This window comes from Malania oleifera, chromosome 2 (genome assembly GCF_029873635.1).
Source record: "Malania oleifera isolate guangnan ecotype guangnan chromosome 2, ASM2987363v1, whole genome shotgun sequence".
NCBI classification, from domain to species: Eukaryota; Viridiplantae; Streptophyta; class Magnoliopsida; order Santalales; family Ximeniaceae; genus Malania; species Malania oleifera.
Window position 1 is genome coordinate 56,369,885 of NC_080418.1, and position 72,089 is coordinate 56,441,973.

Here is a 72,089-nt window from a genome sequence, read left to right on the forward strand (position 1 = left end):
TCCATGCCTTTCAAGTATATATTTCTCAAACAGTAAGGTGGTAGTCATATGTCATCAGGGTGGCAATCGTCTGTGACTGAACAACCGCGTTTTTAATAACATACAAAATAGTGGAAATCGGCTGGCAAAACCTATGCAGTCCTCTCATTTGTCACTGACAGTCATCTGTCACGTACTTGACAGTCATCTGTTATGTTTCTGCCTACTTGTTTAAGTTCCTTTAATATGTCAGCTATCTTTCCATAGACAGACAGTCGTCTGCCAAGTTGTTGTTTCTCATTTTAAGACATTTTTTATTTCTCTCTCCTTTCTTTATTTTGACTTAGAATCTTAATTTGGTTTTCCTTGAAAAATAAGTTCCAAGTCTTAAAACTAAGGTCTCTTAGTCTCTTTGCCTAATGATCTTCAAAATGAAAAATCAAATTTGAACCATTCTTGAAGTACTTACAAAGACTTGTTCTAAGAACTGAGGTGACTCCTCTTTGCTTTGAGTTCTCTTAATCTTATTTTATTGAGCTTCAATGATCCTAAATTTGATGTGAGCTTTCAATTCTTTATCTCTCTTTATCTTTCATCACTAATTCATACTTTGAGCTTTCCATTATGATCACTTGAGCTTTTATTCTTGAAGCTATTTCTTTAATATCAATGCTTTCATGATCTTCAAGTTCCAATCCATGCCTTAAGCTTGATATAATCATCCTTATTTGCACTCATCATTGAATCCTGAATATACATCAATAAACAAAGCATGTTCAGATCTACTTGTTTGTTAGCATCAAAATAATATGTTAAGCCTTGTAAGGGTAACACAAACATATATATATATATATATATATATATTTCAAATGCAAGAAAAGAACCTTCATGGAATACATCTTGTTTCTTGCTTGTGTGTTTTTAATGCCTTCATGACTTATACTTTCTATGTATTATAATCTTATGTCATGAAATCTTTTGAGGGTGTTGTATAACTAGTTCATGGATCATATATAAAGTGCATATGAACTAGTTAGACCGCTTTTATGCTCAAACCTACATTTGGGTCATGTGTTCTCGTTGATGAATCCCCTGTTCGTCGACGAGACCCTGTTTACTTTTCTTTTCTCCTTCTGTTATTAAATTACGATAATTATTTGGGTCTCTACATTCTCCCCACCTTATAAAATTTCGTCCTCAAAATTTACTATTCATATGATTCATCATCCCTTTAAAAATAAACGGTCTACTTATTTTATTATTTACCCTCACTTTTGGTGGAGGAATATCGTGGTTACATTTCAAGTTCTAGGAGATTACATTTATAAAATAAAATTCTCCCAAAACAAAAATATTACTTACTAATTAAATTACTACAAATACCTACAAAAAAAATACTATATAATTACTTACACTTCTCTAGTTATGAGTGAACTTCTTGGAACAATTGTGGGTATTTCTATCTGATCTATTCCTCGATCTCCCAAGAAGTCTCTTCTATAGCATGATTTCTCCATAGAACCTTTACCAAAGGAATCTTTTTATTACAAAATTCTTGTTCCCTTCTATCCAGAATCTGTACTGATACCTCCTCATAAACTAGTGAATCAATGAACTCTAATTCACCATAACTGATTACATGAGAAGGGTCTGGGACATATTTCCTCAACATGGAAACGTGAAATATGTCGTGTATCCTGGACAATACATGTGGTAAAACTAACCTATAGGCAACTGGCCCTACTTTCTCTAAAATCTCAAACGAGCCAATAAACCTAGGGCTAAGTTTACCCTTCTTTCCAAACGTCATAACTCCTTTTAACAGAGCTATCTTCAAAAATACATGGTCACCACTATCAAATTCTAATTTCCTACGGTGGTTATTGGTGTAACTCTTTTGTCGGCTCTGAGTTGCACTAATTCTATCTTTAATTAGACGAACCTTATAGCACGCTTGCTACACTAACTCTAGTCCCATAACTCATGAGCTGCACTGATTCTATCTCTAATGAGCCGAACCTTATCGTACAATTGCTGCACTAATTCTGGTCCCACAACTTGCCACTCACTGATTTCGTCCCAATATAAAAGAGATCGACATCTCCGGCCCTAGAGTGCCTCAAACGGTGTCATTCCAATGCTGGCCTAATATCTATTATTATACGCAAACTCTACCAGTGGTATGAACTAAGTCCAACTACCCCCAAAGTTCAGTACACATGCTCGAAGCATATCTTCTAATAAATCGTCCTTTCAGTCCACGGGTTTGACTGAGGATGGAATGTTGTGCTAAAAGATAATTGAGACCCTAAAGCTTCCTGCTAGCTTCTCCAAAAATAGGGCATGAAACATAGCTCTCGATCTGACACAATAGACACATGCACTCCGTGAGAACAAACTATCTCTGGAATATAAATCTCCACCAAATGGTTAAGGGAGTAGCTGATCTTGATAGGAAGGAAATGGGCGGTCTTAGTCAAACGGTCTATAATCACCCAAGTCACATTCTGGCTATGCAATGCCGATAGTAGCCTTGAAACAAAATCCATGGATATATGATATCACTTCCACTTTTGGATAAATAGCGGCTGCAACTGACCTGCCAACCTCTGGTGCTCAGCTTTTACCTACTAGCATGTCAAACATTGCGCTACATATTCAGCGATCTCTTTCTTTATACCGCTCCACCAATAAAACTCTTGTAGATCCCTATATATTTTCATGCTTCTAAGATGAACTGTGTACAAAGATCTGTGAGCTTCTTCTAGAATGGTCTTCTGGATTATGGCATCGGCAGGAACACACAATTTAGAATGGAATCGCAGGGCTCCATTATCTAAAAAGCAAAATTCCTCTCCTTGTCCAGTCTGCACTCTGACCATCACTTCTACAAATTCTAGATCTTCTTTCTGTGCAGCTTTAATCATTTTCTGCAGAGTAGGCTATACCACTCAACTTGTAATACATGCTTGAGGATCACCCTCAACTAATTCTATGTCGAGTCTCTCTAGATCCATTATAATCGAATACTGAATCTCCATAGCTGCTAATGCTGATCCCACAGACTTCTGGCTTAGTGCATAAACTACCACGTTTGCATTTCTTGAGTTATAACTCGTAGTGCAATCAAAATCTTTAATTAGCTCCAACCACCTTCTCTGTCTCATATTCAATTCTTTCTAAGTGAAGAAGTACCTTAAAATCTTATGCTCAGAGAAAATTTTACATCGCGCACCATTAAGATAATGCCTCCAAATTTTCAATGCATGTACTACTACAGCTAATTCAAGATCATGGGTAGGGTAGTTCTTCTCTTACTCTTTCAGCTGCCTAGAAGCAAACGCTACTACCCTACCATGCTGCATCAATACACAATCAAGTCCCTTCAAGGATGCTTCACTGTAGATAGTATAACCCTCACCCCTTGATGGGATGATCTACACTGGTGCTGTGACAAGTCTCTATTTCAATTCCTCAAAATTATGCTCATAAATGTCGTCCCATTCAAAACAAACGTTCTTCCTAGTCAGTCATGTCAGAGGTCTTGATAATGCCGAGAATCCTTTAACCAAACAACGATAATGTCTAGCTAATCCCAAGAAACTCCTGATCTCCTGGATGTTCCTCGGTCTAGCCCAATTCACTACCTTATCAATTTTACTAGGATCCACAGAAGTTCCAACCCCTAAGATAACATGCCCCAAAAAGACAACTTTCTCGAACCAGAATTCACATTTACTGAACTTAGCATACAACTTCTTTTCCCTGAGTGTATGTAAAACTTGCGTCAAATGCATCTTATGATCCTTATAGCTTATCAAATAGACCAGTACATCATCAATAAAAACAACAACAAACTAGCCTAGATATGGATGGAAAATCCTATTCATCAAATCCATGAATATTGTAGGAGCATTCTTCAGACCTAACGACATAACAAGAAACTCGTAATGCCCATACCTGGTCCTGAAGGTCGTATTCGATACATCTTCTGCTTACACTTTCACCTTATGATAGCCTGATCTGAGGTCAATCTTAGAATACACCTGTGTACCCTGGAGCTGATAAAATAAATCATCTATATGGGGTAGAGGATACTTGTTCTTGATTGTCACTTTATTAATCTCTCTATAATCTATACACATCCTCATAGATCCATATTTTTTCTTCACAAATAATACTAGAGCCCCTCACGGAGATACACTACGCCGTATAAATCCCATGTCAAGCAAATCTTGCAACTGATATTTTAATTTAGCCAATTCTACTAGCTGTTAGAATTGGTGTATTCCCAGGAGGGGGGGTGAATTGGAATTTAAAATTTACCCTAGGTTAAACCAGATAAACAACAGTATATACACAACCTAGGGTCAGTCTATTCAATTTCCAAATGCATAGATAAATATAAAGTGGAAATTAAGTCATACGCATCATTCACCCATAACATACATGTGCGGTAAATATAACGTGCCGAAATGTAAATGAACACACGATATGTTATCGGGGTTCAGCCAACTGTGCCTATGTCCCCGCCTCTAGCTCGCAAGCTAGAGGATTCCACTAATAGCTCACTTCAGGGTGGAGCGACACCGTTTACAACCAGGTCAAATTAACACAGGGCTGACCTCAACCTTAACCAGGTCAATTAGCGGGGCTGACCTCAACCTACATAAGACGACGCACCTAGCTTTCCTAACCGGGTCTAAGCCAATATGGGACTATTCCAGGGCTAGTCTCCCTCTTCAGGCCCGTGCCTGGAAATACAACAGTATTTGAAATACAATCAAATGGTACAATGAATAAGCTTTCAAGTAAAGCAGATGTGTACCCAAATAAGCGCAATTACAAACACCACAGTATGATTCAATATGTAAGCTCAATGTGGTCTAAGATGTCAACTCTCAAATAGATTTACTATCGTTGTAATCAGTGCGTGAGAGTGCAAGCCTAAATGATCTTTGTATCACGGGATATTCAGGTAAGATGTTCACACCAAGATACTAGCTAAGCAATATATGTGTATATTTCAAAGAGCTAGTTTTCTCAATCGTTTGATGCTCTTGAAGTGTATATGTTTGGTTTGCAAAAGGATATTCAATCTTTGTATTCAACAAGGGATATATGAGTTAATGAATATTGCAACAAAGATTTTATCACACAAGCAAATATGTCATCAAATATTTTCAAGATAAACACAGTAGATATTTGAAAATGCTTTTGCAACCAAAATACAAATACCAACTTCTTAAGATAATGCAATGAATATGCAATACTCAGAAGTTTTATATAAGTCTTCTTAGGAGAGACTTATTAACAAAGTCCCTAAGAATACTTAAGGTTTAGCTCTCAAAAATAAGTCAAACAATCCAAAGATAGGAGAGCAAACCAATCAAGACAAACACTCAAAACCAACTTACAAATGATGTAGGCAATATGGGAAGGTAAGATTGAGTGTGTGGAGCTTGGAAATGAGTATTATAGGGTTTTGGTTTTTCAAAGAATTTTCCCTAATCAAGGTGGCTAATTTTTTTTTTAATCTTTGCAAATGAACACATATATATAGCCATGGAAGGAAATATGACCATTGGGGACCTATTGGGTATTATTAGAAAAGTTTAATGACGTTTAAGGCATTTTAACCCTGTTTAAAAAATATTAACTGCGGTAAAAAATCAAGGCAACCCGAGAGGTCCGGTCGACCAGAAATGGTTCGGTCGACCAGGACTCAAATGGCTCGGTCGACCAAAGGTATTTTGAACTGAGTGGTCAGTCGACCGAGGTAAGGCGATTTTTCAATTTTCTGAGATTCGGTCGACCGGGCCTTTTTGAACTGCATGGTTTGATTGACCAAACCGCTGGGAATTCTCCCGAGGACCCTTCGGTCGACCTGGTAGTTGGAGTACAAAATTGGTCGGTCGACCGGGAGGTCAAAATGTTGACTCCCAGGTGATTCGGTCGACCGGGGTCAAATGAACTGTAAGGGCTCAGTCGACCGGGCCTTGGTCAAACTATTGACCCAGGGCCAGTTCGGTCGATCAGGCCAAAGTGAACTGCTTTGGCCGGTAGACCGAAAGTGCACCAAGTGTGCATTTCGGTCCCGTATTGATACAATAAAGCCCTATGTAAGTGCCTACCACATATATGTGAAAGTGTGAGTGTCTTAGAGGCACTTAGCTCCATAATAGAGACACCAAAAGAATCCGGTGTCGATTGACCGAAGGTGCACCCTAAGGTCTTTCTATGGTTCTTTCTCATTCATGGTTTGGTTTGAGCTTACGTAGTAAATCATACATGTGATGTGCGTGAGCTTATTACAAACCAAATACCTACTTACTATTACAGACCAATATAAATACATTACAATGAATATGATTTGGTCTTCAAGCTTTTCTTGCTTCGTGCACATCTTGATCTTATCACCCTTAGATCCTGCATAAAACCTTAAACACTCTTTAGATACAATGAGTATTTGTCATAATCAAAACCGGGCATAACCAATAAGGTCAACACTAGCGTCATTCGATAACGTGCTTTAGAGATTGGCGCAGTACTTGGAAGCATATCAATAGGAAAATATACCTCACAATTATGTGGCAAACCTGGTAATTTATTTGGAAAAACATCTATAAATTCTTTCATTACTAGAGTACTAGCAAGCTTCAATTCATTCCTTGATATTTCCTTCAAAAAAGCCGCAAATCCATGACAACCACTTAGGAGTAGTCTCCTAGCCTGGATAGCTGAAACTAACTAAGGGGGAGATTGCACTCGCAACCCTATAAATCTGAATTTTGGTCTTCTTGGGGGTTTGAGTATCACTTCTCTTAAATGCCAATCTATACTGGCAAAGTTAGCTGCTAGCCAATCCATGCTGAATATGACATCAAACCTATACATGTCAAGCACTATCAAATCAACAGATAAAATTCTCCCCTGAATATTAACTAGACAACCATGAAGCACCTTACTACACCTCACTACTGACCCATTCGGTGTAGTCACTGACAATTTAAGATCTAATAACTATGTTTCTGCTTCACATAATTTAATACACCCTAAAGACACAAACGAGTATGTGGCACCTGTATCAAATAATGCAATGACTTTAAATGAAAACATACTAACCATACCTATCACCACATTGTCGGCTGCCTCAACATCACTCGGCGTCAAAGTAAAAACCCTGGATGGAGCCATTATCCTCTACTAGCATTCACGTGGTGCCTAATAGCCTCCAACCATTCTCCAATTTTAGCTACAGTGGCCCTATCTACCAACTCAGTAAAATCCTGCAACTTCAATATTGACACATGCTTATATATTTCTCTCCTCAGACCTCTTTCAAACTATCATACCTTTTTTGCCTTATCTGTAATAATGCAAGGGGCGAAGTGAGATAATTCAACCTCACTGCATACTGCTGCACCATTAGCTATCCCTGCTTCAAGTTCAAGAACTCCTCAATCTTAGCTTTCCTAACCGAGGCTGGAAAATACCTATAAAAAAATATCTCATTAAACCGCTCCTATGTCACCTCCATAGGCACTGTCCTCTACTGCTCTAGGAGTTTCACTGTCGTCCACCATTTCTCGGCCTCTTCAGTTAGTTTATATGTAGCGAACAGTACCCTCTGCTCCTCAATACACTGTAATACTGTAATTACCTTCTCAATCTCCTGCATCCAGTTTTTAGCAACAGTAGGATCAGTTCCCTTTAAGAAAGCCAGAGGATTCATCTTAATGAATTTCTCAATTGAGCTTCCGTGACCCGCCAATGAACCACGCAACTCTCTGGAACTCCTAGCAATTTCAACCATGACTTGTGGTGCCATGCTGCGTAAAACTGCATCTGAACCATCACCCGCAGTGCCTGAGGGCCCAACACCCTTATTATCAGTGGCATGCGCGCTACTACCTCCAGGGTCCATCCTCAAAAGAAAATAAACTTAATTTAGGATCCTATCTCTATAACATATCATCTAACTAGTATAATATATCCTCAACTAATTCATCACTTCCAATCTAAATTCAAGGTTCAATCCTGTAACCTAGATACCCAACCCGACGATAGTTTAACATGGCTTTCCTGAAATTGTCACCCCAGGAAAATCACACAAACCATCACGAAATTCCAGCATCTAGACTACAAAATCAGACCTCAAATTCCTTTATCCTATACTTTGGTATCATTACCGCTGCATTCTAGAGCCTACAGAACCTAGCAACCTAGGCTCTGATACCAAACTATAACAACCTACTTTCCTTAGTACATAATCATCACATATGATATGACCAACCTGAAGTTGTGGGTAATGGGGATACACTTGACATACGCAGAGAAAACCTAAATAACAATAAAATAAATTACATTCACTAGACCTTATAGTGCATAATACCAGAGTTAACTACAATCCACAATAGTACTGTGTTTATATTCAATCCCCAAAACATCCAAATATATATATATATCTTGGATCCCACAACAAAAATCTCCTGATCCTAGTTCAAAACTTACCCTCCTAGCGGGGGTAGCACAACTAACTCAACGGCGGCCTCTATTCTCAAGTCTTTCTGAGTTTCCTAAAAATTATTTAAGCTTGGGTGAGACACCTCTCAATAAGGGAAAATAAATTAAATATAGTTGTGTGGCAACATGAATATTTAATGCTATAGTAGATATACTGTACATTTCACATACTAGAAAACATTGATCATAAGATAACTGAGTAAACATATAATTTCATAGTTCTCATAAATCATACTGGTCATGAGTTGTCTGATATAACTAATAATACTGAAAATTACCCAGGATGTATAACTAGCTAATGTCATGTATTACCCCCCATGACGGGTTGTGCAGCCTGAAGGCGAGACTCAACAATGGCAGGCCGACCACTGTCGAGTCAAAAATGTCTGTAAGTACGTTAGGTCTGCCACACCCTGGTCCGGACTGTCAGGTAGACGTCTAAACCTATACATTGAAAGTAACATCGACTATCCATCTCCCACCCCCTCTACTTGCAGGGGCGGTTAGCACAAGTTTGAATTGTACTAATCTGATCTATATAGATATGGTACTGTGCTTTTGAAACTGAATTGAACTATCATCTGGGTTCTGATAACATTTAATACATGATAATATACCGTTTAACATAAATAGATTGATAGCATTTTATATAATAGCATAAGTAAATGTGACCGTGTGCCAATTACATTCATATGGCGGCCTTGAGCCGAAATCATACATAATACACGACCTTGTGCCGGCTATCAATCACGGCTTTGCGCCGAACATTTCATACATATTGATCTGAATAAATAATTCATTTATCATGTATCTTAAAATCATAATGTACTGCATTATTTCATAATCTCTGAAAATCACTGAAATATACTTTACTTACCAAATTACCTTGACATCATATAATTTGAGTAAAAATAATATTCATGCCACATAATGCTGAATAAAATCATACATTCTATACTGAAATCATATTTTTTGGCATTTTATACTAAGAACATACATTCTAGTGTAATAGTCATATTTTCCCAAACATACATTTTCTTAGTGATACTCACATATAATACATGTTTTCTAAACATAAATCTACTAATAATTTCATAGTAATTTTCATGGAAAATTTACTGCTTTAGTTTATTCCCTTACTTGACAACTGAAAAGTCCCTATGAATTTTTGGTATTACACCCGTAGAATTCCCCGTTCAACACCTTGAAATCAAAATCTCTCAGAACTAAAGTTTAGTATTTCTTCGTATGCAACATTTCCTATAACTATGGAAATACTAAATTTTGAATAGAAAGCATTACATTGAATTTGGGATGAATCCCAAGGTGGCTCCACCGAAGATCCACTTCGGTAGATTTGCAAAGAAACTTCTCAAGATTATCGTGGTGACTTCAGATCATCAAACCAGCGTTAATCCGGCCCGAAATCTTAGAGAGAAGGAAGGAGGGATGAATTGAGGAGAGAGAGAGAGAGAGAGAGAGGAGTTCTCGTATAATTTTGGGCCAAAAATGAGGTTTAGACCTATTTATACACTGGCCTTTGTCGACGAGCCACGTCACTTCGTCGACGAGATCAAGAAGGAAATTCATCGACGAATGTTTATTTCCTCATCAATGAAATTAAGACCTACGATGAATCCCCTCGGTATCTTCTCGTCAACAAGGAAGTAAGCATTCATCGACGAATTTCCTTCTTGACCTCGTCAACGAAGTGACGTGGCTCGTCGATGAAGGCCAGTGTATAAATAGGTCTAAACCTCATTTTTCGTCGAAAATCATGCAAGAACTCCTCTCTCTCTTCTCAATTCGTCCCTTTTTCCTTCTCTCTAAGATTTCAGGCCGGATTTACACCGATTCAACGATCTGAAGCCACCACGACACTCCTAGGAAGATTCTCTACAAATCTACTAAAGTGCATCGTCGATGGAGCTACCTTGGGATAATCCCAAATTCAAGGTAAGACATTTATTCAAAACTTGGTCTTTCCATAGTTATAGGAAATGTTGTATACGAAGAAATACTAAAGTTTAGTTTTAAGAGATGTTGATTTCAGGGTGTTGAATGGCGAATTCTACGGGTGTAAGACAAGAATGTCATAGGGACTTTTCAGTTGTCAGGTAAGGGAATAAACTAAAGCAATAATTTTTTTTGGAAAATTATTACAAAATTATTAGTAGATTTATGTTCAGAAAGCATGTATTATATGTGAGTATCATTAAGAAAATGTATATTTGGGAAAATACTACTATTACACTAGAATGTATGTTTTTAGTATAAAATGCCAAAAAATATGATTTCAGTATAGAATGTATGATTTTATTCAGCATTGTGTGGCATGAATATTATTTTTATGCAAATTATATGATTTCAAGGTAATTTTGTAAGTAAAGTATATTTTAGTGATTTTCGGAGATTATGAAATAATGCAGTACATTGATTTTAAAATACATGATAAACGAATTATTTATTTAGATAAATATGTATGAAATGTTTGGTGCAAGGCTGTGATTGATAGCCGGTGCAAGGTCATGTAGTATGTATGATTTTGGTGCAAGGCCGCAGATATGAGAGTAATCGGTGCAAGGCCGCATTTACCTATGTTATTATAGAAAATGCTATTAATCTATTTACATTAAACGGTATATTATCATGTATTATATGTTATCAGAACCCGGATGATAGTTCATTTTAGTTTGAGGAGCACGGTACCATAGCTATACAAATTAGATTATTACAGTGCAGACTTGTGTTAACCGCCCCTGCAAGTAGAGGGGGTGGGAGATGGATAGTCGATGTAGTTTTTAGTGTAGAGTTGTAGACGGACGCCTGGCTGTTCGGACTAGGATGTGGTGGACCCATCGTACTTACAGACATTTTTGACTCAGCAGTGGTCGGCCACCCATTGTCGAGTCCAGCCTTCAGGCTGCACACCCCGTAATGGGGGGTAATACATGACATCAACTAGCTATACTTCCTGGGTAAATTTCAATATTATTAATTATATCAGACAATTCATGAATAGTATGATTTATGAGAATTATGAAATTATATGTTTACTCAGTTATGTTATGATCAATGTTTTCTAGTATGTGAAATGTACTGTATATTTAGTATAGCATTAAATATTCATGTTGCCACACAACTGTATTTAGTTTATTTTCCCTTACTGAGAGATGTCTTACCCTAACTTAAATAATTTTTAGGAAACCCAAATATACTAGCGGATCAAGGCCACCGTTGAGTTAGTTGTGCTAACCATGCTAGAAGGGTAAGTTTTGAACTAGGATCAAGAGATTTTTGTTGTGGGGTCCTGTATATATTGGATGGTTTGGGGATTGTATATAAACACAGTACTATTGTGGATTGTAGTTAACTCTGGTATTATGCACTATAATGTTTGGTGAATGTAATTTATTTTACTGCTGCTTAGGTTTCCGCTGTGTATGTCAAGTGTGTCCCCATTACCCATGCGTTCGGGTTGACTATATCATATGTGATTATTATATAATAAGGTATGCAGGTCATTATAGTTTGGTATTAGACCCTAGGTTGCATGGTTCTGTAGACTCTAGAATGCAGCGGTAATGGTACCAAAGAATAGGATAAAGGAATTTGAAGTCTGGTTTTGTAGTCTAGATGCAGGACTTCTGTGATGGTTTGTGTGATTTTCCTGGGGTGACGATTTCAGGAAAGCCATGTTAAACTATCGTCAGATTGGGTATCTAGGTTGTAGGATTGAACTTTGAATTAAGATCAAAATTGATGAATTAGTTAAGGATATATTATACTAGTTAGATGATATGCTATGGAGATAGGGTCCTAAATTAAGTTTATTGTCTTTTTAGGATGGACCCTGGAGGCAGTAGCGCGCATGCTAGTGGTAATGAGGGTGTTGGGCCCTCAAGCGCTATGGGTGGTGATTCAGATGCAGTTTTACGCAACATGGCACAACAAGTCATGACTGAAATTGCCATGAGTTCCAGAGAGCTGGGTGGTTTGTCGGCAGGTCAGGATAGCTCGATTGAGAAATTCATTAAGATGAATCCTACGGTTTCTCATAGGGAACTGATCCTGCTGTTGTTGAAAACTAGATGCAAGAGACTGAGAATGTATTTATAGTATTACGGTGTACTGAGGAGTAGAGGGTACTGTTCGCTACATATAAACTGACTGGAGAGACTGAGAGATGGTGGATGGCGGTGAAACTCCTAAAGCAGCAGAGGATAGTTCCTATTGAGGTGACATGGGAGCGGTTTAAGGAGATATTCTTTGATAGGTATTTTCCAGCCTCGTTCAAGGAAGCTAAGATTGAAGAGTTCTTGATCTTGAAGTAGGGACAGCTGACGGTGCAGTAGTATGCGGCGAGGTTTATTGAATTATCTCGCTTCGCCCCTTACATTATTCAAAATGAGGCAAAAAAGGTACGACATTTTGAAAGAGGTCTGAGGAGAGAAATATATAAGTAGGTGTCAATATTGAAGTTGCAGGATTTTACTGAGTTAGTAGATTGGGCCACTATAGAAGAAATTTAAGAGCAGTTGGAGGCTATCAGGCGCCACGTGGAGGCTAGCATAGGAATATGACTCCAACCGGGGATTTTTCTTTGACATCGGGTGATGCTAAGGTAGCCAGCGATGTGGTGACAGGTATGGTTAGTGTGTTTTCATTTAAATTCATTGCATTATTTGATTCAGGTGCCGCACACTCATTTGTGTCTTTGGGGTGTATTAAACTATGTAGAGCAGAAACATAGTTATTAGATGTTGAACTGTTAGTGACTACACTGACTAGGTCAATAGTGAGGTGTAGTGAGGTGTAGTAAGGTGCTTCGTGGCTGTCCAGCTAATATTCAGGGGATAATTTTATCAGTTGATTTGATAGTGCTGGATATGGATGGGTTTGATTTCATATTCGGCATGGATTGGCTAGCAGCTAACTTTGCTAGTATAGATTGTCATTCTAGAGAAGTGATACTTAGACCCCTAGGAAGACCAGAATTCAAATTTATAAGGTTGCGAGTGCAATCTCCCCTCAGTTAGTTTCAGCTATTCAGGCGAGGAGACTGCTCCTGAGTGGTTGTTAGGGATTTGTGGCTTTTGTGAAGGAAATATTAGGGAGTGAATTGAAGCACGCTAGTATGCCAGTAGTGAAAGAAATTTTAGGTTCTTTTCCAGATGAATTACCAGGTTTGTCACATGATCGTGAGGTAGATTTTCTGATTGATCTGTTCCAGGTACAGCGCTGATCTCTAAAGCACCTTATCAAATGGAGCCAGCTGAATTGGTAGAATTAAAAGATTAGTTGCAAAATTTGCTTAATAAGGTATTTATACGGTTTAGTGTATCTACGTGGGGGGGCTCCAATATTATTTGTGAAGAAAAATGACAGGCTTGTAAGGATGTGTATAGATTATAAGGAGATTAATAAAGTGACAATTAAGAACAAGTATCCTCTACCCCATAAAGATGATTTATTTGATCAACTCCAGGGTACACGAGTATATTCTTAAATTGACCTCAGATCAGGCTATCATCAGGTGAAAGTGAGAGCAGAAGTTATATCAATGACGGTCTTCAGGACCAGGTATGAGCATTATGAGTTTCTTGTTATGTCGTTTCATCTGACGAATGCTCTTGCAATATTCATGTATTTAATGAATAGGATTTACCATATGTTGATTAAGGTGTAATCCCAAGAGTGGGGTGAATTGGATATTAAAAGCAATTAAGCCACTTAATTTCCTTTTACACACTTCTTATAAAATTTACCAACTACTTCTTGTTGTTCAATTATGTATATGTGTGACAATCCTATCTATGCATGCAATATACTCAATTTAAATACAATGCGGCAAACAAAGAGTAGAGGGAAGAGGGAAGACAAACGCGATTTTACGAGGTTCAGCCAACTTGGCCTACGTCCTCGCCTTGAGCAACCACTCAAGGATTCACTAAAAACCCTGCTCCTTAAAGTGGGAAGGAGCTTACCTTGCAAACCGCTGCTTATAAGAGGTACAGCTCCCTCCTTATCCGCTACTCACAAGAGGCACAGCTTCCTTCTCACACCCGGTTCACAACCCGAACCGTATTTACAATAAAATATGAAAATAACACTCAAAAAAATGCTTCTAACAAAAGCTTGTGAGTACAATTCAATTCCCTAGCACATTAACTTATGATATAACTTGAAGCTCGTAAATGTATGAAAACGATAAACTTGTTTTAATTATGATATACTTGAGCACACAAATCCCTATTTAATCAAAAACTCCCAAGTGAAAATATATTTGAAATGCTTTGGAGTCAACTAGGGTTCTTGATTCACTTTGTAAAGATGCACAAGTATATTTGAAGTTAACTAGTAAAAACAAAACTTTGTCTTGAATACAAACACAATAAACTCACAGAGTTTCTTTCAAAATTCAATCTTTCCACCAAACTAGGTTTTTCAATAAAAAATGTCCTATGAACAAAATATATATGTTTATATACTATTTGAATCCAAAAATCAATGAACCAAGCTAACAAGACTTTCTCACAAAATGATTTTTACAAAAATCAACTTTTATATGTGTATGTACACTCAAGATCAAAAGCTCTTTCTAAAGATACTCAAGAGAACACAGGAAGTGATGAGAGATTCTTGAGAAATAAAAACTTGAAAGATCAAACCTCACTAGACGATTGAGGTACAGTTGAAAGAGATAATGAAACCTCTTTGATTTGCCGAAGAGATTTGCCCAATGAAGATGGAAGGAATGCAGAAAAATCAGCTCTAAGGTTCAAGTCTTGCAATAAGATGTATATTTTTCTTGTTGTGTGTCTTAGCTCAGTTCTAGGGTTTAGATCTTCATAATATATAGTATATTACCCTTAGAATTAATCTCAACCTTTGGATCAATAAGATAGCTCGCGTGGTTTTTTAATAAAGAACTGATTTTTAGGCTCTCCTGCGAGTTCAGGCAACCGAACTCGACTTTAGGTTCCTGAAGTGTCAACTTCATATGCCAAAGGTTCCAAGGTCAGGCAACCGAGGTACCTCTGACAGGTTCTAACTTTCCCATTTAATTCTTCAGGCAACTAAACTTAATCTTCAGGCTATCGAAGTAATTCTTCAGGCTACTGAGGTTTGAGTTCAAGCGGCCAAAGTCCCCATTTTCTCAAATTTTCATTCTTTATTAAAAATCTGCTTGGCTCCTTTTTTTGGGTCTTTCATAAAACATATTTTTCATGATTTTGAAAACATTTCAAGGTCCATGAGAGTTTCCTAATGATGTACATGAAATGCATGAATCCTAAAACCATTCTAAGTTATAATGAGCCTCAAATTAAATCATACGAAAATGTAAGTACATGAGTTCTAAATACCCTTTCCCAAGATATTCTTGAACTTTGCCGCTTGCATCTTGATTCTCGTACTCTTTGAGTTCCATGGATCTTGCCAAGATTTGTTTACTTTCCGTGCATGCTTAGTGTAAGTCCTATTCACAAACTCAATGTACAGATCAAATATCAAGTGATTTTTCATTATCAAAACAAGAATGGACTCGTAGAGTCAACAATCTCCCCCTTTTTTATGATGACAAATGCACGAGCAAAAAAAATATATATATATATAATGGGTTACGCATAACAAGGCTCCCCCTCAATTAATGCATCAAATATTCAATGAATGACAATATGCTTATGTTCATACACAAAGTGTTGAGCCTGAATCCAAATGAAATATGAAATATGCTCATAATAAATGTAATATGCAAATTAGTTTCTCCCTTTGAATATCTCACCCTTTGCAAATTAGTTTTACCAAGACTCTTTGCATCCATTTTATTATTTTTGCTTTTCTAGATTTTCTCCTCCTTTTGACATCAACAAAAAAATGTAAACAAATAAAGCATGAGTAGATGCAACCTTATGTTCTTCTCCCCTTAGAGATCTTAAGGTTTTGAATGTATCCAAATGTTGATACCAAATATTAATAATATGCACTTCCATGTGAATAAGTTGTAAGAGTTGTAGCTCCCCCTAAATTACATCATCTAACATGATTCTAAGCAACCTCTCGACTATGCATGAGACCTAATTCACGTCTAATTTGTATAAATCTATCCTCTGCAAGTGGTTTCGTGAATATATTGGCCCATTGTTCATCCGTGCATACAAACTCAAGTCTTACATCCCCTTTTTGTACATACTCACAAAGAAAGTGATGTCGTATTTCTATGTGCTTAGTTCGTGAATGTAATATGGGATTCTTTGAGATATTTATTGCACTCGTATTATCGCTTCTTATGGGAATTGTTTCATAGCTTAATCCAAAATCCTTCAGTTGTTGCTTCATGTAAAGCATTTGAGCACAACAACTACCTGCCACTATGTATTCAGCTTCAGCTGTGGAAAGAGCGACTGAATTTTGTTTCTTGGAAAACCAAGAGACCAAGGAGTGTCCTAAGAAGTGACAAGTACCACTAGTGCTCTTCCTATCCACTTTACTACCCGCATAATCATCATTTGAATAACTAAGAATCTCGAATGATGTGTGCTTAGGATACCATAACCCAATGTCCATGGTTCCTATCAAATATCTAAGTATACGTTTAACAGCTAGCAAGTGAGACTCTTTTGGTGCAGACTGAAATCTTGGCAACAAACATACGCTAAACATTATATCTAGTTTATTGGCAGTCAAGTATAACAAGCTACCTATCATTCCACGATATTGTTTGACATCTACTGGTATACCTTGTTCAGCTTTATCTAATTTCAATGAAGTGCTCATAGGTTTACCTAGTATTTTTCCGTCTTCCATGTTAAACTTTTTGAGTAGGTCTCTAATGTACTTTGATTGATTTATGAATATTCCATGAGTTGCTTGTTTAATCTGAAGTCCTAGGAAGAAGTTTAGTTCACCCATCATGCACATTTCAAATTCATTTTGCATTGTATTGGCAAATTCATTACACAATTCTTTTTCGGTAGCACCAAAGATGATGTCATCTACATATACTTGCACTAGGAGAATATCATCCTTCTTAGCCTTTATGAACAGGATTGTATCTATCTTTCCTCTTATAAATCCATTTTCTAATAGAAAACCGCTTAGCCTTTCATACCATGCTCTAGGAGCTTGCTTTAAACTGTACAAGGCTTTCGTCAGTCTATAAACATGATCTGGATTCTTATGATTTTCGAAGCCTGGGGGTTGTTCTACATACACTTCTTCATTTATGTAACCATTTAAAAATGCGCTTTTGACGTCCATTCGATATAGCTTAAAATCCTTAAAGGTTGCATATGCTAATAGCATTCGTATGGCTTCCATCCTAGCTATAGGGGCAAATGTTTCTTCAAAATCTATACCTTCTTATTGGTTATATCCCTGAGCCACTAATCTAGCCTTATTTCTCACAACTATTCCATTTTCATCTTTCTTATTCTTATATATCCATTTAGTCCCTATGATTGACTTATCCTCTGGTCTGGGAACTAAAGTCCATACTCTATTTCTTTCAAGTTGATTTAATTCCTATTGCATGGATAGCACCCAAGATTCATCCTCTATAGCTTCACTCACATTCCTAGGTTCCTCTTGTGAGAAAAATGCAAAATGACTAACCATGTTCCTAAGAGAGGAGCGAGTGGCTACTCCACGTAATGGTTCTCCTATTATTTGATCTATGGGATGATTCTTTATGTATTTCCATTCTTTGGGTGGTGCATTTACCTCAGTTGTAGTTTCTTCAATTTCAATGGCTGGTTCTCTAAGTTTATTTTTATTTTCTGAATCATTCTCAATTGATAGTTCTTTTAGTTCCTTGTTTAATTCAAGTTCATCTTCATCAATTCTTTTAAGGAAGGGATTTGTCTCATTGAACACTACATGAATAGATTCTATGACCGTCAATGTTCGTTTATTATATACTCTATAGGCTTTACTATCTAAGGCATACCCTAGGAAGATACCTTCATCAGATTACATCGAATTTTCCTAAATGCTCATTGTCTCTAAGCACAAAACACTTACAGCCTTTATCACATAGTTGACTTATGCTCAATAAATTGTGCTTTAGACCTTCAACTAATAAAACATCATCAATAATGAGTGAGGAATCATTACCAACTTTACCGACACCTGTGTTCCTTCCCTTAGCATTATCTCCAAAAGTAACATACCCTTCATCCTTGAGTGTGAAGGATGTGAATTTTGATTTGTCTCTGGTCATGTGATGTGAGCATCCGCTATCCATATACCATCTATCTTTTGAAGATGTGGATCTTAAGCAAATCTGTAAGACACAATAAAACAACTAGCTTTGGTACCTACATTGTCTTGGGTCCAGGAGGGTTAGTGCTAGTTTGACCTTTCACCTTCCATACTCTCTTAATTTTTACATCTTTATTTTTTAAAGGACAATCAAATTGTATGTGACCCAACCTCCTACATTTAAAACATGTAGTATATCTATAATGATTCTTAGTTGGAACAAATGACTTTGATTCTTTTGTGAAATACCCCATGTAAAGTTGTCTTTTCTTTATATTTTCTTTACCATTAAAATCGAGCCCTTCTTTTTCCAGAGAATTTCTTTGAGATCCTAAGAGCTTTTCAAAATTGTTTTGTCCTTCAGTAAATTGACAGATAATTTCAAATTTTTCTTTCAAGTCCTTTTCTAACTCCTCAATTTTTAACTCTTTATCCTTTATGAAAGATGCATGGAATTCATTTTGGTGTTCAACAAGATTTGAAGTTCTTTGACTTTGCTTCTTAACTCAGAAATTTTCTTTGTTTTCTTCTCAAGCATTTTATTAGTGTATAGGTATTCTTATTTCAGTTCATCATATGACATCATATCATTTTCATTTTCAGATTCACTAGAGTAGTATGAAGATGATGAACGAGATGATTGTACCTCAAAGTCATCATGTGCCATTAGACACAGATTGGCAACCTCGTCGTCGCTAGATTTAGATTCTGAACTGCTAGTGCTGTGTGTATTCCAGCCAACTTTCAACACCTTCTTCTTTTTCTTTGAAGCTTTTATGAGTTTGGGGCACTTGGGCTTGATGTGTCCAACTTCTCAGCAATTGTAGCATGTTGGTGGATCCTCCTTCTTTTTCTTCATGCTTTGCTCTCCTCTTTCCAATTTAGAGTTTCGAAATTTTCTGTTGAACTTTTTGTTCTTCTTTAAGAACTTTCCGAACTTCTTTGTTAGCAAGGCCATGTCATCATCCGTTTCGAAATCGCTTCCTTCACTTGAGTAGCTTGATGATGCCTTAAATGCAGTGACCTTCTTAGCTTTGCTTTGTTCATTTTTCCTCTCGTTTATCGCCAGCTCATAGGTGATAAGTGATCCAATGAGTTCGTCTACCGACATCTCCTTGAGATTTCTCCCTTCTTCTATTGCAGTAGCTTTAGCTTCCCACATTGGAGGTAATCCCCTGAGTATTTTCTTGATCAACTCATAAGAAGGGTAAGTTTTTCCAAGAGTATTTAAAGAGTTAATGATGCGTGTGAATCTAGTGTACATGGATTGTATGGATTCATCAACGGTCATTTTAAATGCTTCATATTCACTAGTGAGCATGTCTATCCTACTATCCTTTACTTCCTTAGTGCCTTCATATGTAACTTCTAATTTTTCCCAAACTTCTTTAGCTGAGTTACATGTCATTACCCTATTAAATTCATTGACATCTAGTGCACATAAAAGTATATTCATGGCAGTGGCATTACTTTGAACTGACTTCCAATCCTCTTCAGTATATTCATCTTCAGTTTTAGGTACATTAATCTTATCAATTACTTTCATGGGAATGTGATTTCCCTTAGTCACAATTTTCCAAACCTTCCAATCTACGTTCAGTAGATATATGCTCATCCTACATTTCCAATAGGTGTAATTTACACCACAAAAAATGGGTGGTCTAGTGGATGAGTGTCCCTCACCAAAGGGAGTTGCACCAATGTGTGCCATGTGATTCTTTTACAAATTAACTATCAAGTCTAAGTAAACCCGCTTTGATACCAAATGTTGATTAAGGTGTAATCCCAAGAGGGGGGTGAATTGGATATTAAAAACAATTAAGCCACTTAATTTCCTTTTACACACTTCTTATAAAATTTACCAACTGCTTCTTGTTGTTCAATTATATATGTGTGTGACAATCCTATCTATGCATGCAATATACTTAATTTAAATACAACGTGGAAAATAAAGAGTAAAGGGAAGAGGGAAGACAAACGCGATTTTACGAGGTTCAGCCGACTTGGCCTTCGTCCTCGCCTTGAGCAACCACTCAAGGATTCACTAAAAACCCTGCTCCTTAAAGTGGGACAGAGCTTCCCTTACAAACCGCTACTTACAAGAGGTACAACTCCCTTCTTATCCGCTACTCACAAAAGGCACAGCTTCCTCCTCACACCCCGTTCACAACCCGAACCGTGTTTACAATAAAATCTGAAACTAACACTCAAAACAATGCTTCTAACAAAAGCTTGTAAGTACAATTCAATTCCCTAGCGCATTAACTTATGATATAACTTGAAGCTCATGAATGTATGAAAATGATAAACTCGTTTTATGTATGATATGCTTGAGCACACAAATCCTTATTTAATCAAAAACTCCCAAGTGAAAATATATTTGAAATGCTTTGGAGTCAACTAGGGTTCTTGATTCACTTTGTAAAGATGCACAAGTATATTTGAAGTTAACTAGTAAAAACAAAACTTTGTCTTGAATACAAACACAATAAACTCACAGAGTTTCTTTCAAAATTCAATCTTTCCACCAAACTAGGTTTTTCAATAAAAAAGGTCCTATGAACAAAATATGTATATGTTTATATACTTTTTGAATCCAAAAATCAATGAACCAAGCTAACAAGACTTTCTCACAAAATGATTTTTACAAAAATCAACTTTTATATGTGTATGTACACTCAAGATCAAAAGCTCTTTCTAAAGATACTCAAGAGAGACACAAGAAGTGATGAGAGGTTCTTGAGAAATAAAAACTTGAAAGATTAAACCTCACTAGACGATTGAGGTACAGTTGAAAGAGAGAATGAAACCCCTTTGATTTGCCGAAGAGATTTGCCCAATGAAGATGGAAGGAGTGCAGAAAAATCAGCTCTAAGGTTCAAGTCTTGCAATAAGATGTATATTTTTCTTCTTGTGTGTCTTAGCTCAGTTCTAGGGTTTAGATCTTCATAATATATAGTATATTACCCTTAGAATTAATCTCAATCGTTGGATCAATAAGATAGCTCGCGTGTTTTTTTAATAAAGAACTGATTTTTAGGCTTTCCCGCGAGTTCAAGCAACCGAACACGACTTCAGGCTCCTGAAGTGTCAACTTCAGGCGCCAGAGGTTCCAAGGTCAGGCGACCGAGGTACCTCTGCCAGGTTCTGTCTTTCCCATTTAATTCTTCAGGTGACTAAACTTAATCTTCAGGCTATCGAAGTAATTTTTCAGGCTACTGACGTTTGAGTTCAGGCGACTGAAGTCCCCATTTTCTCAAATTTTCATTCTTAATTAAAAATCTGCTTGGCTCCTTTTTTGGGTCTTTCATAAAACATATTTTTCATGATTTTGAAAACATTTCAAGGTCCATGAGAGTTCCTAGTGATGTACATGAAATGCATGAATCCTAAAACCATTCTAAGTTATAAGGAGCCTCAAATTAAATCATACAAAAATGTAAGTACATGAGTTCTAAATACCCTTTCCCAAGATATTCTTGAACTTTGCCACTTGCATCTTGATTCTCGTACTCTTTGAGTTCCATGGATCTTGCCAAGATTTGTTTACTTTCCGTGCATGCTTAGTGTAAGTCCTGTTCACAAACTCAATGCATAGATCAAATATCAAGTGATTTGTCATTATCAAAACAAGATTGGACTCGTAGAGTCAACACCATCCATATCTAGGCCAGTTTGTTGTTTTTATTGGTGATGTATTGGTCTCTTCGAGGAACTATAAGGAGCATAAGATGCATTTGAGGCAAATTTTGCAGACACTCGGGGAAAAGAAGTTGTACGCTAAGTTCAGTAAATGTTAATTCTAGCTCGAGAAAGTTATGTTTTTTGGGCATGTTATCTCAGGGGATAGAATTTCTATGGATCATAGTCAAATTGATGCGGTAGTGAATTGGGCTAAAACAAGGAACGTCTAGGAGATGAGGAGTTTCTTGGGATTAGCTGGATATTACCGTCGTTTTGTTGAAAGATTCTCAGTGTTATCAAGACCTCTAATATAACTGACTAGGAAGAACGTCTATTTTGAATGGGATGACAGTTGTGAGCAAAGTTTTCAGGAATTGAAATAGGGACTTGTCACGGCACTAGTGTTGATCATCCCGTCAAGGGGTGAGGGTTATACTATCTGCAGTAATGAGTCCTTGAAGGGACTTAGTTGTGTATTGATGCAGCATGACGGGGTAGTAGCGTATACTTCTAAGCAACTGAAAGAGTATGAGAAGAACTACCCTAGCCATGATCTTGAATTAACTGCAGTAGTACATGCATTAAAAATTTGGATGCATTATCTGTATGGTGAGCAATGTGAAATTTTCTCCGACCATAAGAGTCTAAGGTACTTCTTCACTCAGAAGGAATTGAATATGAGACAGAGATGGTGGTTGGAGCTAATTAAATATTTTGATTGCACTATTAATTACTACCCAGGAAAAGCAAATGTTGTAGCTGATGCACTAAGCCGGAAGTCTGTAAGATCAGCGATGGCAGCTATGGAAATTTAGTATCCAATTATAATGGATCTGAGAGACTTGACATAGAATTAGTCGAGGGTGATTCTCAGGCATGTATTGCCAGTTTAGTGGTACATCCTACTCTATAAGAATGGATTAAAGCGGCACAGAAAGAAGATCCAGAATTAGCAGAAGTGATGGTTAGAGTATATACTGGACAGCGAGAGGAATTCTGTTTTTCAAATTATGGAGCCCTGCAGTTCTGTTCCAGATTATGTGTTCCTGCTGATGTTGTAATCAGGAAGACCATTCTAGAAGAGGCTCACAGATCTTCGTGCACAGGTCATCCTAGCAGCACGAAAATGTATAGGGATCTACGAGAGTTTTATTGGTGGAGCGGTATAAAGAAAGAGATCGCTGAATATGTAGCGCAGTGTTTGAAGTGCCACCAGGTAAAAGCTGAGCACCAGAGGCCGGTAGGTCAGTTGCAGCCGCTATTTATCCTAGAGTGGAAGTGGTATCATATATCCATGGATTTTGTTTCAGGGCTACCGTCGGCATTGCATGAACAAAATGCAATTTGGATGATTGTAAATCATTTGACTAAGACCGCCTATTTCTATCCTATCAAGATCAGCTAATCCCTTATCCATTTGGCGGAGATTTATATTCAGGAGATAGTCCGTTCTCACAGAGTGCCTGTGTCTATTGTGTCAAATCAAGACCCGTGTTTCACGCCCCATTTTTTGGAGAATCTTCTATGAAGCTTTAGGGTCTCAGTTATCTTTTAGCACAACATTCCATCCCCAGTAAAATGGGCCGACTGAGAGGACGATTCAGATATTAGAAGATATGTTTCGAGCATGTGTATTGGACTTTGGAGGTAGTTGGACTCAGTCCATGCCAATGGTTGAGTTTTGGTATAATAACATCTATAAGGCTAGCATTGGCATAACACTGTTTGAGGCACTCTACAGCAGGAAATGTCAATCTCCTTTATATTGGGACGAAATGGTTAAGCGGCGAGTTGTGGCACCAGAAGTGCAACAAGCGTACGATAAGGTTTGGCTCATTACAGATAGAATCAGTGCAACTCGCGAGTTGTGGGACCAGAGTTAGTGCAACAAGCGTACAATAAGGTTTTTCTCATTAGAGAAAGAATCAGTGCAACTCAGGGCCGACAAAAGAGCTACGCTGATAACCACCATAAGAAATTTGAATTTGATAGTGGTGACCATGTATTTTTAAAGATAGCTCTGTTAAAAGGAGTTATGAGGTTTGGAAAGAAGGGTAAACTTAGCACTAGGTTTATTGGCCTGTTTGAGATTCTAGAGAAAGTGGGGTCGGTTGCCTACATGTTAGCTTTACCACCTATATTTTCTGGGATACACGACGTATTTCACATTTCCATATTGAGGAAATACGTCCTGGACCCTTCTCATGTAATCATTTATGGTGAATTAGAGCTTAATGATTTACTATTTTATGAGGAGGTACCAGTACAAATTTTGGATAGAAAGGAAAAGGAATTGCGTAATAAGAAGATTCCTCTGGTAAAGGTTCTATGGAGAAATCATGCTATAGAAGAGGCTTCTTAGGAGCTTGTGGAACAGATCAGACAAAAATACCCACAATTCTTCCAAGAAGTTCATTCATAGCCAGAGAAGTGTAAGTAATTATATAGTATTTCTTTTGCAGGTACTTGTAGTAATTTAATTAGTAAGTAATATTTTAGTTTTGGAAAAATTTTATTATATAAATGTAATCTCCCAGAACATGGAATGTAATCACGGTATTCCTCCGTCATAAGTGAGGTTAAGTAATAAAATAAGTAGACCGTTTATTTATAAAGGGAGAGGATGTAAAAGGCTTCTACTCTACTTGTTTAAGATAGCAGGGTTAGTGGAATCCTTGGGGGGTATACCCAAGGTGGGGACATAGGTAGTATTGGCTGAACCTTGATAACAAATCTGTGTGTCATTCTCTCTCTATCTTATTTAAATTCCTACACTTAAATTTCAACATGTGTATGAATGTTTGTTTAATGTCATAATTATTTGCTTACACGCATTTTATTTAAATAAATTTTACTGCGCACATGTATGTTTACTTTCACCATTAAATTATTTTACATACACGTGTGTACATTGAATGGGATACGATATGTGATGAATCGGCAAAAATTTTTAATTTAGTTGAAAATTTTTTAAAACCCAATTCACCCCCCCTCCTCTTGGGATCATATCAATTCCAACAATTGGTATCAGAGCTCAGTTGAAATAAGTTTGACTGTTATTTGCATAAAGATTGTAACAACTCATATTTCAGGGTATCCCCGCTTATTTCAGGGTATCCCAGCTTTGTCAAGTCTTTGCATATCCTCTTCTAGTTTATTGTGTAGATTTTATGGTTTGAAATTTCAAAATGATTTTGTAAAATCAATTATTTGGAGGATTTGGAATGTATTTGTGAATGTCATCATATCCCACTGAAAAATGATTTTAAAAAATGCATAATTTCCCAAAATTTGAAAATGAAATAAATTTGCATGACATGTGTTTTAATGCATATCATTTGTGTGCTATGCATACTTTTTCTGTGCCTTGGTCACTAATGCGTTTGCAAGTTTTTATCTTTCTATGTGCTAAGGATTTTGGGAATCATAAGGATTTTGAAAAATTGAGAGAGAAAAAGTCACCACTCCAAGCTCAAACGTTTAAGAAGGAGTAAGCTGGAAAGGTACATATTTATCCTCCTTTTACTTTATTATACATTTCATGCCATGATTCATGATGTCTATATTATGTAAAATATTATTTGAATCATGTAAACTTATTTTTGATTGCATACCATCTTATGAGGTGCACTTAAGAAGAAAATTTTATTAATACTCATAAGATTTTTGAAATTGTTGTAAATAGGGTTCGAATGCCTTAAATGCTTAAATAGTGTATAATGCTTAAAATTCTTGACCATAATACACCCTATTGTTATACTAAGAACCCTAAGAAAATCTAGCCAATATGTGAGCTTTAATGACCTTATCCAATCCAATCTTAATATATATATATATATATATATATATATATATATATATATACATATAATTATGATTGGTTAATATATGATAATATTGGCTAGTGCATGCTCATATCATTATCAGCTTTTGAATTAAACCTCACAAGCATGTTTAAATAAATCTCATTCAATTGGACCAAATGTTTTTGTTGGCCCAGTTGAGCATCTAGAGGGGGGTGAATAGACATTTCTCACGGATATGCAACTTTTCTACAAACACAAAAATCTTGTCAAGAACAAGTGCATAAAATCATAGTGTAAAGATGCAGCAAATCGCAATAACAGTATAAAAGAGATATGAGAGAAGAGAAACTTAACACGGAGATATTTACGTGGTTCAAAACCCCACCTACGTCCACATCTTGAGACCAACTCAAGGATTTCCAAAATCCACTATATGATCCTCCTTCAGGAGGAGAAGCCAATACACACAACTACTCACAAAGAGCTTTCAACAAGGTACGCAGTTAGAGATAACCTATAATGGCTCACAGAGGGCCTTTCTACACAAGTAGTTGATGGGAGGTGAATACAATATAAAATGCTCCCTTAAAGCTGAGTATCACCACAATATCCTCACACTATGTCCTTTTTCAATGGAGTGAAACAAAAGCAAGAGCAGCAAGAAGAGGGCAAGTGAGTGTATGAGCAAACCCTAGAATGAAAGCACAAATAAATGATCTTGATACAAAATGAACTTTCCTAGTGAGAAGTAAATGTAATAACTCTTATTTAAACACAAAATGGGCGAGAAGGGTGCTGGAGAGCCATTGGGCATTTATTGATGTAAGACAAGGGTCAAATTAGTCATTCTGCTGCATTTAATGAACACTACAGCCCAACATTTGTCGATAAAATATGCATCTCCTCGACAAGCTCTTCAGTAAATTCATCGACGAAGCCTTGTGTTCGTCGATGAGTTACTGGTTTTGAATTCAGACAAGTCTAGGTTTTTATTCGTTGACGAGAACCCTGTGTTCGTCGATAAATTCTTCAATACATTCGTCAACGACACCCTGTGTTCATCGACGAGTTTCTGGTTCTGAATTTAGGTGCCTCTCGGTTTCTTTTCGTCTACGAGAACCCTATGTTGGTCAACGAAGGTCTGTGTTATACTCGTCGACGAAGCCCTGTGTTTTTCAACGAGTCCCTTCTTACTTCTTTAGAAAATTTTCTTTTAAGTTCTAAGAAGGTCCTTGTCCGTTTAAGGGTTTCTTTAGACACTTTTAATAGCTTTACTTGTTTATGTTGTGTGTGTGTGATATGCCCATTTCTTGCTCTTAATTTTGAGTCACTCCATATACAAGGGATTTACAAAATAGTCTCTCTCACTTTCACACTCATCCTTTAGACCACTTGTATATTGTGTAGAGTCTATGAATGCTTTGAGTGGCTATACTTTTGGTCATGTCCCAAATTGCTTCTGACTGATTTGAAACTTGTTGGTTCTGATGCCATTTTGTGCAGCTGATCATGACTTAGAGAAAAAGGTTAGTAGCCTTAAAGAACTGCTAATGGGTTGTTGTCATCAAAACATAGTAGGAATGAAAGACCCTTAACTACTTGATCTAAGAGTTTTAATTGTTCTAATATTTTTTATGTTATATATGCCTAAATTTAAAAATCTCAAATGTAGCATGATTTATCCATCACACAAATGTAGGGGTTTAGGAAATTTATATTCTATACATTTTATAACCCTAAACTCATTATTAAGCTTAAAATATTAATCATTTTCAAATGCATATGTAGCATATTCGTTGTTAGATTTTATAGATTAGAGCTGAGCATAAAATGATGAAAATTGAGATCATAAGATAAAATGCTTAGGTTGTTTAATTAAGGGGGAGTTCTTTAAAATTCATCTAATGAACGGTTTTAGTCTGTGCTTATATTTTCTGGATTATTTGTTGTTGAGCTGAATGCAGATATCCATTTGTGCTAAATGAATATATTTTCTAATGAATGGATATATGTACATATATATATATATATATATATTAATTTGATCTACTTTGAGTTGAATGCCACTATTCATCACTTGTTATATCTTCGTATGAATAGTTTATATTTTATTTAATATACTCATTGAACTACTGATTGCATATTTGTATTGAATGTCTCTTGCATGGTGGATACAGTAACGAGAATTGCATGTTGGTAGTGGATATAGGTTCTCGCATGCTTAAACCTTTTTTTTTAATTGTCTGCATGAATCTATCAAATTTCATGTACATAAAAAATTGGGAAAATGTTCAATTTATAGACGAAATGCTACCAAAATTTGGGTAGAATTTTTCCTATAATTAAACCATGTATTAGGATAGATAATTTAATACATGCTAAAATATTTTTGAAAGGATGAATGAATCATAAAGCAGAGAACTAGGTACAGGAGATAAAGGAGATTATGGTTGTACCAGACTGCATGGAAGAGCAAAAGGTCTGTTATGCTACATTTAAAATGATAGGAGAGGCAAAGCACTGGTGGCTTTCTACAAAACTGCTAGAGGATCAGAGGGTGGTAAAAATAGCTCTTACCTAGGAGAGATTCAAGGAGCTATTCTTTGGTAGATATTTTCCTTCATCTGTCAGAGATGAGAAGATTGAGGAATTCACTAATCTGACCCAGGGGGATATGATGGTTGTGGAGTATGCGGCTAAATTTATGGAACTCTGGAATTTTGCTCCATTTCTGGTCCCAAATGAAGTAAGGAAAACCTGGAAATTTGAGAAAGGCCTGAGGCGTAGGATCTACAACTTGGTGGTCGGGTTTCAGGTCCAAAATTTTTCATAATTAGTCAACAAGGCCTCAATGTTGTAGAAGAGTATTCAAAGCAGCACTGAGACTTCAAAGCAGAACAAGAGACCTGCACCATCTAGTTTTCAGTACAAGGCCAGTCAAGGATCAGCGAGGAAAGGGAAGGAAATGGTATGCTCTGTATGTCCGAAGTGTAATAAGAGGCATAAGGGCGAATGCTAATATGACACTTCGAATTGCTTCAGGTGCAATAAGCCAAAGCATATCAGGAAGGATTATCAGGAACCATTGTCTATGGTATCTATTCAGAATTGGATCGAAGGAAGCAGTAGGTGCCGCTTGGAAGGGGTGTTCCACCCCAGCTATACACACTCCGAGCTGAGGAGGATGCCATCAGAGAAGCAAGTATGGGTTTATATTTAAGATAGTAATGATTTAAGGATTGAATGATTTATATGATGATTTGCATGTTGAGTTCTTATGATGATAGCTTGTAAATGAATTTAAAGATGATTAGTTAGTAAAATTTTGAGGACGAAATTTCTTAAGGAGGGGAGAATATAATGACTCAAAAATTTAAATAATTAGAAAATATGATAAATGAAATGGATTAATGGGTAATAAGGGGAAGAGGAAGAATTTTTAAGAAGAATAGCAGACCTCGTCAACGAATGTCCTGTATTCGTCGACGAGTGTCCTTCTAAAGCTCGTCGACGAACTCTGTTCCTCGTCGATGAGGGAATCCCGATAGAGAATTTTGAAGCTTTGAATTTTATCGACGAAGGTATGTTCTCGTCGACAAAGTCTCTACAGAACCTCGTCAACGAATCCACATGTCTTGTTGGTGAAGCCCTACCTAAAAATAGGTTGTTCTTCATTTTCAGCAAGAATTCGCGAACTCTCTCTCTCTAAAACAGTCTCCCAGCCTTCTCTCTTCGATTTCAGGCCAATTTTGACCTAGTTTGACAATCCAGAACCACTACGAGGTTCGTAGGATCATTCTCTGCAAGGCTATAGGAGCTGATCGTTGGGTTGAGAGGTTTGGGAAACATCCCAAAATTAGGGTAAGTGAATTAGGGATTTCCTTAATGAATGTTGTTATTTGGAGTCTAGGAAATAATAAATAAGTGTTTTATTAAGATTTGAGTTAGTTGGAATTTATTTTAATTAAAATAGGATTTTTGGTTAAAGGTCCAAGTGAACGCTGCGGGCATCAGTTCGGGGATCCTGCCAGCGTAGTTCAGGTAAGGGGGGAATTTATGTATTAAATTAGGTTTTCATGAATTAAAATGGATTATGTGTTATTTATCTATATATGTTTTTATGTGGGTTTGAAATGCCAATCATGAAAACTATGTTTTCTAAGCCTAGGAATGTTTATATAACTATGTATATGTGAAAGTAAACGGATGAAAGTGAAAAGTAATTTATGAGGAATTATATAAGAAATGAAATGTATTTTTAGCATATAAATGTTAAATATGGGTTGGTTTATTTTACAGGAGTAAGTATGAATTTTAATGCTAAACTGTGTGACATGAGATTTTGTGCAAATATATGTTAAATGTATGAGATGCAGGTTAAGTAAGTAAAGTATTATGAATAAAATATGACATGAACTATGTTGCCTGTGTTTGTTAAATGCCACCATGTAAATGTAAGACAACTGAAAGACAGCCATGTTAGTAGATTCTAGCGCATTTCTATGTGGACTAACTGATGACAAGTAAAAGGAGCTGTGTTAGCATATTCTAGTGCATTTCTATGTGGACTAACTGATGATGGCTAAAGACTAGTTGTAGTACAAAGTAATGAAATGAAAATATTATGCAATGAAATGACAATGGAATGACCATGGAATGAAATGACAAATATAAATGATGTAAATGGGAAAGCGTCACTTAAAGTGAAATGAAATGCAATGCTTAAGTTAAGAACATGAACAGATGTGTATGATTGAATAATGACAGAAAGGAATAAAATATTATGATATTAGAAGTACCTATGTACATAGAACATGATGTGATTGGGCGGGGCGTACTCTTTGCCTGAGGGCTTATCGAGTAAGGCGAGTGCACTAGTAACTTCAGATGTGGTAGTAGCTGCATAACGTACTAGGGCAGAGGGAACCTACTTGTATAGGCGGGTAGATTTTCCTATCCTTAGGGCCTTTGCTGGTAAACTGTTGTTGAACGGCATGAGTATGAGATCAATTTAACACTTGAGGGTTTACTGAATAAGGTGAGTGCCCTGGTATGCTTCAATAGTGACCTTCGGGTTGCCTAAGTATCAAAGCAGAGGGGTGCTACTTGTATGGGCGGGTAATCACCCCTATCCCTAGGTAATCTCGTGGGTTAATCCTTTGCATGTGTTTGATTAGGTTTCAAGAATGTTTTCAATAATACGTTAATGATTTGCAAATGTATTTAAAATGATATTTATATACCGCATGTTAGTCACACATTATTTTAATATGTATATTTTTTCCCTTACTGAGATGTGTCTCACCCAAATATGAATGTTTCTTTTTCAGGACATCCTCGAGGTCGGGCTTAGGAGCTCGAGTGTATTTTAGCATTTTTGAAGACTATAAAAGAAAGAGTATATGTTGATAATACTTTGGGAAAAGTAAATATTTATGTTTTATGTCTTTATATTTTAAGTCTGTTGAGTATGAAATGGTTGTGAAAATACTAAAATGTTCTAGGAGTTATGTAGATTTATGGTAATCCAGGTAATGGATGATTACTATGGATTATAGATAGGAATTACTAAACTATGGTATTATGGTATTATATGTATGGAGATTATGTTTATGTTTTCCGCTGCAAATATTATGAATTATGGATTATCAGGATTTTATCAAGTTTAATGCACCAAACCCGGGATTAAGCGTTCGGGGCGTTACATTTTTAATATTAATTCGTTTTAGATATATGTTGTACTTTGCAAACCTTTAAAGACAATTGAGGATTTTAATTAGTTGTGTTAAATTTTAGTGAGGTAAGAGAAGAGACTATTGGGGAGTGTCTCACTTGATTTCATCACCAACTTGCTTGGATTTGGGGACATAGGGTTTATATTTATGGTTATAAAACATGTTTTCAGAGTCTCATACTTTTATACACACAGAAGTACTATTTGATTGAGGAGACAGCATAATTATTCTTCAAGTATATCATGAAGTATTGGGGTGTTCCCCAAGATATTGTTAGTAACCAACACATGAGATTCATAGGGAATTTATAGAAAAAATGTATTATAATCCTCCATTTATAACTTGACATCTCTTCAAGCTACCATCCACAAATAGATGGAAAAATAGAGAGATTCAACAAACTATAAAGAAGTAATTACACCATTTTGTCACAGTCGATTAGAAGAATTGGATGTGGCTAGTCAATGTGGCTTATTTCATTTCAATGACCAAAAGAGCTTAACAACCAATAAGAGTCTTTTTAAGCTTGTAATAGGCTAGCAGTTGCTTTTACCACAAACAACAGATGAGTCATAGAGGAGAAAGAGTCCAAAATCATATATCGTCACCAAATAATGGAGACAAAACACAAAGATTGCCAGAGCTTGTTTAGGGAGGTCTTCCAAGTAGATGAAGAAGTAGGCAAATCAAGGGAGAATATCATTGCACATCATTGTCGATGACTTGGTGCTTGTTAAGCTCCATCCAAAACATATCAAGTCACTATGAGGTTGAGATAGGAGATTGCTTTACAAATATAAGGACTGGTATCCATCTTGGCTAAATTTAGGAAGGCTTATTTTAAGTTTGATTCTCTATCTTGGATGAAAGTCCATCTTGTATTTCACATCACTTGCCTTAAGCTATTCGGTACCGACTCAAAGATTCAAGTAAGTCAGTCATCAAGGGACCAATGAAGAGAACACAATCTAATAGGAGAGAAGTTGAAGTCATCCTAGCAAACAATAAGTTCAAACCATCAAGAAAATAGTGGAATGAGTTCTTAATTAGTGAAGTTGAAAGGTCTTGGAGAATGAGTTCTTAATAAGTTCAAACTTTCTACTTATTCTATTTTCGTATGCCCAATAATTACTAATGTTGTGTTTGTTAGGAGAATGAGTTTTGAGCCCAAGATTTGGATTAATATGAATTTTAACAAAATTTATTATAATTTTGTAGTATATTTTTTTAGTTTCTAGATAGCAAAATTCAAATTTAAAGACAGAAATCTAAATTATCAAACATAGGCAGGTAACTTCTCATACTGTATCCAATCTTGTCCTGAGTAAACAAAATAGTGAATATCGTGTGTTAGACTATTGATGAATGTAGGGTTCACTCCACTATCTTTTCAAGACAAGAGTCGGGATATAAAGCTTGGGAAACGTACATTTAATATTATATTATTAATGTCATTTGATGTGGTGTAGGGTTGTGATGGATCAATTTTGTTAGACGACTCGACCACCATTCAAAGTGAAAAGAATGCATTGCCAAATGTAAATTTAGTGAGGGGTTTCGAGGTTATCGATGCCATCAAAAGTCAAGTGGAGGCTGCTTGCAGTGCTACTGTATCATGTGCAGACATAGTAGCTCTTGCTGCGCGAGAAGGAGTTCATGCGGTTAGTAATGATGTTCGATGTATACTTGCATGGACATATAACTACTACATCCTACATAGAAGATTTGCATGCATGCAAAAGTTTTCATCATTTAACATGTTTGATGATTTTATTTTATTCACTCATTGTCAGACAAATTCTTTATATGGTTATATGGTCGATTAATAAATTTTTCAATTTGTAAATTACATAAGGTTTGGTAATGTTTTTTACCTCCTTAATTTAAGCTCATGTATGTCGAACACTATTGGACTTGAAAAGTGAAAAACCACAATTCTCTGTGATATTAAGTACGTTTAATATATGCAGGAGGTGAGGTTAATCTACAAACACTTTGATCAAACAAGCTTCAACGCATTAATTCACCAAAAATATAAGTTCATCAATTACTTCTTGCTAGAAATGTCCTCTTTATATATATATATATATATATATATATATATATATATATTAAAATTGAAAAGCACCTTTCTCACTTATATAATATTTCATCATTGCAAAATTAATTCTTTTTTTTTTTCTTGTAGTTGGGAGGGCCTTTATGGACGGTGCTGCTTGGCAGGAGAGATTCACTAATAGCCAACCTTAGTGGAGCTAATACAGATCTCCCTTCACCATTGTCTAACCTTCCAACCCTAGTCTCTGCATTCCAAGCCAAAGGTCTAAACCTCCACAACTTGACAACACTCTCCGGAGCTCACACGATAGGCCAAGCTCGGTGCATCACATTTTGAGGGCGAATATACAACGAAACCAACATCAATTCTAACTTTGCCGCTACTCATCAAGCAACTTGCCCGGCGACTGCAGGCAACGGCGATAACAACTTAGCTCCACTTGACGTACGGACCTCAGCCCAAGCTTTTGACAATGCATACTATCAAAACCTTTTGACTCAGAGAGGACTTCTTCATTCAAACCAGGTGCTCTTCAGTACTGTTGGGTTGCAGACCGTTCAGGTTTTGACTTATAGCCTTAGCAGTACAATTTTCTTTAGGGATTTTATAGCTTCCATGGTGAAGATGGGTAATATTAGCCCCCTCACTGGAGCTAATGGGGAGATTAGAAGAAACTGCAGGCTGGTTAACTAGCTAGCTAGCTTTTTTGCAATGTGGATCACTAGCTAGTTAAAAATGTCTTGGAACTAATCATGCATTAAATCTCTTGTCAACTTTTTTTTGTTCTTTCCTTTTAAAGCCAATTAAGGTTTCAAAAGTTCATCCTATGTAGCAGAATAATCATTTTGTTTTGAATTGAAGAAATGGTTTACTTTTCTGATATGGTATATCTACACACTTCTCTTCTTAGACAATATTGGACACTTCCAATGGCCTCCACAAGGTTTGCATACAATAATACACTATTAACTAATGGAAAAGAATGGAGTAAATTTTGTCTTTACGAATTTTTTTTTTATTCCATTCTCTTCGAGCATACATATTATTGCATGACCTCATTGAGGTGGCACTTGCATATATAGGGTCTTTGGATGTATTTTATTTATTTTGTTTCGGGCTCTGGCCTCCCTATGAAAAAAAAAAAAAAAAGTTCTTGCTAATGTCAATCCTACAACTAAAGGACATAAGGAAGGATAAAAGGTATAAGGGAGGAAAAAGGGAAAATGAAAGTTAGGTTTGTATATTTTAATTAGCCTCCGATTGCATATTGGTTAAGCTAAGAAAGTTCCAGGAACATAACAAAGGGAAGAAAGGAGATAAGGTATAAACTTTGCTTAATTACATCATTTATAAATAATGAAATTGTCACCCATAAATACTTCTTCTTGCTACGTAAGTCCTTTTATATTTCCTAATATACAAACACAATGAATAATTAAAAATAAATGCAGAAATGGTGTAATGTATTGTCGTCGTGAAGAGATAGAAGTAGAGATAATTTTGCTATTGATACTAATTTAACTCACAAACTTTATCTTAAAAATTAGATGCATGTCATTGAAAATGTTTCTGACATTGCATTTGAAAGCATGCATTTCGGACCTTAGATTTACATTTGGGTGGATTTGAACAAATTTTACATCTTATCCAAGTAGAATACAAATACAAATCAAAGACCTCTTCAAACATATGGTGAGTCTAATTTCAATGCCTAGAAAGTTATATCAAAAACTTCCCTGCGGTATTTGCAATGAAAATAAATAGGGCATCTTTAGTTGTAGAAAATAATTTTTTTTTATTTTTAGATAATTATAAAATTGTGAGCTATATTTTTTTACGTTTCTAAAGTTTGCCTTAAAAAGTTTAAAAAATGAAGGGTTTGTTTCTTTTTTTTGTTTTTTTTTTTTAATGAAGGGTTGGTTTGGTATGAGGAAAATAATTTTTATTTTTCATTTCTATATTTTAAAAAATTACTGAAATGACACATTCTTTTCAAGTTTTCCAAAAATTATAAAGGAAATAAATTATTTTGAAAATAATAAAGTATATTTTCTAACTTTCCTATGTTTGAGAAATTGGAAATGGAAAAGGAAAACAAATTTCACTAGTCGCTTGTGTGCCATGGGAATGTTACAATTCTGAAGATGCCATACTCATTAGCAAGCATTGTGTAATTGGAAATGGAAAAAGGAAAAAAAGGTTTCACTAGTGAGTGGTGCCAAAATTTTGTTACTATTTTCTAATTTTTTACACTAATATTACAAATTGTAAAATAAGTTGGCTCTTTATATAATTATTTGGAAGACAAAGAAAGGAAAATAAAAACTACTTTCCATAGGAATTAGTGTCGCAACCCAAAAATTAGGGCATGTTGGCATCAAATAGTTGGACATTATGAACAAGGGCATATAGAAATCGGTGATTAGTATCAAATATAGGTACAACATAGATGGTTGGTCTCCATCAATGCCTTCGGGTTGCCTAGGGTGGAGTTTATGGAATAATTTTGTTAAACTAAAGCCAACTATTTGGGAACATATGAAGATCAAAGTTGGAGACATGAGCAAAACTAAATTTTGGTTCGACACATGGGCTGCAAATTCTACACTTTAGGAAATCTACCCAAACCTTTTTACGTTGGCTAGACAGAACAAAGTTAGAGTGGCTGAAGTATTGTGCATCTCCAACAACATTCAATTTTGGGATTTCTCCTTTGCACGACAGGTAAGAGGCAAGGAAGTTAATCAAATAATCTTGTTCAAAATAGTATATGAGGTATGCCGCGATGTCTCGAGTACGAAGAGCCACAGAAAGTGAGGGAATAAAAATATGTGTGATTTTGAAAAATTTTAAATTTTGGAGTCACCACTAACCTATTTTCTTTTGTACGGTTAGAACACCTAATTATTAGTCAAAAGTAGTTTCGGTCTACAGATACCAAGATTGGGATCAAGAGTTCGGTTATGCAAGGAGAAGATATTCGTACCCCCTATGCACCTGTTCTACGAAGCGTACCGAATTAACTAAGAATTATCCCCAAATTGAATTTAATAAATTTTCAATTTAATCCTTTAAAAAAGTAAATGAATATATGTACATAATTAATAGAGTATAAAAAAAATAGGGTGTGATTTAGAAATGCCTAATATGTAACGACCTAGTTTTTCTTGCCATTTTTTTCCCCTTAAAAATATATACTGTGAAATTTCACTGCTCTGATACCTTTTTAATGTAAATCGAACCAACATCATGGACCAGATAGGACTCGTGGAATCTGAGACACAATAAATTACCTAAGCAGTGAGAAGTAGAATACATAGAACCATAACCATACATATACAATACCAGAGTGTCAAAATATTACCTAAAATATACATACACGTCCATTCCCAAAATACCCTCATCTGGACTTAGGGACTACTCAAAAATAACTTCCCAAAAACACTCACCGTATGAATAGGGCAGTACAGTAGTCCCCTTTATCTGCGAGTCTGATATGCTCGCCTAACTGGATCACATGGAAAATATTAAATCACGAGGATGAGAAAACGCTCGATAAGACGAAATATGCTATTACTAGTGTGTGGCAGGCGAGTTTACATATTTATAAAACTGATTTGGAAATACCATAAATAATTGAGTCTGAGAAACACGTATAAATATTATAATATAACTCATACGTAGGGTGCTTAACATAAACTGACTTTCTGAATATTCTATTCATAATACTTCTAATATTCATAGGTATATCGATCTATGGTTTCTGTAAATTTAATTATATATATAATAACTGAAAATATTTCCCTAGATGGATAACTAAAAGTCATGATTTAACCCCTCATGACAGGGTTGTGTGGCTCGAATGCGGGACCTATCCTAGTTGGCCGACCAGGATAAGTCAACTGAACTCCAAAAGTCAGAACAGCCTCCTCAACCCTAACTAACGGGGGGCCTGTCCACAACATAGGCACAATCGATTTCTGAATATCCACATACTCTCTGAGTTATGTGGTTGCACTCTGAACTAAAAATAGCTACGGTACCGTGCTCCGCTGGCTGAATCGGGTCCATCAGGGTCTCATACTATATATGTAACTGATGTTTCTATATTACTATTTTACCGTATTTTTGAAATAACCATAGCATTATAAAACTGATATGAAAATATGAGAAAAATATGTATAGCTAACTGAATGTTTAATATCTATATTGTTGATTATTTGTCTGAATATAATAGTATTTGGGTGTTATGGTTCTGAAATCATGGAGTTCTAAAATTGCAGAAAATATATGTTTCTGTACAAATACTGTAAATCATGTTTCTAAATATATTGTATAATTTCTATCTGTATATATGTAGTGAAAATTCTTCATTCTATATAATATACATATATATATATATATATATTTATCCTATCATATTTTCTGCTAGTATACTGAAAAACATGATATTTGTTGCTACATAAATACTGTGCTAATTTGCTATAAGCTCATGCCACATGATTTAAATAAATAATTCACACGCACTAAAATTTGTATTTTATGCTATACAAATATTTTTTAATCTGAATAATAATAATCTGGTAAAACATGTAATTTTTGCTAATAATCATACTAAAATTCCTAGTATAACATATTTCCCTTACTTGACTATCTGAACACTAGTTGCTATTTACAGTCTCACACGTGCAGCATTTATAATTTCAACAACTTGAGATATACACATATAGTGTCCCAATCAAACAACTGAATTCTCCTAAAAATTATCACATACATATTTCCCCAAATCCACATATGCACAATTCATAAACTATAATCCATATATCATTTTACTTGGGTTCTTGAAATACCACCCATTGGGGTCCTCAACCCTTGCCTGCAGGGTCCAAAAACAACCTATTCCTGAAATATAATATCCTGATTTCACTTCATAAAACCCCAATATATTCGCATATAATATAGAATTTGACTTCAAATTAACTAGTAATACTGAAAATACTCAAATAATCCACTCGCCCCGGTTTTAGAATGGTTCCCAAACTTCTCAAATCAACATTTCGTTTCGGCTATGTTGTAGAGAATCTCCCCAGGATCATCGTGGTAGCTTTTGATCGTCGAACTGGAGAGAGAGAGAGAGAGAGAGAGAGAGAAATGTAAAAATGAATTTCCTTCATTAAAATCCGTTTTAGGGTTATATATAAAATGTTGTCCATGTGGCCTCATCGATGAGTCACGTCACCTCGTCGACGAGTCCAAACGGTAGTCTCGTCGACGAACGCCTACTCCTTATCGACGAGATTCAGGGCCTGAAAATGGCCCTCTTAGTAACTTCTCGTCAACTAGACAAATGTACCCGTCAACCTATGTAGACACCCTATTTTTGCCCTAGCCAAATAGAACAAGGGATTCCCTTTTTATCATTATTTTATTATTATTATTAGTATTTTTGTTATTACTTTCTTATAATTATTTTTTTTATTTATTATTATTGTTATTATTAATTTACTATAATTATTATTATTACCTTATTATTATTATTATTATTATTATTTTATTCAAAATTGATACTTTATTATTATTATTATTATTATTATTATTATTATTATTGTTATTTGTTTATTATTATTTATTATTATTATTATTATTATTATTATTTATTTTCCTATATTATTATAAGTAATTTATTATTATCACTATTAATATTATTTTATCTATATTATTTTTATTTTTACTATAATTATTTATTACTATTTACTATTTAGTAGTATTATTATTATTATTACCTTATTGATATTTATATTATTATGATTATTATTATTATTAATATTATTTCCTTTTCATTATTACCATAAGAATAAAAGCATAAAAAAAAATAAAAAATAAAAATCACAAAAGGAAGTTTTTATTAGGGTTCTCAAAGTTTTTTCTTTTAAAAAGGGGAGGCAGCGCGCACACAGGCGGGGCACAGCAACGCACGCACGGGCAGGCCAAAAAAGAAAGACAGAGAAAAAAAGGGTCTCTCTTTCTCCATCAGCCGTCGCCCCCTCTGCTCTCTCCTCTTCTCGTCTACCCAGCCCAGAAACCCAGGCAACCTCCGGCCACCCCATCACCTGCTGATCCTCCTCAGTCTCCCACCTCTCTCTTCGCTTCCATCTCATCTCCCTCTCTCCTTCTATCGTTCCGGTAGCCACCCGAGTACGCCCTCTATGCCCCTCAACCAAGGCACCAGCACCACAGCAGCTCCGGCAATCCCACTCCAGCCTCCACGGCTAGCGACAACAACAGGCAGGAACGGAAAACAGCAACCACCGGCAACACCAGCGAACTAAACCAACCCCGGCGAGCACCATTCTGCAACCGTCGGAGATCCTCCACAGCCGCACCAGCAGAAGAGGAATTCCTGTTACCGCTCCCCGCTCACGGCCACTCTTCACATCCTGTAACCCAACACGGCGTCACCATCGCCGTCACTCCCACCAGCCATTGCGAGCACCAACAGCGGCTACCAACCCCAGTTCTCCGGCGAGCACCCCACTGTGAGTTCCCTGTACTCACTCACACCCTCACACACGCATGCACTCACTCACACCCTCATACACACCTGCTGCACACACTGTTGTACACACAACACACATAAATATACATATATATTACTGTTAGTGTTAATATGTATATATATATATATATATATATATATATATATATATATATTTTTTTTTTTTTTTTTTCTTTTATATTATGCATATATATACATATATATATATATATATATATTACTGTTAGTGTTAATAGGTATATATATATTTTCTTTTATATTGATCATATTAAATATTATTATTCTCTGTATGTTATTATTAGCAATATTATGGTATTATTTGTGTGTTATTATCAACAGTAATGTTATGATATTATTATTTAACAATATTATTATTATGTTAGTATTAGTATTATATTGTTATGTGTAGCATTATTATCATTATTATTACACTTATATTGCATGGTAGTTTTTTTTTTCTTTAATAATTGTTATTTATTGTTATGAATTACCCTTATTATTGTTATATTGTAGATAATATATATATATATATATACCCATGTCCATATTTTTAATTGTTTTCATATTTAATACCCATGTCTATATTTTTTTATTGTAAATATTAAATTGATTTGTTCCCATTGTTGTAGGGTTTCTTTTATTTGCAGTGGTAAGTAGTCTATTGCCTTGTATCTAAATTGTGTGCATATTAATACATTATTTGTTGTAGAATTTAATTAACTATGTTATTAATTGTGGTACGTTATTTACTTAGTATATATTGTGCATTTAGGGTTTAAACTATTACGTGTTGTATTTAGGGTTTTAATGGTATATTTAGGGTTTTGTTCATTATATGCTTTATTTAGGGTTCGATTGGTCTCTTATATTGTCATGATATATTGACGGTAAGGTTTCAAAATTATTTCCATAATTATTGTCGCGTGTGTTATTTGTTAATTCTAGGGTTTAAATTGCTTCCCATAATATTTGCTTGTGTAATAATTTCCATTATTGTATATATTGCATGTATATTATAGGGTTTAATTTGTTTCCACATTGTTAGTGTATATTAATGGTAAGGTTTCAATTATTTCCATAATGATTATTGTATATATCCTATATTTATTTTAGGGATTAATTGTTTCCATAATGATTATTGTATATATCGGATATTTATTTTAGGGATTAATTGTTTCCATATGTGCATATATTGAGAGTTAAATTAGGGGTTTTGATTATTCATAAGTGAGTATTATTATATTTATAGGATGTTAATATCTTACTATATGCTAGTGTATTATTATTATTATTATTATTATTATTATTATTATTATTATTACGTATGATATATCATTATTATTATTATTATTATTATTAATTATTATTATAAGTTTAGTATTACATTATTATTCTTATTATTATGTGTATATCATTACTATCTATTAGGTTGGTTTATTATTAGGATATGTTATTAGGTATTATAGTGATTTATCAGTGTATAGTATACATGGCAAATAGTTGTTGTTATTATTATTATTATTTTTATTATTATTATTATTATTATTATTATTATTATTATTATTATTATTATTATTATTATTATTATGTACTGAATTACTAGGGTATTATTACTACCATTATATTATCGATGTGTTATTATTGTTAAGCTAGGATTATATTACTATTAAGGTAGTGTTATTATGATTATACGTTATGAGCGCGTGTTATATAATTGTTATTTATGTAGTAGTGTTGATATTTATTTTTATTATTTTATAGTATTATTTATTTTCATATTTATATTATCCCTATGATTTTATTGTGGGGGTATGAGCCTTCGGGCATCACGTACCCTAAGCTCTGAGGGAATACGTATGTATATATTATCTTCATTTATTTATTATTTTATTTATTTATTTATTTTTCACATGTATTTATAAATTCATAAAAATGAGTAATTTAAAGACTTATTACATTAGTTTAGGGATAATTTCAAATTAATTAGGTACCGTTCATAAGAACGGGCGCGTAGGGGGTGCTCGTACCTTCCCCTCGCGTAACCGAACTCCCGACCCCAACTCTGGTAATGTAGACCGATTCTTCCCCCAACGGGGTAGTAATCATGTGTTCTAACCGCACTAAAGGTTAGTGGCGACTCCGATATCCATATTTTCCTTGAAAATTAAAATTGATTTTTATTTCGCCGCCCGGGGCACACGCGCTCCCGGGACGCCGCGACAACCTAAAAAGGATGCTCATCGATGAGCGCCCTGTGTTTGTCGACAAGACCCTGTAAATCCCCTTTTAGAATTTTCCTATTTCTCTCCTTTTTTTTATTATTTAATTACCATAACTTTACAAGTCTCTACATAATAAAACCTTCAAAATAAGGGATTTATTTAGAAACCCCCCCCCCCTCACAGCTAATACACGTGAGGTGTAAAATACCTCATTGCCATTTTTATAATTATAGGAACACACCACTATAAAAATTGAGAAAATAATTTTAAAAAAAAATACTCTAAGATTTTTGACAATTTTGTAGGAATTTTTTTAAGAATTTTTGACATTTGTTTTTAAAAAATTTCTAGGGTTTTCAAAGGATTTTCTTCATTTTTCTTGGTCAAAATGATTCATAATATTTTTCCTGACTTCAAAAATATTTTTCCAAAATTTTATTTATTTATTTTTTTGATATTTTATGATTTTTCTACTATTTTCCTCATTTCAAAAATTCAATAAATAATATAATTAAGAAAATAAATAAGAAATAAATAAACCAGTTTGACCCGTCTGAATTGGGTCAATCGGTTCAATGGGGAGAGGGTTTAGTCAACCGATTAGGCCACGTGTTAGCTCTGGGCGAGGACACGTGGCGGCTTATATATATTATGGGAAAGTGGTGTAACGACCTGCCTATGTTTTTCCATATATATTTTTCCTTTTCCTTATAATAACATACATAATAATCCTGCTCAGTTGTCATAGTCGTGATCCACCTGGACCCATGAGTGTCAGGGATATATCTGTCATACAACTCTGATATCTAAGCAGTAGAAAACATAGAATTACATACAAACCATAAAACACCAGAAACCATACCAGAGGTTTACTGAATCTGTCATATATATATATATATATATATATATATATATGTACAGTCATCCAAAAAGTATCCTAGGGTCATACCCAGAATTCATTTGACCTTAGCTCATCCACTTACGCTCAGACAGGGTAGCTCAGTCCACCTCTACTACTACAGGGCTCTATTCGCCAGTAGAAAACATAGAATTACATACAAACCATAAAACACCAGAAACCATACCAGAGGTTTACTGAATCTGTCATATATATATATATATATATATATATATATATATGTACAGTCATCCAAAAAGTATCCTAGGGTCATACCCAGAATTCATTTGACCTTAGCTCATCCACTTACGCTCAGACAGGGTAGCTCAGTCCACCTCTACTACTACAGGGCTCTATTCGCCCTCCTACCTGAATTTTCTGAAATGTTTGTAATGCTGTAGTGAGACACCTTTCAGTAAAGGAGATAAACTAATATCAGTGTGTGACAACATGAGTATTGTTCGTAGTGTACATATAAATAGTACATAATTCATAATATAGCTTAACATACTAACTTTTTGTTCTACAAAATCATCCTATATAACCATATCATACTTGAATTATTACCCCGGATAGATAGTTAGTTAGTTGTCATCATGTCTTACCCCCAACATGATAAGGTTGTGCAGCCCGAAGGCGGGACCTAGCAATGGCTGACCAACCATGTTAAGTCAAACATAGGTGTGTAAATACAATGGGCTTGTTCCACCTGTTTCAGACTACTAAGAGAACTAAAACACTCCCATAAAGTCACGTCGACTTTCATCTCCCACACTCTACAGAAGATGTGCGATAACACTAACATATTCATAATCGTGAACATATAACTACGGTACCATGCTTCATAAAAATGAACTAAGCTATCTGGGTTTTGATAACTTATTATACATACATTCCATATTAAAATATAGTTGTTTCGCATTTCAGAGTAATATTTGACATAAACATATTTCATGATTTCTTACATATCATACATAATCACGGAATCAACGCCGGCATAATTCATAATGTAATAATCACGACATTTACATCGGCATAACTCATAATGTAAAAAATCATGGCATTTACGCCGGCATAATTCATAACATAAAAATCGTGACATTTATGCCGACATAATTCATAACATAAAATTACGGCATTTACACCGGCATAATTCATAACATAAAAATCACGACATTTATGCTGGCATAATTCTTAATGTAATAAACATACATTCTTGCACTATTTAACATAATCTTTAAAAAAAAAAAACATAGATCTTGTACTGTTTTTAGGGATTTTTTGAAAAATGCCATAACTTGCTTATCTTGGAGAAATCATAATATTTCAAAATAAAAAAAATTTCATGGAAATATCATATTCATGCCACACAAATGTACATAGCCTTATAAACTCATAATTTATTCTGAAATCATATTTCCATATAAAATGTGTTAACATCATTTCACTATCTAACAATAGTATTCCCAAACATAATTCTATATCATACATATTTTTCTGAAAATAAAAGCTGTTTAATTTATAAAAATTTCATGAAAACACTGACATAGTTTATCCTCTTACCTGGCTTACCGAGAAGCCCACGAAATTTTTCAAGCCTACACCCGTGTGTTCCCTAGCTCAACACCATAAAATTACATTTTTCCCAACAAATTTCAGTATTAGTCTATCTAAAGCGTTTTTATCAGTCCATAAACACCAAATACCTTATGAAACTCAAAATAATCAACTTACCCAGATTTTGGCATGGTTCCCAAGTTAGCCTAACCAATGAACTACTCTAGTAGACTTGAAGAGAATCTTCCCAAGAGTAGCATGGTGGCTTCCAATCGTTGAACTGGCGAAGGACGAAGCCAAAAACTTAGATAGTAGGAGAGGAAAACGTTTTAGAGAGAGAGAAAGAAATTTACATGAAATTGCTACGCTGAAACCTAAGTTTGACATATTTATAAAACACGAATTCGTCGACAAGACACGTCACCTTGTCGATGAGTCCATCAAGGGAGTGTTGGAATTGGTGTGATTCCAAGAGGGGGAGTGAATTAGGTTTTAAAAAATTTTAAACTAAATCAAACATTTATGTTGATTCACCACATATCATATCTCATTCATTGTACATGTGTGTATGTAAAATAATTTTAACAGTGAAAGTAAACATACACGTGCGTAGTAAAACTTATTTAAATCAAATGCATGTATGCAAATAATTGTGACATTAAATAAACATTAATAATGACATTAAATAAACATTCATACACATACTAAAATTTAAGTGCAGGAATTTAAATAAGATAAAGAGAGAATGACACAAAGATTTGTTAATGAGGTTCGGCTAATACTGCCTACGTCCCCGCCTTGGGCATACCCCCAAAGGATTCCATTAACCCTATTTACTTAAACGGGCAGAGCAGAAGCCTTTTACATATCCTCTCCTTACGCAAGGAAAACCCCAGCTCAATTACAAGGTTGAGTCGAACTAGTCTCACTTACAGGGCTGAGACTCCACAGATCAATTTTTGGGCTGAACCAAACCAGTCTCACGTACGGGGATGAGACTCCCCAGTTCAATTAACGGGATGAACCAAACCAGTACATGAAAAACAATTTTTGTACATAATACAATGCTTCTAAATACAAGCAAAAATGCACACATTAAAGTTTTAAAATGTATGCACTCTCTTATGATATGATTTGAGCTTAGTAGAGTAAAAGGTGCTTATCTAAATAATTAATGCACAAATAAAACATATGAATATATAAAATTATTATTATATTCTTCAAAAATATATTTTCAAATAAAAGTATTTAGAGAATATGGAGTTTAAATTCAAAAGGAATTGTACAATAAATAATTTCTCCTAAAAAAGATGTTTGTAAAAAAATTAACCGGAAGAAATATTAAAGCTATTCTCAAAAACGAATTTAATAAATGAAGTTGCAAATGAGAGTAAATGTAAATGAGTGTAAAATAAATGCCCAAAGTAAAATATTCTCTTCAAAACAATTTTCAAAATAATGACTGGAAGAGATTGGAGGGTACAAACTATAACCCCAAAAAGATTTTGCAATGAAAATATGAGTGGGGGAACTTTGATTAAGAAAATGATTTGAGAGGTTTTAAAGTTAATCAAAGTTGCTAATCTAGAGTAATTAGGGGGTATTTATAGAGTTTGTGAAAATTATGACCTTTGGGGACACGGAGGTCATTTTAGAAAAAGATTAATGATGTTTAATTAAAAACAACCTCATTTACCGCGATAAAAAATTCAACAACCCGAGAGGCTCGGTCGACCGTACTTGAGGTTCGGTTGACCATAGTGTCCAGTTCGATCGACTAGGGAAAAATTGAACTAAAAGTGTAGTCGACCATCATAAGGGTTTCAAAGGCGATTTTCCAAATCCGCGTGGTTCGGTCGATTAGGTCAATTTGAACTACGAGGTTTGGTCGACTGAGCAATTGGCATTTCCCACGTGGGAGTTTGATCTACTATGGCATTGCCCATATAATTCTAGTCGGTTGGCCGAGCAATCAACTTGTTGACCCAAGGAGGTTCGGTCGACCATGGCTTCCCTATATATATTTGGTCAGTCGACCAAGCGGTCAAACTTTGACCGAGTTGGGGTTCGGTCGACTAAACATGCCATCCTTTGGCATTTTGGTCCTATTCCACTTATAATATTGTCCCTATACATATGATGATTAATTTTAAGTCAATAGGGAACATTTTCATACATAATAGTGTCCTATGGCCAATCTAAGGTCTTTGAGAGCCGACTGAAAATATTCGATGTCGGTCGACCGAAAGGTGCCCTACGGTCATTTGGTTTCCCTATGGTCAAACTACGACCAACTGAGCATATAATCGATATCATGCAAATGCATGCATTGTTACAAATGAGAGATATGAAAATAAATGCAATACAAATAAAATACAAATTTCTTCTTCTTTCTTCTTTGCTCTTTAACTCTATGGAATACACCAGATATGAGCTTTGAGTCATGTCATGGCTTCCATGTCCTTATGATCTGATGTGTGCCCTGAATTATACTTGTTCACGCACTTAAAAGCACACATAAGAACCGCTTGTGTTTGTCAGCATCAAGACGGAGATTGGACTCAAAAAGCCAACAATCTCCCCCTTTTGGATGATGACAAACACATAAGAGCAAAATGGGTACAGCCTGAAAAGGCTCGCCCAAACAATATGCATAATGTAAAAGTATAGACAATACAGTATAAGCATATTCATGAAAGAATACATAAAAATTGATCATGCATTTAATTATTGCGTTAAAGAACAAGCTCAGAATTTTACCCCTTCGTGATTTGCCCCTAAACATTTACCTTTCAGTCATTATCATTTTGCTCAAAAACATTGTAAGACCCGAATAATTATTGTAAAATAATAATAGAAGGAGAAAAGAAAAGTAAACAGGGGCTTGTGGATGGGGACGCATCTCGTTAACGAGAAGATACCGAGGGGATTTATCGCAAATCTGAATTTCATCAATGAGGAAGTAAGCATTCGTCAACGAATTTCCTTCTTGACCTCGTCGGCGATGTGACGTGGCTCGTCGACGAAGGCCAGTGTATAAATAGGTCTAAACCTCATTTTGGGCTAAAAATCATGCGAGAACTCCTCTCTCTCTCTCTCTCTCTCTCTCTCTCTCTCTCTCTCTCTTTCTCCTCAATTCTTCCCTCCTTCCTTCTCTCTAAAATTTCGGGCCGAATTTACACCGGTTCGACAATCTGAAGCCACCACGACACTCTTGGGAAGATTCTCTACAAATCTACTGGAGTGGATTGTTGGTGGTGCTACCTTGGTATTCATCCCAAATTCAATGTAAGGCTTTTTATTCGAAATTTTGCCTTTCCATAGTTATAGGAAATGTTGTATACGAAGAAATACTGAAGTTTAGTTCTAAGAGATGTTGATTTCAGGGTGTTGAACAGGGAATTCTACAGGTGTAAGACCAGAATTTCATATGGACTTTTCAGTTGTCAGGTAAGGGAATAAACTAAAGCAGTAATTTTTCCATGAAAAATATTATGAAATTATTAGTAGATTTATGTTCTCATGTATTATATGTGAGTATCACTGAGAAAATGTATATTTGGGAAAATACTGCTATTACACTAGAATGTATGTTTTTAGTATAAAATACCGGAAAATATGATTTCAGTATAGAATGTATGATTTTATTCAGCATTGTGTGGCATGAATGTTATTTTTACGCAAATTATATGATGTCAAGGTAATTTTGTAAGTAAAGTATATTTCAGTGATTTTCAGAGATTATGAAATAATGCAGTACATTGTGATTTTAAAATACATGATAAATGAATTATTTATTCAGAACAATATGTATGAAATGTTCGGTGTAAGGCCGTGATTGATAGCTAGCGCAAGGCCTTAGATATGAAAGTAATTGGTGCAAGGCCGCATTTACTTATGTTATTACAGAAAATGCTATCAATCTATTTATGTTAAACGGTATATTATCATACATTATATGTTATTAGAACCCGAATGTTAGTTAAGTTCAGTTTTAGGAGCACGGTACCATAGTTATACAGATCAAATTATTACAGTTCAGACTTGTGCTAACCGCCCCTGCAAGTAAAGGGGGTGGATAGTCAATGTGGCTTTCAATGTAGAGTTGTAAACATCCACCTACCAAGGAGTGGTGGGTCCATCGTACTTACAGACATTTTTCACTCGGCAGTGGTCGGCAAGCCATTGTCGGGTCCCGCGTTCCGGCTGCACAACCTGTCATGGGGTAATACATGACATTAGCTAGCTATACATCCACGGTAAATTTCAGTATTATTAGTTATGTTAGATAATTCATGAACAGTATGATTTATGAGAATTATGAAATTATATGTTTACTAAGTTATGTTATGATCAACGTTTTCTAGTATGTGAAATGTACTATATATCTACTATAGCATTAAATTTTCATGTTACCACACAACTGTATTTAGTTTATTTTCCCTTACTGAGAGGCGTCTCACCCCAGCTTAACAAATACTAAGTCAAGCATGGTCTTCATATGTACCCGGAATAATCCATATCAAAGATGTTCAGTAGAGACGGTTCAAGGTATTCAGAGGCTTCGGACTCAAAAAGTGGAAACAATAGAAATAATGTGAGTCCATGGGTCAAGTGATTCTAATCCTTTTTTAAGGATGGGGCTTAACCTCCCCAGTATAATCTCAGACACACATAAGTGCATTTATGCTCAAGGATGAATTTTATTTAAGCACATCCATCATATGTTCATCCTTCTTAATATTACTTAGCATGTAAGAGATTTTAGGCACTAAGTTCTTACTGATTTATTCGAAGATTGGGGCTTAAACTCCCCTTATATATTTGCATGCATACATACTTGCATTTAGCTCAAAGACAATGTTCATTTAAGACCATTCCTCATATATTCATCCTATCAAGGAATTTCAGTATGCAGCAAATGTTAAACATTCAGCATATAAGCATGACATATTGCATTTCAATTTAATGCATGATAGCCAAATAAGACTATACTCAGAGGTAATGCAATAGGGATTAAAAAAAATGACACAACTCAAAAATACAATGAGTGTGTATGAAATGAAAGCTGCCCCTAATTCATGCAAAATTCCTAGTCACATGAACTTAAAACTTATGGCGTGATTGCTAACCATTTAGGTCCGACATAAAGAACATAACCTAGGGATTAGGACCAAATGGTGTCCATGAACTAGTTCCTCCTAAGACACAAAATAAATGTGTAAATTCTTATTATTCAACACATGTCCTAACTCATTGTGTTTAGACTCATTATATCCAAACTATTTCACTATTCATATAAGAAAAAGAGAGAAGATATTAGCTAAATCAAGGCCATTAGAACAAAACAAACTTCCATTACAACTTACAAAGAAACAAAGAAGCAGCTAATGTAGGTGCACACTACTTCTAATCTCCATTATTAAATCAACATTTAATAAAAAAATAAACATTCAAGCACTTTACATAGTATAGTCACAAAAACATTCACCATCCTTAATTCTAAATCTTCGAATTGATGGAAATCAGCCAACTAATCAAATTCCCAAATCTTCCTTTCCAAAAATGCATTGACCTATTGTCATACTGCTGACCCTGCAAAACTCCATTACAAAGAAAAAGAGATCGAAAACTAATTAATAAAATTATGAGATATTTCAAAAATATTAATAATTGGGCTAGCTTCTACTTCAAAACTGCAAGAAAGGAAAAAAAAAAAAAGAAAAAAAAAAGTGGTGAGTTAAAAAAAGAAAAGCATCATTAAGATGACAAGATAACAATTTGGAAAGGAAACTCAATTATTATTATTTTTTCATTCTACAGGTTCTATTATGGTCTTTCACATTTTTCCACAAACTCATTTTGAGAATTTGAATCACATGAAATCCATGACTTTTGATGCGCTAAAAAAAAAATGAAATTGTTTTGTTCAATTCTGTATTTCGGAGATGATCCATATCGACTCTAGGTCACTACAAAAAAAAAAAAAAAAAGAGTTCTTGGTGATGAAATTATTAGTGATGGAGCTAAAATCGCCACTAATAATGAGCCATTAGTGATGAAAAACAAATTCGTCACTAATAGTCTAAGTATTAGTGACAATTTTTAAAATCATCAATAATAATGCTCTTTTAGTAACGAAATTGAAATCATCACTAAAAATCTCTTTTCCCACTCAAACTATCGCAGGAAAATATTTGTGACGATTTTTCAAGTATTAGTGCGAAAATTTTCGTCACTAATAGTGGCTTATTAGTGACGGTTTTGATCCATCACTAATAGTCCTCTATTAGTGATGGTTGTGATCTGTCACTAATAGTCTACTATTAGTGACGCTTTTTAACAACCGTCACTAATAGTGTCAACAAATGCATTATTAGTGATGGTTCTTATCTGTCACTAATAATCTACTATTAGTCTACTAAAAATTATATTAATTACAATGTTTACTAAAAAATGCATTACTAGTCTACTAAAAATATATTACAAATGGATCACTAGTATTATAAAAATTATTCTAGTAGCTTTCTTATGTTATGAAATGTATCACCTTTGTGTGTGTGTGTGTATTTTTTTTTTCAAAATTTATTTTCCTTATGAATTTGACCACTTTTATATTGTACATTTTCTATTTTTTATGTATAATAAATTATCCTTTTTAATTATAATTTAATATTATATTTAAAAATACATAAATTTAAATTAAATTTCAAAATTCATATTACCAAGCACTACCTAACTTGTTTAAATTTAAATTGTGCAAACATGTGTGAAATATGGGCTTCATGGGAGAGACCAATTTGTGAGCTTGGAAGTATTTGTTGAAAGAACATGGCCAGCCCGCAAGCCATGTATATATCGAATCTAAGTGGGCCACATTTCTATTAAAAACTTTTGGGTCTCGACCTGGACCCATTAAAAATCAAACAATAATGAACCTAACCCGATCAATCACAGGGCATCTCTATAAGTGAACGTAAGTTTGGCCTTTTGACGAGCCAAGACCAATTAGTAGGGCTGCAAATGACTTAAGTTGTTTGTGAGCTTCTTAATTTGATAATGACTCGCTTAACCTTATTTATTAAATTAAACGAGTGAAACTTGAAGTCCAATTTCACTACAAAAGAACCGGAAAATATCACAGGAAAATATTATTTGCGCAGAAATTATCTCAGGAAAATATTAGAGACGATTTCTGCGGTATTAGTGACGAATTAAGTCCGTCACTAAAAGACATTTATTACTGACGATTAAATAACCGTCACTACTATTATGTAAAAAAATTTAAAAAAAAAATTAGTTTAGAGTATTAATGATAAATTTACATATTCGTCACTATTGGTCCATTATTAGTGACGAATTTGAGAACCGCCACTGATACTTCTATTTTTTAAAAAAAATTAAAAAAAAATTTAGTTCAGAGTATTAGTGACGAATTTACAGATTCGTCACTATTGGCCCATTATTAGTGACGGATTTGAGAACTGTCACTAATACTTCCATTTTTAAATAAAAAATAAAAAAATTTACTTCAGAGTATTATTGACGAATTTATAAATTCATCACTATTAGCCCATTATTAGTGACAGATTTAAGTACCGTCACTAATACTTAAATTAAAAAAGAAAAAAAATTTACTTCAAAGTATTAGTGAAAAATTTGTAAATTCATTACTATTGGTCCATTATTTGTAACGGATTTGAGAACTATCACTAATACTTCTATTTTTAAATTAAAAAAATAAAAAATAATTAGTTCAGGGTATTAGCGACGAATGTTTTGAGAACCGTCACTAATACTTCCATTTTAAAAAATAAAAATAAAAAAATTTTAGTTCAAAGTATTAGTGACGAATGTACATATTTATCACTATTGGCCTATTATTTGTGACGGATTTGAGAACCGTCACTAATACTTCAATTTTTTTAAAAAAAAAATAACAAATTTTTACTTCAAAGTATTAGTGACGAATTTAGGCTTATTATTAGTGACATATTTAAGAACCATCACTAATACTTCCATTTTTTTAAAATAAATAAATAAATAAAAATTTAGTTAGGAGTATTAGTGACGAATTTACAGATTCGTCACTATTGACCCATTATTAGTGACGGATTTGAGAACCGTCACTAATACTTCCATTTTTTATATAAAAATAAAACAAATTTAGTTTAGATTATTAGTGACGAATGTACAAATTTGTCACTATTGGCCCATTATTAGTGACAGATTTAAGAACCGTCACTAATACTTCCCTTTTTAAAAAATATAAAAAATTTTGTATTTGAAACTATTAGTGACGAATTTACAAATTCGTCACTGTTGGCAACTTCCCCCCAATCTCTTATTTCCCCATTTTTTTCCCCAAAATTTCCCTCCTTTCTCTCGCAGCCCCTCCCTCTTGATCCTCCTCTCTCCATCGCCATTTTCCGTTGTGTCACCTGTCGCCGTTGGCTAGTCGTCACCGTCATAGCCAACTTTCCCCCGTCGCCATTTGCTACTCTGACCGCCGCCGCTGCTGCTCCTCGCTAGGATCTAGGTTTGTTTCTTCTTCTTCTTCTTCTTCTTCTTCTTCTTCTTCTGTTTCTCTCACTACTACTGCTCCTCAGCAGAAGATTCTAATCCATGTTTCTTTTACATAAAATACTATTGAAAGCAACTATTTGCTATAAAAACTAATTTTTAAAGTCAAAGACAATTAAATTTTGATGATATTTAAAATTAATTTTTGCACATGAAGATAACAAAAATTAATTGTAGAAAATAGCATAATTACAAAGAAATGAGATAGAAAAAATAATTACTTTAATTGACTAAATTAAGGATGTATAGATCTATTTAAAAAGTGCAAACATGCTTTGAAGAATATTGGAGATGCCAGCAAGCACAATGAGGTTGAAGATTGATTGATGGAGAAATAAAAGGCAAATTATTGTAATATATAGAATCAAGTTGATACTTGAATATTCAAGCATCCTCATTGTACTTGCTAGCATCTCCAGATTCTTGAAGGCATTTTTCTTCAAAATGCTTTTTTTATGAAGAAACATTTGTAAGAGATATTTCTTTCATGCATACAATTAAAGCTACATTAAATTTCTTTTGAAACGGGTAAAATGGAGCAGAAAAAATCATAAAGATTGGTTATGGAGTATGAATTTCAACCTTCTGACTCTACAACTTAAAAATTAGAATTTATTTATATTTAAATAAATTGTAATATATTTTTATATTATATTTTTAAAAATTTACATAATAAATCCATAATTTCATTATTATTTTTTTTGAAAACCCTATCATTTTCTGTTTTTCTTGTGTCCAAACAATAATCAATGTGTATTAAAAGAGTAATTTGCTAATATAAAAATACATTTTAAAAAGAAAATAAAATAAATAAGATTGCGAGTTTATGTGTCAAATAATACATAAATTAATTATTTTAATTTGATGGATGAAGCAAAATAAAATAAAATAAAAAACAAGCAAAAAATTCATGATTTAAGGCTAGTTTGGTTGATTATATTTTCGACTATTCAATTTGAGCATGAAGTTAAATTAAATCATAATTTAACATTTTATATGACCAATATTAATTCGTTTAAATTGACTCCATACACAAATGATAAATTAAAATGTTCAAATTTCAGCCTTATAAAAAAAAATACTATGTTTTTTTTCATATACAACTCCACGATAGGGAGAACAAACAGCAAGGAGCAATAATTATTCAACTATTGGTAGTCTCACATATTGTTTGAATGTGAGTAGTTATTATTTAATTATATAATAGCATACTAAAAAAATTGTATTATATTAAGACAAATAATTGAACAAAAAGTTAATACCTTTAAACAATGATTATTCATAATTTTAACTTTGAGAATGCCTATTTCTATAGCATTGCAAAGGTAAGTTTTATTTACAACTGTGTGAACTTGAAATCTTTTGAAAATTTAAATTGAAATGTCGAATGACTGAATCTTTTTTATGGATGTTATTATGTTATATGAATTGTAAATTGAATTACTGAAATACATGCTTGTGTTGAACACAACTGCATGGTTGATGCAGTACATTGTGAATTGCATGCTGATAATGGATTTAGGTTCTCGCATGCTCAAACTCACTGTTATCTGTATGATGCGTTTCATTGAAATTTGTTTGCTTGAATCTATCAAGTTTTAGTGCAGAAATTTTTTGAGAAATGTCCAATTTACAGACGACATACTGCCGAAATTTCATTAAAATTTTTTCAAAACAAAACCATGTACCACTACCAAAAAAAAACTAGTTTTTTTGGGCTAGGGGAGGGGGAACCTAAGATTCTTTAACTTTATAGTTTAATTTCAACCATAATAAAATCCATGAACAAGCACTTAACAAAAATCAAAAGGTTAAACTTTGTTAATCTATCATAATTTAAACTTTAAGAAACAAAGTACAATTTAATAAAACTTTAGAGACATGTTAAATAATTTAACTTTTTTTTTTGGTTTATTGAGAGAATTATTAGGCTATACCAATCAGAATTTTTTACACTGTTGAATTGCACCTCATATTGTTACAATCTTATGCAAAACCACATTGGCGGATGTCAAATGCAGCAATTTCTATTGGTAAATGTGAGTTTATTGAAGTCGTTTTAAAAATGTTTGGTCTCCTTGTGAAAAATGAACTACTAGAAAGAAAGAACTAGATTTGAGTATTTGATCAAAAAAGTTGTAAGGTGTTTAAAAGTACATAATAACTAGAAAGAATATGGTGCTTTTAGAAAATATAATTAATTCATTGACCATGTTATAGTATTAGAAAAATTAAGGACAACAATAGAAAAAATAATTTGTTCATGAAAAAAATTAGCTTCTAGTTTTTCAATTTTTAATTTTGTAACTTCTAAAAAAGTAAAAGTTGATTTTTAGAAACTAAAAAAATTATATCAAAAGTTAGACCTACCTTTATCTTTTAAAAAGGACAAGACAAAAGAAGGACATCAAACTCACCCTAAATAGCTTAAATGTTTACCTTATTATTTATGAATTAATATGTTATAATCTTATATATATTAAAATGAAGCGCTCACCTGAGCCATCCCTAATGATTTTTTTTGGTTTAGTAGATGAGTTTTAAAATTATATTTATGTTGAACATTTCTAATCAGTAGGTGTGAATATTTTCTCGTAATGTTAATGTTAAGTATGCCCCTCTGAAAATGTTTTTGTTTTCAACATAAATCGTAAGGTTTCGTCGTTACTGGCCAATGCCTCTGCGAACGAAGCTTCTAGCTACCTCAAAGCATGGCCACTCGCTACGATGCGCAACCAAGCGGCAGAGGGTTCAAGACCCACCAAGTGGAGAGTCTTCATCCAAGGGTCGAGCTGTATTGAGTGAGCACAAAATGGTTTCAGATGAGACGATAGCACCAAGTGTGACTCTTGAGGATGTGCAATTGCCCCGGCACGCTCTGCTACGCCGCCCATTAAAGAGCAGTCCTTGAATGTTACCCCAGGGCTTACAGAGGACATACCCGCTCATCTGGTGTTGTTCCATACGATTAGGCCAACCATGGTGTATGATTGTGAGGCTTCGCCCCCGGCGGACATTCCTGCCGAGTTTTTGCCTCGGGTCCTCAAGCCACGCAAACCACCACCCTCCCCTCTTAACCCTAAATTGCGTTGTCTTCTGGAGGAAATGGCACAGGACCGAGACGCCGTTAAAGCAATAGCAGCCTCGCCTTGCTCGTGTAGTTCCAATCATGATTCTGACTTTGATTAGGATAGACTAGATGCTTGGGATCTTGTTATGCGCTTTCTCTTTTGCTTATGTATTGCGCTCATGCACCCTTTCTTTTTTCTTGTATTCTGTTTTATCATGATTTTGAATGGATGTACGCGTGCTTCGATGTGTCTATCTACATTGTATTGCCTCTAAAATTAATGAAAATACATGGAGCTTTTGGTTTCTACCCGTATTTTGTGCTTCACTATATCATTATGTTTTTCTAGCTATTTTTGGAATGTATGTGGATGTTACTTACACAAATAAGGTAGGTAGATAAGTGTTCACTTTTTTTTATCCTTATTGTGTATTCATTTGAGATTGTGCACGGTTAGAACATCTTTAGAACAACAAAATATAAAATACGGCGCTTAGGAAAAGCCAACTAAATGTCATATGAAGTAAACTGCCAAATTAACTATTGTCATTTATTGTGTTCATTGAAGCTTAGATCTGTTCAAGAATGGTTACTATACATTCATGTCTCATCATACATGTGAGACAAAACAATTATTGAAATTCAACTGAATATTAGTCATACTATGTTGACTAATAATCAATTGAACATGTTAATTATTTATTTCACGTACAATTAGCAATGTTTGTATTTCAATCTTTCTTGGATTGTCCAAAGTGGACATTTCAGGAAGTTGTATTTACATTGTTGTCATCGTTCACACTTTGTCAATTGTCATTATATATTTCGAGTGCATCTCTACTTGTGTTCTCTAGGTGCATAGTGGATGTCATGACAATTTGTTAGTGATGAAAAACTAGCAACATGTTCACTTCCCCCATCTCGTGTACTTGGAGAGTCATGACACTATAAAAAGTCAGGGTATTAGTGCAGGATAAAATCTGTTATTAATACTCATAAATTCATCACTAATATTATTGACGAATTTATGAGTATTAGTGACGGTTTTAAAATAGTAGCTATATCTACTGTTACTACTAACTTTTAGTGACGAATCCAAAATTTCATCACTAATAATGGAGTATTAGTGATGGATTATAACCGTCACTAAAACCCTAATACCGTCATTATAAATTCTAGATCGACTCAGCTCAAATTCATCACTAATAGCTGGGCATTAGTGACAAATATATAATTTGTCACTAATAGCAGGGTATTAGTGACGAATTGCAAATCCGTCACTAAGAGTATGTTATTAGTGAAGGATTCAAATTCGTCACTAATAGTAGGGTATTAGTGATGAATTACAAATTCGTCACTAATAGTATGATATCAGTGAAGGATTCAAATTCATCACTATTACTTTATTAATAGTGACGAATATAGGAATCATCACTAATACCTACTATTAGTGACGAATTTGAATCATTCACTAATACCATACTATTAGTGACGAATTTGTAATTCATCACTAATACCTATTGTTAGTGATGAATTTGAGTCCTTCACTAATAATTAGAAAAATTAAAAAAGCTTTAATACTAATTTTTTTTAATCATCATTCCTATATAAAAATTTGTAATTACATTTTCGCATGCATAACCTGAAACCATAATTACGACAAAATTCATAAATCATTCAAAATTTTGAATTCAAATACAAATTCAATTAAAATAAAAAAATAACATCTGTTCAGATAACAAAAAAAATTCAAAAAATTCAAAATTCAAATACAATTACTAGTACAAATTCAAATAAAAATACAAAAATTTTATTTGTTCAGATAACAATAAAATTACTAAGAAATAATCAAAAGTTGCATCCAACGGCTGTAGTGCATGCATGCATGGCATCGTGCTGATGTTATGATAGCCGTGAATTCTACAAATTAAGAGTCATTAAAAAAAATTAGTATACAAATGGAGAGTTGGCACTCAGCGTAATCAAGAAAAATAATTATATGATATAACAAATTCGCAAAGATTTCATAATCATGCATATTACATAATTTGTACAGTAGTAATATCAATAATGAAAAAAATAATGTCAGTATTTAAAGCTAAACAATGAGTTCACATATTTCCATTGAGTCGCACACTTGAAAGGTAGCCTATAAATTCGAAGGGATGAAAGGGTCTTTGAATAACTATGAGAAGATATACACACAACTATACTTGCAACTACTTATATATATTATGTATAATTACCTTTTAATTTTTTAAAAGGTAAAACCAAGTGATCATTGTAATGTATATTATACAAGTTTGGTCACTGTTATGTACAAATGGTTGATACAAGGCAAGGGTCTCAACTAGAATGGAATGAGAATTTTGTATTCACCATAACTGGTGAGGTCTCCAAACTCAAGATGAAGATCATGGACAATGATAGTGCTACTCAAGATGATTTTGAGAGAGAAGTAACATAAGCTGCAATTTATTATCAGTTGTTTCTCTTTTTTTTCTTTTCCATTTTATTATTTGCTTAAAGTACTGACTTGGTTGCATCCTTTTTTTTTATGCATTACACCTGCTACTTGGCTTTTCACTTGTAAATATGGTATTCAAAGATTGTGAACCATGGGTGTTTGCACATTGCCCCTTGATCAATGCACTACCTTAAATTTTTTATACCATCTAAAGTTTTAGTACAGATGCTAAGATTACTTTGACTAAAGATGTTTAGAAAGGGGACTATTTAATGAACTCACATAATGACTGTTCTTTAGATTTTTCATTGCCTTCAATTTCAGAAAACACAAACAGTATAGGGAGAAATCACATTCTCCGAACCATAAATGTCATTGTAAAATGCATTGTAGCCATTCAGTTTCAATGGGAGTTTTATATCTCCTATGAGTATTATTTTGTATAGCCTCTATGATTCTTGACTAGTCATTGTAGAAACTAAACAATAAATCAGCCTCTAACACTTGGCTTAAACATGTTAATTTGGCTTGGTGTACAAGTGTGATAAGTTACTTGTAGTGTGATTTGCATCTTGTGAATTTGTATACAACTTGAAAAAATTATATGGAATGGTTGTCCTTAATAATCTTGATTCTTGAAAGCACTTCCAGCAGTTATGAAATTTGATTTATGTTTTCAATGAATCATTCTTGGTTGCATAGCTTGTTTGATTTCAATTAATTTTCTTGACGACGAAATATAATAATAAAAAAATAAATTGGTAATAACCCACCATCCACCATTACTTTTATTAGAAGATAAATAGAAATCTTAGTTCTAGATTATTATTATTACAAAATGTCACTATTTTTTTTTTTTTTTTTATGATAGTATTTAAAGTCTTTTAGGCATGTTTAGTCATGAATGCTTCTTTAAATGAACTAAGCCTACATTGCCTCATTTCTTATGATTCCTAACTTTCACTCATACTTTCAAAAATATTTTAACATTCATTTTATCATAATTATCATTGTAAATGTTTTTCTATTTTGGGAAAATTTTAACAAAATTTCAGCAGCATGCTGTCAGTAAATTGGACATTTTCCCATAAAACCTGTACCTGATAGGTTCAAATAAGTCATTTATAAGAAGTTCAAGGCACACAAGAACCTATATCCACTACCAGCATGCAATACACATCAACTGCATCCGCCATGTAGGAGGCATTTTAGACTAGCATGTAATCAGGTAGCAAGCAACAATTCACAAGATATAATATATCCATTAAATTAAGAATATAAATAGCAGAGAACAGTGGATAATATTGAGTTCAATGTAGTATTGTTATTCATCTAGGCATATGGACATGAACGTTATGAGATGATGAGAGTATTTAATTTAAAGAATTATGAAGATGATGCTACCTCTGAGTTATGGATATATTCAACTTATGCCTTTTTCAAATTTTCAAATCCTTAGCCAAGTGTTTTAATATTTTCAATGATTTAGGCTCGGCAATGAATGCTTTAGGCTTACTGGACCAAAAGTTTAGTCATGAATGTTTCTTTAAATGAACTAAGCCTACGTTGCCTCATTTCTTATGATTCCTAACTTTCACTCATCCTTTCAAAAATATTTTAACATTCATTTTATCATAATTATCGTTGTAAATGTTTTTCTATTTTGGTAAAATTTTAACTAAATTTCGGCGGCATGTCGTCTGTAAATTGGACATTTTCCCATAAAACATGTACCTAATAGGTTCAAATAAGTCATTTATAAGAAGTTCAAGGCACACGAGAACCTATATCTACTACCAGCATGCAATACACATCAACTGTATCCACCATGCAGGAGGCATTCTAGACTAGCATGCAATCAGGTAGCAAGCAACAATTCACAAGATATAATATATCCATTAAATTAAGAATATAAATAGCAGAGAACGATGGATAGTATTGAGTTCAGTATATTATTGTTATTCATGGCATATGGACATGAATGAGCAACCACAAGATCAGTACACATCGTTATTCAAATAAGGATTTCAATACTTAACACATGCTCAATGACATGCATCATGTCATTGAATTTAAAATAGATCTTTTGAAAATCAATGCAATCCATGTTCAAAAATCTATTTTCAGTCCATTAATGGAGTAGAAATCAAGTTATAAGTTCTTGATGTTAAAATGCAATTATTCCACCTGCTCGTCCCCTTCTTGAGGACTTAAATTGATCATTGATGGCACTCCCTGTGTTTTTTAGTGAAAGGTACATAAATAGCAATGGCTAAAAAAAAGCGAACATAAATGGCAATGACTAAAAGAAAGCATTTTTCTCTATCAATGCAATTCAGGGAAGATAGTTGCACCCATACACCCTCTCTCCCTCTCTCTCTCTATATATATATATTCACACACACACATTATTATTGGAAGACAAGAGACAATTCATGGATAAAGTCTAAAACACTTATAGTCAAAGTCTACAATCATGTCAACTATATAAGGAAGAGAATGTCACGAGTCAAGCTTGTTTAGGGCATTATATTTGCATGTAGTTGCTTGTCTTGTGTACATGTGGTGGGTAATCATCATGTAAATAATAGTGTTGGTTTTATTTTTTGACACGAGTAATTTGATATTATTATAAATCTTAGAGAATATATGTAATGTTATCTCCCCCCCCCCCCCAACAAGAACAACAAATTGGCCAAGTACTAAGTAAGAAATGTCAAAATTAAAAGTCTAAAACAAAACACAACTATATATATATATTTCAATTTGACAGAACACCCTGAAGATAATCCAATGCTTACAATTTAAGGCAAACACCTTTATTTAAAGATAACATTAAATAACTTATGCTAAAAAAAAAAAAACTAATTCTCGTAAGATCAAGAATAACTCATGTGCATAAATATATAACTGTAAAAGTTTACAATAAGATGAATGAATGAGTATCAAAATGCAAGCAATTGAAACCTAAGATGACATGTATTGCTTAGCCAAAAATAATACTCAAAGAAGCACATTCATACTACAGAAAAACATGAAACCAAATTACTACCTAAGTAAACAAATTAGCCAAACATGTCAAAAGATTTTCCTCTGCATATCAAGGATTTTTGTTATTTGTATAATATTCTAGCAACTGTTCGCGAAATGGAACACATAAATAAAGGGCCTGGATATTTTTTTTTTTTAGTGAGCAATTGCAGTGATGGGTGAGCCAGTGACAATCATGTCAAAGACACAAGGAGCTAAAACACTTTGATAACCAGATGAGTTACTGCTCTCATTGTCACCATCATTGTAATGAATTGTCATTTGGCACACAGCAATGTCTTTCTTGCTCCCCAACACAAAATAATATAAATATATAAGCATACATAATACATAGAACACTATGAATAATAGAAAAGTTCAATCCACATATAACATGACAAGAAAACAAAGTAAAAATGGAGCACTTGGAGGGCATTTAAACACCCCCATTGATGAGTCTTATGCAGCACAAACCTTTATGTTTTTAGACCTTGATTTGTCTTGCAAATGAAAGGTGGTTCTATGGTTTGCTAAAACAGGAGGCGCTTCTGAGGGTCAAAAAAGGATTTCTTTAAGCAATTACCACTGAAATATCAGAAAATGGTTGCCAAAATTTTTGAACAGCAATTAACTTTGAGAATTTGGAGATTATGGAAATGAGAAAACATGATGAATTAAGTTTAGAACGAAAAGCATTGCAGTTTTATTCATCACAACAAACCCAAATTTTCCTCTCTCATATGCATCAACATTGTTGCAGAATGTAGATGAGCTTTGACTATACTCCATTGCATGTATTTCATAATTGTTAAAGGTTGTGCAAAGGGACCTGGTGTAGTAAAACACAGGTTCCTAATTTGAAGTGTGGGGAAGTTTTTGTTATCAAATCATAAAATTGAATTGCAAGATCATGAGACTACCAAATTGAAAAACATATTTAAAAACCTAAAAATGGTGCCGATATAAAATTTTAAGGATTTGAAGCAATTGCCAAAGCCAAAACTACGATAAAATTTAGAAAAATGAAATTATTCTTTATGATGTTTCAATTGCAGGCCTTTTTAGGGAGGGGGAGAAAAAGAAATTTATGAAGAAAGAAGAGTGTATAATGAGGATGAGGAATCCTAGACACAAAAACAGAAACAGAAAAAGTTAATACTAAAATAATCCAAGATGAAGTAAAAAAGGGCCACCCAATTGCGATGAATATCAGCAGAATGCTTTAGGCCTAAACACCTTCTAGTGCACACCAACATGGATGCTAAAATACTCAACCCTATCCCGAATCAAATATACCAATGTCATGATATCAAAAAAAAAAAAAAAAAAAAAGCTAACGTCACAAATTGAGCACCACCACAAAATCTGGACCTTTTTACACCTACCAAAGCTTCTAAAATTAACACTTAAGAAATCCTCTAAAGAATAAAGACACACCCAACATTCTCCTGAAAAACCAAATAATTTTTTTCGTAAACAGCTAGCATGATCCTCATAACTACCATAATACTTGACACACGTCAGGAGCCAGGTGTAGTATTCGAACCTGCAATAGATCATTGGTGTCAACTTCTATTAAGGATGGCAATCCATAGAAAAGCCTTTACTTTTGAAGGAACTTCAGCTCTCCACAATCTATCGGCAAGGAGGTCAAATGAAAAGACTGGCTTAGATGAGTATGGAACGACTGACAAGAGAAAACGCGTTATTCACCCAGACCCTAACATCCCACATCAAAGAGTAACAAAAAGAATCCAACAACACCAAGATTGAAGAAAGTTCCTCCACCTCCCAATCAACGAGAATACAATGAAACTAAAAATCCCAAGAAACCTCAGACCTATCCATAACAAGAAAATAGAAATAAGTGCATCAGGGAGGAAAGAATGACGAGAAATGGAAGGAAAAAAATAGACAAAAGCAATATTTTTGCATAAAAATAATAAAAATATTAGCACCCACTAATTCTCCTGCAAAAAAAATTTACTTTCAATAACCTATGCTAAGGAGAATTGAGTTTTGAGTTTCGAAAGGAAACCATCATAACCATCTACCCACAAAAGCAATGTTTTTACACACTGAATTTTTGAGACTGAAGCCAACCTCCTCCTTTAACCTACCAACTATCTTCCACTAGCAAGATGATACCTCTCCTCACCCACCCCTAAATAAAGAAAATCTTGCATAATCCTCTCAAGTTATGAACAACTACCACTGGATTTTAAATAAGGTAAGAAAGCATAGAAGTACCAAAAAATTACAAGCTTGAACTAACGTAATGTGACCCCCATAAGCCCAGCCACTCAGAGCCTATGAAACAAATGCACCCTAAAGAACATCTTCTTCGAATAATTTTATCTAGTATTTAAACTTTTCATAGTTTTAAATGCTAATTAATCATTTCTTCAATTTTATTATTAAAAGGAAGTTGACATTTTATTCTTCAGAAAATTGATTTTTTAAATTATTTTATTCAATCCATAAAATACTTTTGCACAAGTACTATATTAAGCCATAAGTACCATACATACCTTCTAATCCGAGGAGCCACTAGCCTCATCTGGTTGAGATTGGTGCATCATTTGCTCGAGCTGCGCTTGCCTATTCATCATGTCTTGCAGCTGGGCTTGAAAGGTGGAGACTGTGTCTTTCGATTGATGGTTCTCCATTTCCACCATCTGCATCCGTCGAGCCATCTCCTCCACATGGGACTCGGCGTCGCGACGCGCTCATTCTGCGTCTGCACGAGCCGCCGCACCCATGGATGATGATGCTGTTGGGGTGATGTATCCACTTCCAAAACCTTTCACCCAGCCCCTTGCTCATTCCCCAAGCACCTAGGAAGTTATCTGGAAATTTATCATTCGCTAACTCCCTTCTTAAACAGGTGCATCCCTCAGCTCGACCATCCGTGCCTAATTTCAGTCATGAAAATGATAAAAAAGAATAAGTAAGACTACAACTTTGATGTTTTGAATCAAGTAATATACTAAATATTTTTTTTCACTTACATGTCTGCCTTGTGCACCCTCGCACCACTCCTTTGATCGCCGTTGGTATGTTCTCTAATAAAGGTCTAGTAGCGGCTCCTCTACGCTAGTATCGGGATCACGCTACATTATCACATAAGACATCATTAGTATTATGTCATGTAATAGTCTGATAGTTTTATATATAGTAATGGCATGTCGATGATTTACGAATAACCTCGATCCACTGCAATGCGTCGCAGGGAGTTTGCTGCAATTCGCAGCATTTGTTTCACATATGGCCTACAAGGAAGATGTAATGACGGTTTATTAGTGACATCAATGTGAAAAATTAGTGATTATAATACAAACACATCACCTGATAGCATGGGTCGCGGAAATGGCGACACACCACCTCCCAACCCTCTTGAGATATCTTTTCGTATGGTCGCGCTTCTTCTTGATCTCCCATCACTTAAAAATGCTCACGCATTTTCGAGCGATAGCTCTTAAATTTATTGCACAATTGGACGTACACCGCCCTCTTCACATGGTCATCGTTGAGGGTTTCCATATCGAACTCCTCTTGCATAGGTAATACAAATAGAATGTTCGAAAGTTATTAATTAGCTATTATATTAAAAGTAAAAAAACAAATAAAAAAAAGGTTTGGGATTACTTACCAAAATACGCATGTAAAGAACCATGCAATGTTCCCGAGTCACCTGTGGCCAGCTGAAGGTCGTGACTGAAGCATACTGTCGGCATATAATGTCAAGCTCTTGAGTCCACGATGTGCACCAATCATTAAGTGGGGCGATGTATCCGAGAGGAATGTTGATCCGTATTTGCTGCTTTGTCCTATCCACGTGTTTCTTCAGCGACATGTTCTTCGCTGCACCATGGCCTGACCTGACCATGGATGTAGATGTTGAAAGCAGAGTTAAATTAAGAACAACATTATAATAATACATGTGAATAACTAACATCAATAGTTGAAATGTAAATAAATTAATTGTATCCTTGCCAACACAGCTCATCATGGTTGGAAACCCACCCTGCATATCAGTCGCATAAGTGGAATCCATGTCTAGTAGAGGTGCCGATGGCTCATATAATGGTGCCACCATATCAAGACCGACGGGCTCTGTCAGCCTCGAGGATGTCATATCATCCTCAAGCGATGTAGTCGAGTTCCTGGAAGGAAGTCGGCCACGTCAACCTTCTGGTGCCATATCTGCAAATTATTAGACAAGTAAATACATTAAGTACGAATATTAGATGGATGCATAATACATATATTTTAAGTTATTTACACATGTTAGATACATAGTGACAAACACAACATGCTTACCCCCCTATACGTCCTCAATATTGGTATCATTTTCACTTTCTAAAGTGTCTTCCTCTTCACTACAGTACTCAACCCCCGTTTCATCTTCCCCATCAATTTCCTCATCATCGATGAAGTGAACGTCTATAGAAGGTTTAATTGTAATGTCAGTAGTCCCTACATGTTCTACCATGGCACCATCTCTATTCAATGGTATAGTATCAGCTCCTTCTTCAACAAAATTGAAAGCAAATTGCGTTGCTGCACTAACAGATGGCTCATCTTCTTGGAATGCAGCCTCACTGGCACTATTCTCCCCATCTGTAACTTCTCTAACAGCATATAAACTTCAGGGAGGAATCTTTTGTGCCACTTGCCATTCACCCTTCAATTTGGTGTCTTTAAGGTAAAACACTTGTTCTGCCTGCGTCGCAAGCATAAAAGGGTCATTTTGATACTAGGTCTTGCTAAAATTGACCCTGGTAAAATAGGCATCAGTCTTCATCCCAGTCTTTTTATTGCCAATGTCCCACCAAGTACACTTGAATAGGTGGACGAGTCTGTTGGCTCCATAGCTAAGCTTTATAATGTCGTCCACCACACCAAAGTAGTCAATTTCTTCATCTCCTTCTGTGCCTAGCACTGCAACCCCACAATTTTGGGTTCTTCTATGCAGTTCAAGGATCTTTGTATGAAATCGTAACCCATTAACAATGCAACCACTGTAACAGTTAACTCATTGATCAGAGCCACATGCCAATGCGTACAAATCTTGACTTGTCATTGGTTCCTTATTGTAATACATTACTTTCATCTATTAAATAAACAGTAGTTTAGAGCAATAAACCGTCAATTGTGAAAACATACATTATTTCTCACTCAAACAGTATTTGTTACTTACACGATTCCCAAACCAAATGATAAATTCCTTTTTATGTCCTTTGTCAACATTCCGTTCATTTTGTGCTAGAAATTCAGCTTTATGTTCGCTACATACAACAGTAGTACATGTTAATGTCAACTAAGTATATAAATATACATATGTAAATACAATGCAAAGTAAGGAGTTTGGAACCACGTACTCGATATATGGAACAATTTCATCACAATTATTGAGGACATAAAAATAAGCCTTTTGTAGGTCATCTATATCAATGAAATCGTAAACTTGTGCTGTCACACCTCGAACCCTGAAATGGGACCCAGGGGTAAATTTATTAACCTAACCTGTCTCTGTATCAATATAAAACATACATGATACCATATACAAGTGGGTCCAACCCCATGGGGTAACGGATGCCCTATATACATACATATAATACATGTCCATACTCATCAATATACACAGCGGAATATGGTTTTTCTTTACATCAAACTGTACCATACCAGAGTCTATACCATACAGGGTTAAACATACCTACAAATACTATACATACCACGGGTGTCTACAAAATCCATCAGAACAACCCGGTTACAAAATTCGTACCTATCAGGTACTAACAGTAGCTAAACACACCCCCCGCTTCTGGATGTTAGGATGCTAGTTTCGGCTACCTGAAGGACCTGAAAAATATTTGTATATATTCGGGGTGAGACACCTCTCAGTAAGGGAGAAAACATGTTATATCAGTGTGTGGCATACCAGTGTCATTTTCATACTTCATAACACATACATACGATACAATTTGAAACACATACGTACAGTTTTAAAACAAGTTCCATACATTTCCATACAATTCCATACAATTCCAGTATTTTCACAAAACCATTCCAGCTCATACGATACTCAAATACATACATACATACATATGGTTAGTGTCGTCACACTGCTCACAACTGCACAAGTCACCTAGTCTCACAGCGGTTACATTCCAACACATTAAACTACAAAGGTTTCCGACTCAGGCCCACTATGAATCCATTGCTACACATGCAACTACACAAGGTCACCTGGTCTAACCCCGATTACATTACCATGTGCAAACTACGCTACGTCAACCTAGGCCCATTGTGGTCCATTGCAACATTTGGTGACCAACCGAATCATACTGGTGATATTTCACACCCCGGAAATAGAGCCGGCCACTCTTGCCCACGGTAGTTAGCCGTTACAGGGCACAGCGTAGGGTAGTTAGCCGCCCCTAACTATTACGGCATACAGTAGTTAGCCGCCCCTAACTATTACGGCATACAGTAGTTAGCCGCCCCTAACTATTACGGCATACAGTAGTTAGCCGCCCCTAACTATTACGGCATACAGTAGTTAGCCGCCCCTAGCTGTTACAGCATACGGTAGTTAGCCGCCCCTAGCTGTTACAGCATACGGTAGTTAGCCGCCCCTAACTATTACGGCATACAGTAGTTAGCCGCCCTTAGCTGTATCACAAAACCTAGAATCACTTTGGAACTCATGTCCCTATACATTTCAGCGTATGGTAATAAGCCGCCACATAGCTGTTTTTCAAAAATACCTGGAACATTTACATATATACACACGTACCACACTTATTTGATTTACGGCAAATCATATCGTTTACAATTTCAAGTATACATTTTACGCAAATATGGATTACGGTCACCTCAATAATACAGTTTAAATAACATTAACGGTTTTCAAATCTAATAAAAGGTGATACCCGAAATCCCCCAATTTTCCCGAAAACTATAACTCGAAAATCCTGTGTTTTTACCTGATAGAGTCACTCAAATAAGTAGTCAAAACATACATACGATCGTAACCCATAGGCTTATCGATCTTGATTTCGAAAATGAACTGATATAAACAGAATCCCCTTACCTCAACCTGAAACCAAACCACGAACTCTACGGCCCTCAAAACTACGAACCAAGACTCTGAAATCTACAAATCACAATACTAAACATGCTTATAATCCATACTACTACACATATACCGAATCAGAAACGAAAACCGAGCCTTACCTCAATTTTGGCTCGAAACCCAAAAATGCTCGAACCGAGATTCCGATCCACAGAAGTTGTAGAGAATCCCTCCCTGATCCTCGTGGTAACCTCAGATTTCCGATTCTATTAACAACCGGCCAGGAAATCTAGAGAGAGAGAGAGAGAGAGTTTAGAGAGAAAGAGAGAGAGAGTAGAGAAACTTAGTGAAGAAGAAAAGAAATTTTCCTTTTATACCCCCTTTGACCCGCCTGGTTTTCGTCAACGAAAAGTACCTTCGTCGATGAAAAGGCAAGGATTTCGTCGTGGATGTCGGCAGCCTCGTCAACGAAGACTGATATTTAAACTTTTCCATACCTCTCGGCTTCTTTTCGTCTACGAACCTCTGAATTTCGTCGACGAAAAGTCTACTGCCTTCGTCGATGAAATCTAGCTTCGTCGATGAAATCTGCAGAAATTCCTTTTTATATTTTCCGAGTTCTTACAATCTCCCCTCCTTACAAAATTTTGTCCTCAAAATTTGCCATCTCTCATTACAATACGTTCATACTACTACATACAAACTCACTCTAAAGCGAAACCAAATTGTCATGATAGACACATACGAACTCTAGATGCAAGCTATTACAATACATACATACTGATACCAAGCGATCACCATCCATACATACATTCTCCAGAGAACATAGTGGCCATTTATATGCAGCCCCGTTACAATACGTACATACACACCCTAGAGAATACGGCGGCCATGATATCCAGTTGTTACGATACATACATACTCTACGAATACGGTAGCCATTTATACGCAGCCCTGTTATGATACTTACATACATTTCCTCACTTATGGCGGAGGAAAATACCGTGGTTACATACATACAAGTCTCGGGAGTTTACAATACAACAAGACCCACCCAAAGACTAACCACCAATATCATATGATAACAGGGTATTACATACATACATATTCATACTACCCTGCTATCAAAATACTACTCAAACAGCTGTGGATACTTTTGGCATATCTCCGTTTCTAGTTCCCAAGAAGCCTCCTTTACCTCGTGGTTTCGCCACAATACGTTCACTAGTGGTATCTCTTTGGCACGGAGCTTCTGAACTTTACGGTCCAGAACCTGAACAGGTATCTCCTCATACGCTAAAGTATCCTCAAGCCCTAACTCATCGTAGCTGATAACATGTGAAGGATCCAACACGTACCTTCTCAGCATAGATACGTGAAACACATTATGGACCCTCGAAAGTGCTGGAGGTAATGCTACTCTGTAGGCTACCGGACCCACTCGCTCAAGTACTTCGAATGGTCCGACATACCTCGGGCTGAACTTGCCCTTCTTGCCGAATCTCATCACTCCTTTCATCGGAGCGATACGTAGAAAAACCTTACCTCCCACTTCAAACTCTAACTCACGGCGGCGAACATCCGCGTAACTCTTCTGCCGACTCTGAGCAGATCTAATCCTCTCCTGGATCAAACCCACCTTCTCAGATGCCTGCTACACAAGTTCAGGTCCTAAAACCTGACGTTCACCAACCTCATCCCAGTACAAAGGAGATCGACACCTCCGACCATACAAAGCCTCGAACGGTGCCATCCCTATACTAGCCTGAAAGCTGTTGTTATAGGCAAACTCCATTAGTGGCAGAAACTGAATCCAACTACCACCAAAGTCCAATACACAAGCCTGTAACATATCCTCCAAGATCTATATCGTCCTCTTCAACTGTCCATTAGTCTGGGGGTGGAACGCTATACTAAAAGTAAGCTTCGTCCCTAATGCTTCCTGCAAGCTCTTCCAAAATCGAGAAGTAAACCTCGAATCCCGATCTGAAACAATGGACACCGGAACTCCGTGCATTCTCATAATCTCATGCACATACATATCAGCTAGTCTACCCAAAAGGTAGCTAACCTTCATCGGTATAAAGTGAGCAGATTTTGTCAACGTGTCTATAATTACCCAAATAGCATTCTGCCCGTGAAGCGCTGTCGGTAATCCGGTAACAAAATCCATGGAAATATGCTCCTATTTCTACACCGGAATAGGTAAAGGCTGCAACGGTCTTGCCGGCCTCTGATGTTCAGCTTTCACCTGCTGACACGTCAGACACTGCTCCACAAATCAGGCAATATCCCTCTTCATACCACTCCACCAGAAGGACTCGCGCAAATCCCGATACATCTTCGTACTACCCGGATGTATCATATACAAAGAACGATGTGCTTCCTCCAGAATCGTCTTTCTGATCTCCTCATCGTTTGGAACACACAGCCTGGTCCCAAACTTCAACACACCTCTGTCAAAGATGTTAAAATTCGCAGCCAAACCCTGCAGTACTTTCTTTACAATCCCAGCTAACTCCGCATCACTAGCATATGCAGCCTTAATACGTTCAAACAAGGTCAGTTGAATC

The 72,089-nt window shown here is 35.0% G+C and overlaps 1 pseudogene; it reads left to right on the top strand.

Annotated features, from left to right (window-relative positions):
- Positions 1 to 12,351: 12,351 nt before the first annotated feature.
- LOC131148205 (peroxidase P7-like) lies at positions 12,352 to 34,745 on the top strand (annotated as a pseudogene).
- Positions 34,746 to 72,089: the final 37,344 nt, after the last annotated feature.